This window comes from Erinaceus europaeus, chromosome 15 (assembly GCF_950295315.1).
Source record: "Erinaceus europaeus chromosome 15, mEriEur2.1, whole genome shotgun sequence".
NCBI classification, from domain to species: domain Eukaryota; kingdom Metazoa; phylum Chordata; class Mammalia; order Eulipotyphla; family Erinaceidae; genus Erinaceus; species Erinaceus europaeus.
The window spans coordinates 45,550,264-45,611,211 of record NC_080176.1 but is presented as its reverse complement, the minus strand read 5'-3'; the positions used below and the strand labels follow the sequence as shown (position 1 = coordinate 45,611,211).

Genomic DNA, 60,948 nt, shown 5'->3' with positions numbered 1-60,948 from the left:
AGGGGCTTGAACCCATGTCCTTGTACACTGTAATGTGTGCTCTTAACCAGGTGTGCCACCACCCGGTCCCTCTGTTGTTTTTTAATGTGGATTTATAAGCACTCTTACCTGCAAGGGAAGTTAACCTCTGTTATGCATGTTGCAACTATTTTGTCCTTTTAATTTTTTTTCTGAGTAGATCTTGATTTTTTTTTTCCCTTTTAAACCAGAGCACTGCTCAGATCTGGTTTATGGTGGTATTGGGATTGAACCTGGGACTTTGGATGCTCAGGTATGCAAGTCTTTTTGCATATATATATATATATATTTGCAATTGAGAATGACTCTTTTTACATATTATATCAATACACAGGTATTTATAAATAGCCTATTATCTGTGTTAATATCCAAGTGCTGATGTAACAAAGTCCCAAAGTCCCAGGTTCAATCCCAGCATCACCATAAACCAGATTTGAGCAGTGCTCTGGTTTAAAAGAAAAAAAAAAAATCAAAATCTACTCAGTAGAAAAAAAAAATAAAAAGGACAAAATAGTTATGTTATGTTATGCAACATGCATAACAGAGGTTAACTTCCCTTGCAGACAAGAGTGCTTATAAATCCACATTAAAAATCATCAGAGGGACCATTTTCAGATTTTTAAATTTTAGCTTACTTGATGAATGGGTACTTATTTCACACTTCATGTTTCCTTGATTATTGTTGAGCTGAATGCTTTTGCATAGCCTGACTGACCACATGAATTTTTCTTTTGTTAAATGCACACATGTTAAATGTAAACTATATTTTTCATATTTTAATGTTGTTTTCTTAAAATCAATTTGTAGTTTTTTTACATTATACATATATATACATATATATATATATATATGCAATTATTAGCTATGTGCATTGCAAATGTTTTCCACCCACTCTGTTGTTGCTTTTCTATTTAAGATTATATAATGAAGATAATTTTCCTTTTAAGTTTTTAGTAATGCTAAAAGTATTGAGAAAAAGGGAGTCGGGCAGTAGCACAGTGGGTTAAGCGCACGTGGCACAAAGCACAAGAACCGGTATAAAGATCCCGGTTTGAGCCCAGGCTCACTACCTGCAGGGGAGGCGCTTCACAAGCGGTGAAGCAAGTCTGCAGGTGTCTATTTTTCTCTTCCCCTCTGTCTTCCCCTCTTCTCTCCTTTTCTCTCTGTCCTATCCAACAACAACGATGTCAATAACTAAAACAATAAAACAGCAAGGCCAACAAAAGGAAGTAAATAAATATTTTAAAAAGGAATATTGCGAAAAAAAGACAAGGCTAGAAGCATCACACTTTCTGACCTGAAACTATACTATAGAGCTACTGTAATAAAAACTTCCTGGTACTGGCACTAAAATACACACACAGACCAGCGGAATAGAACTGAAAGTCCAGAAATAAGTGTAAATCTGTGGATAACTAATTTTTGACAAAAAGATCTGAAACATTAAATTAAGAGAGTTTCTTAAACAAATGGTGGGGGGTTGAATGGTAGCACAGTGGGTTAAGCGCACGTGGCACAAAGCGCAAGGACTGGTGGAAAAGGACTGGTGGAAGTATCCGGGTTCGAGCCCCCGGCTCCCCACCTGCAGGGGAGTCGCTTCACAGGCGGTGAAGCAGGTATGCAGGTGTTTTTCTCGCTCCCTCTCTGTCTTCCCCTCCTCTCTCTATTTCTCTCTGTCCTATCCAACAACGATGACATCAATAACAGCAATAATAATAACCACAGCAATGGTAAAACAACAAGGGTAACAAAAGGGAAGAAATGGCCTGCAGGAGCAATGGATTTGTGCTGCAGGCACCGAGCCCCAGCAATAACCCTGGAGGAAAACAAAAAACAAATGGTGAGGGGAGGAGTTGGATAGCGGTGCACTAGGTGGAGCATACATGATACAATGTGAAAGGACCCAGGCTCAAACCCCAATCTCCACATGCAGGGTGAAAGCTTCACAAAGTGGGGAAGCAATGTTGCAGGTATCTCTCCCTCTCTATCTACCTCTCCCTTTCTCTCAATTTCTGGCTATCTCTATCAAATAAATAAAAATGGTAAAAAAAAAATCAACAAAACCAATCAAACAATAATAAAAATGGTGTTGGGAAAATTCATTGAAATGGGCAAATAAAATTGGATCACCACATATCTTTGTGCACAAAATTCAACTCCAAATGGATCAGAAAGAGACATAGACATTGGACCAAAAACTATCAAATACATAGGAGAGGACACTGGATGAACACTACATGATCTCTGCTTCAGAATGTCTTCAAAGACTCATGTCTGACAGCAAAGAAAACAAAACCAAAAATAAATGCAATTATATCAAACTGAAAAGCTTTTACATAGCAAAAGTTATTATCACCTAAACAAAAAGGTACTCTGTAGAATGGGAGAAGATCTTTATAGTACATACTTCACATAAAGGACAAATAATCAAAATATGTAAAGATCATTAGCAATCTTAACAACAAGAAAAAAAATAACCTCATTAGAAACTGGGGCTAGGACACCATCAAAACTTAATTGAGGAAGGATCCAGAGGACCAACAGACATATGAGAAGGTGCTCAAAGCTATTGATTATCATTATTATAAAGACATCAATCTCACTTTATGCCTGTGAGAAAGGATAGACAACAAATGAAGAGGATGTGGGGAAAAAAGATACTCTGTGCTACTAAAGGGACTGTAAATTGATCCAACTCTTGGTGAAAACAGTATGAGATTACTCAGAACACTAGAGATGGACCTATCCTATGTCCATATCCTAGCAATTTCTCTCTTGGGGATTTACCCAAAAGGAAACAAAAATAACTATCAGAAGAAAGCTATGTACACTTATGTTCATAGCAGCACAGTTTGAATAGCCAAAACTTGTACATCTGGGAGAAAATACAGATGCCCAAGGACAAATGACTGACTAAAAAAATGTGATATATATATATATAATGGAATACTACTCAGTTGATAAGAATAATGAAATAATTTCCTTGATTGGCATATGGTTTAATTGTGAGGAATTCCAATAATTTTAATTAGCTTGTTTCTAGAAATGAGTTGATTTATTTCTATAGATCCAATTTCTTCCCCTGATAAATAAAAAAAAATTAAATTAGAGGACCTGGGAAGTGGCATATCTAATTGAGACCACACACTACTGTGCATAAGGATTCAAGTTCATAGGCCCCACCTGTAAGGGAAGCTTTGGGAATAGTGAAATTGTGCCTCCGGTACTTCTCTTTCTTTCTCCCTCCCTCTTTCTTTATAACATTTTTATTAGCGATTTAAATTTGACTTAAACAATTACAAGATAACAGGAATACAACTCTGCACCATTTTCACCACCAGAGTTCTGAATTCCCAATGCCTCCATTATAAGATATGGCAGTTCTCTTAAGGTTGCAGATACGGGTTAACTATTATTTATACAACTATCTGTCTATATATGTATATATTTACCCTGCCCCCACTCCATGCTCTCATTTTCTTTTCCTTTCCAAGTCACACCTACACCTATTACTACATCCATATGTACATATCCCTTTTTCCTCTTCTCTGTCTGGGTCCTGATGGAGTTGGAGCTCAGAGAGCCCTCTAGTCATTTCTTTCTAACATTTCTCCTCCTGCCACTAGGAGCATGGACCAAAATTCTTTTTGAGGGTGAAGAAGGTAGGAGTTCTGGTTACTGTAATTGCTTCTCCAGTGGACATGGGCATTGACAGATCAGTCCACACCCCCACCCTCTTTTTATATTTCCCTAGTGGGGCAGGGCTCTGGGAAGTTGGGATTCCAGGACACATTGGTGAAGCTGTCTGCCCAGGGAAGTCAGGATGGAATTGTGATAGCATCTGCAACTCTGTGGCCTAAAGGCAGCAAGATATGAAGTGGGACAAAATGATTAATGAGCAGGAACCAAAAACTAGGATAGAACAGATGAGAATAGGGATCATAGGGTGGAAAGAAGCTAGAAAGTCCATTTTAGGCATGTTCCTAGGGACCTGTGACTGTCGTAGTTTTTGCTTGAGTTTGACAGCTAACATGGAGTTCTACAAAAATATTGTCTGAGAAGATGATGTCAGAGATTAAGAAAAGTGCTAGAAAGTTGGATTAGGGCAGAGAGTTATCTCCTAATCTTGAAGAAAATCTGTGAATAAAATTAACTGTTTACTCCATCTACCTTATCCAGGGCCCATATATATTTATATTTAGCACAGGAACCTGTGTAACCTCTGAGTCCCTGTTAGTCTAAGCTGACAGTTCATGGATACAGCTGAGAACATTCTAGGTTGCATTCATCTCAGGACCAGTCCTCCTCGAGTGGCCGAGTGTGTTGGCTCAGCCTCCTTTCAGAGATTTGGGCAGTCCCTACCAAGGCTGTTTATAGTGAGGGAAAGGTGCTTGGAAAGACCATAAGAGGGCTTATAATGACTCTAGCCCCCTGGTAGCGACCAAATGGGCCATAATTAAAGTGTCAGTCTCTTGTCCTTATCCAGCTTTTGTAGTCCTTACTTTAACTGACAAGGTTAGATTTAGAGTGACTGAGGGAAGTGAAATAGGAAGTATGAAAGGAAGATATCTAGGCTTAAGTAGAAATTATTTGATTAAGTACTTAATGGTGTCTTTTTTAGGTCTTTCTACTAGCTTTATGCACTCACCGGGTCTAAGTCTACTCACTGAAGACTATTGCACACTTTTACTTTAAGGTATATATTTTCCCCTAACTTACGGATACATGTGTCCATGTATCCAACCCCTTGGGCTCTGGTCTATCTCTAGGTTATGTAACTTTGTTAGGAAGTCGGCCATTTGAAATGGAACTAGGAATCCACTGCTCCTGGAGACCATTTATCCCCCATTTTTGTTGCCCTTGTTGTTACTATTGTTATTGCTGTAATTGTTGCTGGGTAGGACAGAGAGAAATTGAGAGAGGAAGGGAAGAGAGAGATGGGGAGAGAAAGACCTGCAGACTGACTTCACCACTTGTGAGGTGATGCCCCTGCAGGTGGAGAGCTGGGGGCTCGAACCAGGATCCCTACACTGGTCCATGACCCCAAAGGCCATTTTTATTGTGGCCAGGGTTATTGCTGGAGCTTGGTGCCAGCACTATGAATCTACCTCTTCTTGCAACTGTTCTTTTCCTTCTATTTTTACTTGATAAGACAAAGAAAAACTGAGAAGGAAGGGAAAGCTGGGGAGGGAGAAGTATAGAAGCCTGCTTCACTCCTGGTGATGTTTCTCCTCTGCAGGTTGGGAGCTGGGCACTGAACTGAGTCCTTCAGCATGGTGATATGTGTGCTCTAGTGGGTGCATCCTTGCCCAGCCCTGACTTTCTTTATTTTTATACAGAGATAGGGGATGAACTCAATGTCCTGCGATTGGGTACAATATGCAGTACTACTGAGTGGTCTGGAGTTGTGTTTCCACTCTTTATTTAGAGGTGGAGATGAGAGAGAATAAGACATACACAAGGAGAGGAGAGACACCACAGTACCACTCTACCATGCAAGTGTCTCCCTAGCATCTATAGTGATCACTAATGGGGAACCTAGGACCTCACCCAAGGTTAAGAGTTGCATTGTTCAGTTGAGTTATCTCCTGGCCACTGATTTGCCTCTTGAGATAAGCTAAGTGTAAGAGCACATGTCTAATACTGAGATATTATTGAAAATAAACTATTAAAATTGTGGGGTTTGCCTATAGAAATTGATGGCTTTAGTTGACTCATAGTTCTTCCTACTGGCAGTAAATAGACTTTAAAAACAATTACCTATTAGGGTGACTCTTAAATTTGTAACAGCAAAGACAAGTCATGTATTACACAGAATGACTATATGTCTAAACATTCTACAGGGTTAAACATATAATTAACATAAATGATGTGAAGGTAAAAATTAATGACAGAGAGAATCTGATGACTTTCCTATTCCACACTGTTGGATTTTGTTATCATATATATATATCTATGCTGTGATCCACTCCTATTTATAGGGGGGAATAGTGAAGCAAGTGCTGTCACCTCAGAATTCTGAAATTTGTTACAATATATTTCACAAGAAACTATAACAGTGGTTGGTGTCATTTCCATAGATTGCTTTTTTAAATTTTATTTTGGTGCCCACACATCCAACTCCTAACTGCCAGTCTTGCTTTTGTTTGTCTTTATTTCACTGTTACTATAGCCACTTTGCCTATCTGGTCAGTAGGACTAGGTATTGCCACACAGTGTTCCTAGAGGCAGTTGTTAACTTCTTTGTTGATCATAGCTTCTGTCTACATAGAGAATCCCATTTTTCTTCTGAGATGATTTAACTGTGCTCTGAATGTCCTGCACTTGCCTTTAGTATTTTCTCCTCAAGTATGATGATGACTGGAAGCTAAGAGCTTCTGTCTCCCACATTTCCTTTCTGTTTCTCCTAGTATTTCCCTCACTTTCACAGGTCCTCTCCTCTCACAGCATTGCTCCAACGCTCATGAAACTTTCCCTTCGTATGGTTCTTCCAAGTGTGGCTAGGGGCTTGAACTGGTGTCTTATGCTAATCATGGTAATGAATTGATTGCAAGGATTTGAAATCTAAGAGAGGATAGGGAAAGAAAGGAAGAAGGGAAGAAAGAGAAAGAGAGAAAGAATGTGTAACTGATTTTTTTTTGTTTTTTGATTTTTTTAAATTTTTATTTATTTGGTGGATAGAGACAGTCAGAAATCGAAAGACAGGGAGAGAGATAGAGAGACACCTGCAGCACTGCTTCACCACTTGTGAAACTTTCCCCCTGCAGGTGGGGGTCAGGCGCTCGAACCTGGGTCCTTGTGCACTGTAACATGTGTGTTCAACCAGGTGCGCCACCACCTGGCCCCTGTAAATGAATTATAAGAGGTATGGTGCCAGGTGTCTGGTGGTGGTACATCCAGCTAATGAGCTAAGGCCTAGGCTAGAGCTGTAGGTCCCCAATTGCAGAGGAAAAGCTTCATGAATGGTGAAACCATTTTGTAGGTATCTCTTTCTCGGTCTCTATGTCCCATTCCCTCTCAGTATCTCTGTCCTATCAAATAAAAGAAAGGGGTAAAAAATTGGCCTCCAGGATTGGTGGGTTCACCATGTAAGCACCTAGCTCAAGTGATAATCCTGGTGGTAGTAAATAAATAAATAATAATAAAAGTGAATAAAAATGAAATTGCATCTTCCTCATAATTGTTGTGCTGAAGTATAGCAAGAAGATGGGTCATTCAGGTTGAATATAGAAAATGGAAGTCTGAGCCCCCGGCTCCCCACCTGCAGGGGAGTCGCTTCACGGGCGGTGAAGCAGGTCTGCAGGTGTCTATCTTTCTCTCCCCCTCTCTCTGTGTCTTCCCCTCCTCTCTCCATTTCTCTCTGTCCTATCCAACAACAAAGCAACGTCAACAATGGAAATGGTAACCGCAACGAGGCTGCAACAAAAAAGGGGAAAAATGGCCTCCAGGAGTGGTGGATTCATGGTGCAGGCACCGAGCCCAGAAATAACCCTGGAGGAAAAAAAAAAAAAAGAAAAAAAAAGAAAGAAAAGAAAATGGAAGTCTTAGACCTGAGAATCTGGTGTGTCCGGCACCAAAGTCATGTGGTTATTTAAGTTATTGTGAGGTCTCTCTAGGAATTGAAAACATAGAAGGCTGTGGCTTAGAATATGGGTTCTCAGTACAAAGGGAGACATTACTAGAGGCTGATAAATGGTGCAGTGAGAAGAGAGGGAGTGCATCCAAGCAGACAGATCACATAAGTCTGAAAGGATTGCGTGCAAAATGATAATGTGATGGACTGGCAGTGGTATTAGAGACCATAAAGGAGGTGTATTCCGATGACTATTAAAAGGTAAAGTTTTAAAAGCAAATGAAAAGAAAGCCATGTTAAAGGGGCCAGGTGGTAGAGCACCTGGTTGAGCACACATGTTAATTGTACCATGTGCATTGCACAAGGACCCGGGTTCGAGCCCCTGGTCCACATTTGGAGGGGGAAAGCTTAGCAAGTAGTGAGGCATAGCCACAGGTGTCTCTCTGTCTCTTTTCCTCCTATTACTCCCTTCCCTCTCAATATCTGGCTGTCTCTATCCAATAATTAAATAAAGATTAAGACATCTTTGAAAAAAGAAAACATTTTTAAAAAGAAAATTCTAGTGTACATAAATATTGAAAAATTGGAGCATAAAATTAAGGGATAAGGATGCTGGATCATACCCTTGAAATCTTCAATTTTGTAAGCCAATGTTAAATCATAAAATAACAAAATTTTAAAGGATACTAAGAGTTCCAAAAAAAGGTGCGTCATTTAGTCTCTTTGTCATTTATTTGTTTGTGTGTGCAAGTATACTAAAAGACTCGTGCTCTGGAAAGAAAGCTCCTCAAGAAGTATAAATAACATAATTTTAAAAAATGTTTATTTATTTATTTATTTCCTTTTGTTGGCCTTGTTATTTTATTATTGTAGTTATTATTGTTGTCATCATTGTTATATAGGACAAGGAGAAATGGAGAGAGGAGTGTGTTGGGAAATTGTGCAGATGTGGTTGAGCTTGGCAGGGCTCACAAACCACCCTATTTCCATGCTAGTATGGTCCATCCCTTTGTTATCTATATATCAGTATTCTTCTTTGTCTTACAAAAGACTGAAGGCCTCCTTCCTGATTCCCCACAGGGTATTGCTAATTCCTGCCGGTTAATTCCCTAGCAATGGTTGCTAGGGAGATTCTACCTTTCCAGCCCCTCCCATTTTTCTCTGCCTCTCTCCTAAATATGTATGGTTTGTGAAACCACTTCCTGGGCAGGCTTGGCTCTTCCTGCTGGGGGAGGAAGAAGGGGGGGGGGGTGCAGGGGAAGGCGAATGCAGACCATTGTGGTTTTAACCAGGTGCCTACACGCTGACCCTGGGGAGCCCACATGAATGAAGATTTGTATTGCTACTGCGCGAACTTGGTTCCTGGGTTATCTGTCCCTCCCACGATGCTAGCCTGACAGAGGGGAAGACAGAAAGGGGAAGAGAAAGATAAAATACCTGCAGACCTGCTCCACCTCCTGTGAAGCGGCTCTCCTGCAGGTGGGGAGCTGGGGGCTTGAACCAGGAAAGCTTTGCGCCATCTATGCTTAACCTGCTGTGCTACCACCCAACTCCCATAAAATAATTTTTGACAGTGTAAAAACAAAATGATTGTTTTCCCTATATAAGGTGAGCATTAACTAGATTTGGTAACTATTTAGTCATTATACTCCCACCTACAATCCAGAAAAGATAATGGAGGCATATAAGTCTTTTATTGCTATAAACAAAACTCTTTAGAAATTACAAGCCAACTTTAAATAGTCAACAAATGACCAAGGAAGGAACTAGAACCCGAATAAGAAAAAAATGCACATTGAAACTTGAAGAAAAATAGTGTTTTATGTGACACTAAAGATGAGTGTTAGAGTTTTTAAAATATTTGTAAAATAGCAAAAGAAAAATAAGACTAAGTTTAGCTTGACAATAAAGTGTTTAGTAATTCAAATACATATAACTAAGTGGAGAAAGTGTAGACTAGCTGATTCTGCTTATAGGTCTGAAAATTCTATGTGGATTGTTGTATTGCAGTTCAGTGTGAAGTTGGCCTTAAAATAACCCAACATTTCCCAAATGGCTGGAATTTTCTTAGGAGGTATGGGACCCATGGCAAACACTTCTGAATTTGTTTTGGGCTTCAAATGCCTTTCCTAAATATACATAACCATTTAACCAATGATTATAACCCTTTTAAATTCCTACCAAGGTGAAAACATTTCATATGTATTACAAACACTGACTGACATTCAAATAATGGACTAAATTCAGAAAAGAACTGTGTATGTAACTAAAACCCTGTTAGAGTGAACATGCAATTCTGAAGCTACATTATTAAGATTCTTTTAGAACAATGTATTCAATAAGGATTATGAAGCCAAGGACTTTATACATGAATGCAGAATAGATGATGAGATGAACTCTTATAAACAATAATTAGATCTCTTTTCCTTAAAATAGTGCAAATGTAATTACTTATACATCATATATAGAATATATATATGAAATACAGTACAATGCTTACCACAATGTTACCTTGGTTAATATTCAATACTTAAAATGCATTAATGGTACAGTAAGTTTTGCCTCTAAGACCATCTCTTTAGAAAATTAGAGGTTTTATAAACACTACTTTGTTTCAAAAGCTATATATATATATAATTTAAATTACTGTTAGAGACAGAAGTTAAAGTAGATAATTGAATTCTGCCCAAAGGATGCTCATTGAAAATCCAGTATGCATTTAATAAGACACCATGATAAAATAATTGATGTCTTTCAAAGATTGTTTTAAAATTTAGGAATAAAGAATTAAAGCAGCATTGCATCGCCTGAAAAAAAACACCCGATTTGAAATTATCTTCCTAGAAAAACTGCTGCCTAGTACTTTTGTTTTTCCTTGTGGATGCCATGGTTACACATGACTAACAACTCTTAATTGTAGTAGAGTTTAAAGACAGCTACTTTTGGTATTTGTTAGAAAACCTAGAAATCATTTCTAGAAGATATCAGGAGTCTTGTGAAAATATTTCTGATGATGCTATATCAAAGTGACAATAAACCATCTGTAGGGAGATAGATGCTCTGCCTTTAAATTAACTAATGGGCAGTCATTTTTATTCCATCAAACCCTGGGCCCAGGCATACTCAAATATACATCACTAAATGTTTTTAATTTTATTTCTGTTAAAATTGCCCATCATTAATAGAACCCTCCAAAGGGAAACAGAAATAAGAGGAAGCCCCCAGGACCCCTGAATGACTTTATTTACACCTCTGCATTTTGGCATGTTAGAGTATCAAACATGTACAGTCTACAGAGTTAAATTAAGATGTACACTGTATCTTTGAAAATATTAACATCATTCACTATAACACAGAGTAAAATAGTTGTATAAAAAATAACTCACTCCTCAGCTCTCTTTGATAAATTCTTTAACTTGAATGACACTTTAGGAATTGGTGATATTGAAGGGAAATTTTCTTAAAACATTTTATCATATTCAATTTTGCTTCATTGAGTACATATCAAAATGTCCTTTTTTATCATGCAATAGTAATTTTATCTTTAAGAATGTTTTGATTCTATATAGAGATTTTTACTCAGTTAACATCACATAGCACATTTGACATAAATTGTATATCAAAAAGTTTGATGCTAAAATATATTATACCCAAGAATTTGAATGCTCTAAGAATTGGAGCATATATAATCAGAAGGATTATTGACAATCTAATAAAAAATTTGAAATTTATGCTGGTGAGAAAATGCAACTGGCAGATGGAATTGAATCAGGAAGTGAAGCTGCCTAGATCAATTTCATTCTAGTTAAAACACTATCATTAACTCTGTTAAAAGTTTCTATTTGACCTCTTCAAACTAGCAGCAGAGGATTCCTTTAAAAAGTACTAAACAAAACAAACAAACAAACAAAGAAACCATGTGGTATTATTCTACCAAACAATTCTAACTTACCCATTCAAGATTTTACAAGTTCTAAAAACTTTAAAAAATCTCTTTGTAAAAGATCCCCCAAAGCTTACCCATACTTCAAGCTTTTCTTTCACATCTCAGCTTAAGAGTTTGTTAATTTGAGGTGTGTAAAAAGACAGAGGATAACAATAAAAAACACAATCTGAAAATACAGTGCAGTTACCATTAGCTTCGTGGAGAAATAATTCACCACCAGTGAGCGTAACTATGCCAGCCATTACTTACTGAGACCTCAGAGGCACTCTCAACAGATTTGTCTATATTAATTCAGAGCCAAAATGGAAAGGGGGGAAAGTGTGATTTCCTGAAGACTCATCAGGATGCGATATTCACTGATTTTGCATGAATCACTAAACGCAGTCAACATAAGCTGGAATCAGAAAAGTCCACAGGAATTTTAGCTGAAATCCATCTCAAATTGAGATGGGTATTGCTAGTTCACTCCAATGACTCTCACTCTGTTGCAGCTCTCCTATGAAAGCTTCTTCCCAGGAAGCTTTTCCAATTTGAGGTTTATCTAGTATAATAATTAAGGCAGAAGTGCTTGGTAGTGTGTGAACTTGGCTATCTAGCTTTTTCTATTCCTAACTCGAGGCTAAATGTGTGGTTTTATTTTATTTATGGTATCTGTGAAGTTGATAGGGCATCTGGCACAATTCAAATATGTAATCATTCAATATAATTCAAATTCTTCCCACACTACATGTTCATACTTTAATTTTTCCTAAGCTACTTGGCAAATTAGAGGAAAGCACAAATCACAGAGAATTATGACAATTGCCACTTCTGGGTCAGTGCTCATTCATGACCAAGTTTAATCTATTCCACATGCTGTATACACACCATGGGTCACAAAAAAGCAAAGACCCTACAGGTCATAGAGGTGCAAAAAATGTCTGTCTTGAGTTTGAGTTCCAGGTCATGATTCTAGTAGTAGTAATGTAAGAAAATACTTTATAAATTCCAAAGACAACTCTCCTGTCATGGCACTGTTTGTCATCTATTTTTCTCGTGCTGCTTTCTCCATTCTTCACAATTATCTTAACACCTAATTGTGTTTCATAAATTGCATTATTTTTGGCAGTGAGACTTGAATACAGATCACAACTACTGAAAAGTATCTGTGACCCTGGCTACTGTTTAGTGTATTGGACTGTACTGTACTTTGTGACTCGACTTCGGGCAGTACTAGGGGAGGCAGATCCAAGGGCTTGGCTAAAGTGATGGTCAGAGGAACTCCTCATGTGACCAATAGTGGCTGTACCCCCCATGCTGCTACTCATGGCGCCACCACCTCCCATGCTGCTCAGCCCCATGCCGCCACCAGTAGTGCCAATTCCAGCTCCACTCAGGCCCCCACTAGTGCCAATTAATCCACTGCTGACTGTGCCACTGCCCGTGCTTAACCCAACAGGACCACTAATTCCAGCTATGCCAGAGCCAGATAGAACTCTCTCTGTTACGATCACATTCTGGGCATTTGATAGGTCGGGATTCATACTCAGATTGCCCATCATGCCAGAAGTTGGTCGAATTATTCTTTCTGTCACTACTACATTTGATGAATCTCTAGGATCTTGGATAGTAAAAGACGTGGGTAGACCTGAACTTGGGGCTATCACCCTTTCTGTCACTATAACATTTGAACCATCTCTCAAGTCAGGCATCTCTAACATTCCATGCAAATCAGCACCAGATATTGGACCAACTACCCTCTCTGTCACCAACACGTTTGATGCCTGTCGATTATCATGAATATGCACTGTGGGCTTCAGAGTGCCAGAGGTGGTGTAAGACTCTGTCACGGTGACATTACCATAGCTCAGAGGGTCAGGAATAGGCATAGGATGGTGTATAGTAGGTCCTGAGGGATAAGTACTCTCAGAAATTACTGTGGTAGTGCCAAATTGTGGGGAGATAGGTGGGTGCCCACTAGAAAGGGGATCTGTTGCCTGGGGGCAAATTGGTTCATTGCTCTCTGGTGGCCAAGATGGATCTGGAAACGGGCATGGTTCAACCTCTTTTCCCAGGCTGATATCTGCCAGCTTCTTAAATTTAGGTCCCAGTGTATCCAAGAAGCTGTCATCCAGGTCTTCTCCAATGAAGCTACAACAACCCACGGAACCAGCAGGTGAACCTACACCTTCAATGTCATATATGAGCAAGCAGTCGTTGGATGGGCGTCCTTCATCTTCATCTGCATAAGCATATGCTTTCTGCATTTGTAGAGGAAATAGAAAATAAAATTATCTATTCGTATTTAACAGTAATAAAAAAAACATTACTGTTTCTCCTCCCATGGCATTACCAAAGAAAATTCCATAAAGAAAAAAACAAAATAAGACAACAACAAAGCTTCTATAAGATACTGAAGATATTTTAAAATCGTAATCCATACCTAAAATAGACCCACTAGCTTTTTCCAAAATGGAGATCCCAAAACTCATCTGCTATATTCTTGCCTTTAGGTTCCTGACTATTAAGCAATTTGTTCTGCTTTATGTCTTAATGCTTTTACAGCCAACGAGATACAGATGTTACCATGATGCCAATCTGACTTCCCTGGGGAGATGACCTCACCAATGAGTCCTGAAAACTCACCTCCCCAGATCCCTCTCATACTAGCAACAGTCGGAGAGTATGGATTGACCTGTCAACAGCCATGTCCAGCAGAGAAGCAATTACAGAAGCCAGACCTCTCATCTTCTGCAGCCCATAAAGATTTTCGGTCCAAATCCATTCTCCCAGAGGAATAAAGAATAGGGAAGCTTCCAATAGAGGGAATGGGATGTGGAATTTGGGTGGTGGGAATTGTGTGGAATTGTACACTTCTTATCACACAATCTTGTCGATCATTACTAAATCACTAATAAAAATAAAGAAAGTAATGGAGCTGGGAAATATAGCCCATATTGAAATGGAGGTTTAACATCTTGGGAATATTATTTAATAAAAATGCTGACAAGTATAAGAACTAGAAGTTATGAACCTAGTTAGCAGATGCCTGCCAAAAATATTCCATTTGGAAATGGAGAAGGTCTACAGTAGAGAAGTGGAAGCAGGATGAAAAGAAGGGCAGGCTGAGCAAGAGATCTTACCTGACAAAAGTAACTTTCCATGAAATTCATATTCAGGCCGCCTTCTCTACATTCTCTCATAGAATTTCTTCGTAATGTTCCAGAATATTCTTGACATATCTCAGGTGCTGTTTTAACTCCTTCTTCTAGTTCAAATCCTGTTGTTCTTTCTCCTCCTCCCAAATCTTGCATTTCTCTGCCACAATATTCATTTGTGTAAACTCCTGGAAATGTTGATCAGATTAAATTTATTTTCTTTAGTACATTGTACACTAAAAGCAAATACTGTGCTATAGAATTGCTGGTATTCTAAGTATTCAGTTATTATTATGATTATTATTTTGCCTCCAGGGTTATTGCTGGGGCATGGTGCCTGCAGCACAAATTCAGTGCTCCTGGAGGCTATATTTTCCCTTTTGTTGCCATTGTTGTTGTTATTATTATTGTTGTCATCGCTGTTGGATAGGATAGAGAGAAATCGACAGGAAGTAAAGATAGACACTTGCAGACCTGCTTCACCACTTGTGAAGCGACCCCCCCTGCAAGTGGGGAGCCGAGGGCTTGAACTGGCATCCTTATGCTGGTCCTTGGGCTTTGCACCACGTGCGCTTAACCAGCTGCGCTACCGTCAGACCCCTAGTTTCATTATTATTATCACTATTATCATTTAGTTGTCACTGGGAATTCAGAGCACCAAGATGACTTTTTCAGTCAGAAAGACAACCACATCGCTAAAGCTTCCTTCAGTGTGGTGGAGGCCTGGATCAAACCTGGGTCAGACCCATGACAAAGCAAGTATACTTACTCAAGAGAGCTGTCTTACTGGTCCATATTTAAATATTCATGGTTAAGCAAAGAATAAGATAAAAACAATACATAGAGAAAGGTTATATAAAGGAGGCTAAGTGGTGGCACACTAGGTTAAGCACATATAATATGAAGCTCAAGGACCCACACAAGGATCAAGCCCCCAGGGGGTCACCTCACAAGTGAAGCCCATCTGCAAGTATCTATCTTTCTCTCTTCCTTTCTCTGTCTCTCTCTCTCTCTCAAAGATTTTTATTTATTTATTTATGAGAAAGATGGGGGGGGCCAGGCATCATTCTGGTACATGTGCTACCAAGGATTAAACTCAAGACGCCACAATTGAGAGTCTAATGCTTTATCCGTTGTTCCACCTTCCAGACCACTCTCCCTCCCAATCTCCCACTCTCAATTTTTGTCTGCTCTATCAATAATAATAATAATAATAATAATAATAATAATAATAATTAGAAAAGAGAAAGGATAAATAAACATGTATTGGGTCCAAAGTAATATTATTCATAGATTATTAATTTGATATTGCTAAGGATAGACTATCATATTTTACTGGAAGAGAGGGGCTGCACAGAGTTTACAAAAAGTTAATCCTTACACAAAGAGTTTGATTTTAAACTGAGGGAAACTGGAGAAAAATACTCAAATTCTAAGGATAAAAAACAATATAAGAAATCCCTATATTTTTCTGCCAAGGTTTCTCTGAGGCTTAGTGCTACATTATCCTACAGTTCCTGCTACTTTTTTTTTTTTTTGCTTGCCTTTTTTCTAGAAGGAAGATGAAAGACTGAGAGGGTCAGATGAAGACACACAAGAAGAGAAACCACAGCACTGTTTCATCACTTGCCTTTTGCATGATGTTCCTAGGGGCTCAACTTCAAGCCATCAGCATGGCAAGGTGTTCCCTCTTCCAGGCCAGTTATCCCATCCTTATTTAAATATATAAGGCTCAGGCCTTCAGAATATATGAGATTTACTGGCTTTCAGAGAAGACATACTGGGTGTGACGAGGGGACAGGTTTGCACAGAGAATACTGGATTTACAGTTGAATGTGAGGCATGAGTAGCTGGCTATTAAAATGTTTGAAGCAGGTGTGACAAAAGGATAGTGCAGAGAAATGACAGAAGTGCTACTGACATAGAAAAGTGCTAGTGACAGGACAGATGTCTTTAGTTCTTTAAAGATCCAATCATAGTATTTTTTTCATACTTCTTTTGCTTTGCTGTCTTTCACTGTGTTTTGCTGAGTGTTCAAAGGTTTGCAGACTTATTAAGGAAATAAACACATAATAAGTACTGGTGGACTTGTAGCTTGACAAGTCTTAACTGATTGGATATTAATGGATAGGGAGATTTAAGAGTGAACAATGTGTTTTAGCTTTTGAGAAGGGGGAATATCGGTTTCATTAACAACAAAGGCTACATCGGGAAGAGAAATGGGTTTAAAAACTAACATGTGTAGTTCAGCAAGTTGTAAATGTTCCCATGGACCATTTTAGACTTCAAAGTCATGATTACAAGAATCTAACAGACAGAAAGATAAGAGAATGAGTAATTTACCAAGATAGCACAACTGTTCTCAAAGATATGGAAAACAGAAGGGCTATTTCGAAAAATTAGTTCTTTTTACTATAGTAGTTGTTACTTGCTTACTGTGAGATTCTATTTATTCCTTAATTTCTTCTGTAATTAAGTGATATACACTTTTTTTCAATTGATTTAATAATGATCAACAAGACTGAAGTTATCGATAAGAGGGGTAAAATTCCACACAATTCCCACCAGCAGAGTTCTGTATCCCATCCTCTCTCCTCCATTGGAAGCTTTCTTAAGGCAAATTTTACTGATAGTCTTAACTGTGTACAAAATTAAAATCTACCACTGTATACAATATAAGCTGAAAGCCTTAAATGTTATTATTATTTTTTACAGTGTTTTATCTGTTTAATTTCAGTTTCAGATATGGACAGATCTTTTCAGGTCAATAGTTATACTGCAGCTGAGAGTAAACGTGATTTTTTTTTTTTTCACTGACAATGAAAGCCAGAGAGACTTTGACTCATTTATGAGTTGTGGAAGCAGATTCTAGCTTCAATAAAGGAGCACAGGTTTTAATTTGATGTAAATTTTAATTTCAATTAGCAGTTCTTCCATAAAGGTTTATTAGACAGGAAGTCTTGACCAATACTGCAATTCAGTACTTCCCTTCTATTTGTAAATTTTAATCAGATTATCTAAGTACTCTCTGACAAGGGAGAAAAATTTTAACATATAAGAGTAACAATTACTATAGGTTTTCTTTAATTATGTAATGTTTAAATTAGTCATTTTAAAAAGGACAGAAATAATTCTTATTTTAGTTTAGTTTAGTTTTACCAGAACATTGCTCAGATCTGTCTTCCTATGGTTCTGGGGATTGAATCTGGTCCCTTGGGTGCCTTAGGAATGAAAATATTTTGAACTGGGCTGGGAAGATGGCACAATATTTATGCAAAAGATTTTTATCTCTGAGTTCCCAGGTTCAGTCCCCAGCATCATCATAAACCAGAGCTGATCAGTACTCTGGTCTGTCTGTCTGTCTTTCTATCTCTTCTCTCTGTATCTCATTTCACTAAAATAAATAAATAAAATACCTTTTCGGGGTAGGGTGGTGGCATACCTGGTTGAGTGTATGTGTTACCCTATGCAAGGACCCAAGTTCAAGCCCCTCGTTTCCTGTAGGTGGGAAGCTTCACTATCAGTGAAGCAGTGTTGGAGGTGTCTCTCATTCCCTCATCTGATCTACCTTTTCCCCCTCAATTTCTCCCTGTTCTATTAAATAAATAAATAATATTTAATTTTATTTATTCCCTTTTGTTGTTCTTGTTATTATTGTTATTGATGTCGTCATTGTTGGATAGGACAGAGAGAAATGGAGAGACAAGGGGAAGACAGTGAGGGGGAGAGAAAGATAGACACCTGCAGACCTGTTTTACCGCTTTTGAAGTGACTTCCCTGCAGGGGGGGATCCAGGGGCTCAAACCGGGACCCTTATGCTGGTCCTTGCGCTTCGCGCCACATGCACTTAAACCGCTGAGCTACTACTGCCTGACTCCCATAAATACTATTTTTAAAGTTATGTCACTATGTCATCTCCTCAGCCAGGACAGAACAGTTTTAATGACAAAGAAGATAACTAAAGCATACACAAAAAAGAACAGTATTCCTCCTCCTCCTCTTCTTTCTCGTTTCTCCTCCTCCTTATTTTTCTCCATCTTTTTTATTTATTTATTTATTTTTAAACCAAGGTTATTGTCAGAGGCTTGGTGCTGGCATTGTGAATCCATGCCTCTGCCCTGGGAGACATTTTTTTTTTCTTCTATTGCTTAAGGACAGAGACAGATTTATAGAGAAGGGGGAAATAGAGAGGGATAGAAAAAAAATATAGACACTTGCATACCTGCTTCACTTGTGAAGTGTCCTCTCTGGTGGGGAGCAGGGAAGCAGGGGCTCTTTGCGCATGGTGATATAGGCATGCTTAAACCGGGTGTGCCAACGCTCCCCCACCCCCTTCTTAGTCATTTGAGTGATTAAGATAAAAAAAAAATTCTTACCTGATGTGTCAATGCATTCAATCATATTTGCATTATCAGATGGTATTTGTGGTACACAGATAGTAGTCAGATCCTGAAATAAAGGAAACATTTTCCTATTGTGTCTTGTCTTTCTATAGTTGTTCATTAGTTTTGTTCTCATTACTAAAAGAAAGCTTTGAAATCTATTAAAACCCTAAACTCATTTAGAAAGCCTTCTCTAGCAGACTGGGAGTATGGACCGACCAGTCAACACCCATGTTCAGCGGGGAAGCAATTACAGAAGCCAGACCTTCTACCTTCTGCAACCCTCAACGACCCTGGGTCCATGCTCCCAGAGGGCTAGAGAATGGGAAAGCTATCATGGGAGGGGGTGGGTTATGGGGATTGGGTGGTGGGAATTGTGTGGAGTTGTACCCCTCCTACCTTATGTTTTTGTTCACTAATCCTTTCTTAAATAAAAAATTAAAAAAAAAAAAAGAAAGCCTTCTCTAGTTACTTCCATCTACTTTAGATGTACTTTTGATTTCTCTTCATTTTCCACATAAGCTACTGGAGGAGATCAAAGAGTAATACTGTCTGCGATTGACCGCCATTATCGGCTCCTGTGCATAGACTGAGCTTAGGTGACAACTGTAATCATATAACCAAAACTTTTTGCAGTTTGTTCCCCTTCTCCTCTTTAATAAAATTCAGATGAACTTTTTGGGGCTGTAAAAGGCAAAACTGGCTTGAGGCTTACAATTTAAAGAATGTGACAACCCATCTAGGGAGAAGTTGTACTGTTATGTTCTTTTGACTTTGTTAAGAATCCTACATCCTTTCCTGATGGCCACCTTAGGGAGTAACTAGATTCCTGTTAGCAAGTGGTGTTTGTATATGTATCAGTAGAATTCAAGTCCTAACTTCACGCTCCCAGGAAAGCAGGGACAAGTCCAATACTTGCCTCCTCATCCTCCTCTCATTGCAACTAGTTAAAAAAAAGGTGTGGGGCTGGGTGTTGGCACATCCCATTGATCTCACACATTATAATGTACAAGGACCTGAGTTCAAGCCCTCAGTCTCCATCTATGATGTGTGTGGGGGGGTGTTTCACAAGTAGTAAAACAGTGTTGCTGGTCTCTCTCCTTCCTTCTCTCCTTCTCTATTTCTCTCCCCTCTTTCTCTCTCTCCCTATTTCTCTTCTCAATTTCTCTCTGTTTCTAGCCAAAGTAAATAAATGCTTCTTTTTTAAAGTGATCATTATCTAGAAGAAGGAAGTTGATTTGCATAACAAAGGTACACAACCTGTTTGCACAATTAAAACTTTTTCCCTTGACACAGATGATTGGTATGCAGAGTTCTAGCATTTTTGCAGTTTAGGGCAGCCTTTTGCCCATTTTCAGTATTATGTCATCTAAATGGCATAAAACTAGACACCCATATGCCCCCAACACACACAGACTTCTCTGAAGCTTGTTCTAGAACCAGAAATGTCATGATATATTTTCCCATAGATTTCTAGTTTCCCAATTTATGTTTTATTTTCTGTCAATAGACATTTTTTCATTTCAACTATTCCTGTGATTATTAATAATACAACCAAGGTCACTTCTTGCAAATTATTAACACTTACCCTGAGTTCAGGCTGTGGTCCTTCTACTGCCCAGGACTGAATTGCCCCATCTGAACATTCTGGTACAGGTTCAAAGCCAGCTCCACCACCAGAGGCACCTCCACAATCACAACAGATTAACAAAAATGGAACCACTGATAATGAAATAATGGAATATTGAAATTAGTTGGATGGTCATAATGGGAAGAATCATCCTGCCTTTTTTTTATGGTTAAAGTTGAACTTCTAATTCCATTTCATTCTGTTTTTTTTTTTTATAAATATCTCAGAAAACAAGCTACACATATAGGTGAGATCCCCAAGTTCATGTAAACACTATCACCAATTTAATTTGATATACAGACTTCAAATTGTATTGTATATATCATACTGTTAAAATAGGTCAGTGTCTTCCATGAACTTGCTTAAGAAGATAGTTAAAGAGGAAGGAAGGAAAGACTAGAGGAATTAGGTAATATGCTTGCTTCTTCCTGATCCCTCCTCTCTGCTTTTACTTATTTTTCTTCTTTCATACAAGCTTGACTTAAAAAACAAAAATCAATATCTTACCTGTACCTTGAAAAATCATTACTACGAGGCCATTATTTTCCCTTACATAGACAACTTTTCTTAAGATCACTCATATACAGTTAGCGATCAGGATAACACATAACAATGTTTTTCCGAGCCAGCAAGATAGCTAAGTTGGGAGAGTGGCTGCTTTGCTGTATGTGTGACCCAGGTTGAAGTCCAGTCTCTACTCCAGTGGGGTAAAGTGCACTCTGGGGTCTGTATCTCTCCCTGTCAATGTTTCTTTTTTCTTCTTTAGTTTTTAAATTTTTTATTACCTTTATTTATTTATTGGATAGAGACAGCCAGAAATCGAGAGGTAAGGGGAGATAGAGGAGAGAGACAGAGAGACACCTGCAGGACTGCTTCACCACTCGCAGAGCTTTCCCCCTGCAGGTGAGGACTGAGGGCTCAAACTCTGGTCCTTGCTCATTGTAACCTGTGCGCTCAATGAGGCATCATACATGGACTCCCATCTCTGTTTCTCTCTCTCTCTCTGAAAAAGCCACTCCAGACCAGTGAAGCCCCAGAGATAATAACAACAAAATACAAATTAAAAATGCAAACTGTAAAATATTGGCTGAAAGAAGTGGTTCGATCTGTAAGAGTCCAAATTAGGAAGCAACCCAAATGTACAATGACAGATGGCTGAGGACTTTGTGAAGAAATTATTTAGCTATAAGAAATTATTAAATTTTATTCTTTGCTTGAAGGAATTGTGTTAAGTGAAATCAGCAGAAGGTAAGGGATACTAAATGATTTCACTTCTGTGTATGCAGAACTTAAGAAACAAAGAAAGGGGGAATCAGGAGGTAGAGCAGCAGGTTAAGCACAAGGACTGGCTTAAGGATCCTGGTTCGAGTCCCTGCTCCCCACCTGCAAGGGAGTCACTTCACAAGCAGTGAAGCAGGTCTGCAGGTGTCTGTCTTTCTCTCCCCCTTGTCTGTCTTCCCTTCCTCTCTCTATTTCTCTCTGTCCTATCCAACAACAATAGCAATAACTACAACAATAAAACAACAAGGACAACAAAAGGGACTAAATAAATATATTTTAAAAAAGAAACAAAGAAAGGGAAAATACAGGCTAAAATGAATCCCACATATTCTACTGTAGCACATATAAGGTTTCCAAAGGCAGGTAATGGGAGGGGCGTGGGCATGCTCTACTGTGGAAACAGAGGGTGGGGTGTAGTGTGCTGGCACTTGGCACAGGGAATCCTGAAGCTATATACCTGTGACAGCTGTCTTGTAAATCAACACCCCCCCTCCTGCCCAATAAAGTGATCTGTTAAAAAATAAACAAAAATAGGGGCCAGGTGGTGGTGCACCTGGTTGAGTGCACATGCTACAATGTGCAGGGCTCTAGGTTTGAGCCCCTGGTCCCTACCTGCAAGGGAAAAGCTTTGCAACTGGTGAAGCAGTGTTGCAGGTGTCTTTCTGTCTCTCTCCCTCTGTATCTCCCCTTTCTCAATTTCTAACTGTCTCTATCCAATAAATAAATAAAGATAATAAAAATTTAAGCAAATGAACAAAATAAAAGTGTGTGAAGCAATGACTGAAATGATCGGCTCAACCAGTAGAGTGAAAGAGGCCCAGGTATAATCATCAGCATCACACATGACAGTGTTCTGTCTGATTCCCTTTATTCCTTCTTAATATCATGAAACAAAAAGCAAGTCTTCTCCTCCTCTACTCCTCTCCCGCTTCCCCCCATCTCCTTCTTATTGCCACCAGGGTTATTGCTGAGGGGCTTGGTATCGGCACTATGAAACCACTGCTCCCGGAGGCCATTCCCCTACCCCACCTTTTTTTTCTTCTGTTTTTTATTTGATAGGACAGAGAGAAATGAGAGGGGGAAGAGGCGATAGAGAGGGAGAGAGAAAGATAGATACCTGAAAATCTGTTTCACTGTTTTTACAGTGTCCCACTCTGTAGTTGGGGAGTAGGAGACTTGAACCTGGGTCCTTGCACATGGTGATCTATGTGCTTAACTGAACATGCGGCTGCCTGACCCCCAGCACAAACTAATTCTTTAAAAATAGCCCATAAAATATATTAGAAGATATATCTCTTCTCCACAGTATTTTTAAAAAAAATATCAATAATGGTATTCAAGTACTTACATCCTAGGACCAGGAATCCCATAATGAGCAGTCCAATGCCAGCAGGACCAAAATGTACATTATCTGCCGTATACTGATATGTTCCAGTATTATACTCCTCATTATCGGCGGCATTTTCATTGGTATTTCCTTGGTTATTATTGTTTTCATGTGTGTCAGTGTTAGTGTTAGTGTTAGTGTTAGTGTTAGTGTCAGTGTCAGTGTTAGTGTTAGTGTTAGTGTCAGTGTTACTTTGATTGTGGGTTTCTCCTGTTTCCCTCCAGCCAGAACCATTCAGGTCAATATTAATTGTGCCAGTACAAGTTCTTTGAAGAGCATCTGTAACAAGATTAAAATTGGAAAATAAATTTTATACACTTAATATAATAAGTAGTAGATAATGAACAACTTTTTTCTTCAGTGTCTATTCTCTTCATTCCCATAAATTTATTTATTTATTTATTTATTTATTTATTTATTTATTTATTTATTATTTTTATTGATACCAGGGTTATTGCTAGGGCTCATATCTGCATGACAACTTCAAAGCTTCCAAAAGTCAGCTTTTCTTATTTATTCCTTCCTTTCTTCCTTTTTTCTCTCTTCTTTCTCTTTTTCTCTTTCCCTTTCTTTCTCTTTCTTCCCTCCTTTCTTTCTTTCTTTCTTTCTTTCTTTCTTTCTTTCTTTCTTTCTTTCTTTCTTTCTTCCTTTCTTTCATTCTGATTTCCCTACTTTCTTTTTCTTTTATTTGGTAGGAGAGTAGAAATTGAGAGAGGTAAGGGGAAATAGAAAGGAAGAGAGAGGTGGTGGTGGTGGTGGTGGTGGAGGTGGTGGTGGAGGTGAAGACGGTGGAGGTGGTAGTGGAGATGGTGGTGGTGGTGAAGATGGTGGAGGTGGTGGTAGTGGTGAAGATGGTGGAGGTGGTGGTAGTGGTAAAGATGGTGGAGGTGGTGGAGGTGGAGGTGGTGGTGGAGGTGGTGGTGGAGGTGGTGGTGGAGGTGGTAGTGGAGGTGGTGGGTGGTGAAGATGGTGGAGGTGGTGAAGGTGGTGGTGGAGGTGGTGGTGAAGATGGTGGAGGTGGTGGTGGAGGTAGTGATGGAGGTGGTGGTGAAGATGGTGGAGGTGGTGGTGGAGGTGAAGATGGTAGAGGTGGTGGTGGAGGTAGTGGTGGAGGTGGTGGTGAAGATGGTGAAGATGGTGGAGGTGGTGGTGGAGGTAGTGGTGGAGGTGGTGGTGGAGGTGATCCAGCAGCATTGCTTCACTGTTAATGAACGCTCTCTCTGCTTGAACTAGGAGCTGAACCCAAGTCCTCAACCTGGTGCTTCAGTTCCTGGTCCCTAGGACTTTCTTTATTATCCCTCACTTGTGACTCAGTTGTTAAATCAAAGAATGGTGAATATTAGTGTCTTTGAAAATCTGTCTCCTGCGATGTGAAGCATACCCAGGAAATATCACATGTGTTATTCAGCTACATCCCTCAAGCAGTTCAAACATTGATTTTTTTTTGCATAAATCTGTTAACTAGATTTTATCTGCTGTTTTAGTTTACTATCACTAATATTGAGTCTATATTTTTTCTATTAGGTAATCTCAAAACCAAAGGATTTTTGAGCAGTGTGGTAAGTCAATTCTACAGAAACATCCTAGCAAAATAAACACAGTATCTCTACATGAAGCATCAACAGGAATAATATAGGAAGTTCAACTAACTCACAGGAGAGGGATCAGGACTACTGGAGTTAGGGGAGGAGGAATTTTCCTGTGCTAAAAAGATGATCCTCAAGTAGATACTTCACATTTTCTATTTTCTCTGTTCTTCAATGTGTTAGCAAGATGTATTTCTTGGATACATAAGGAGTAGGGACATTTGCTATTTGAGTCAACTTAATTTGTCCACGCTTTCTGTTTCAACATACTATTATTATTATTTAATAATACAAAATCTGCCCATTAATATAAATGTAGAACCTGGTATAATGACTGACATCTAACTAGGACTCAGTATGTAGTTTCTGAGTAGAATCAAGATAACCTTGAAAGTACCTAACAGAAATGCATATATAATCAGTCTCTTTGAAGTTCTTTTTTTTATCATTTTATTAAGCAATTAATGATTTACAGAACAGTTGTTGACACATGGGTCATAATTTCTCATTTTCCTATGTTTGGTGTCTGCAAAATACTCTCACCCCCAACTTAGTATCTGAAACTCTTTAACTTTTAAAAAGCCTTGCTCTCCAAATTCAGCTATGCTGATTTTATTACTGGAATTTTTGTTGCTGTCATCACCAGATATAATATTCCCAGAAGGTTACAGTTTTTTGCCTGAAAGCATAAATATGTTCTTTCCATTAGTTTAACAGTTTCCTGTGTATAATTCACCTTTTCCCATTTCTATGAATATGTAAGTTCAGTATTTAATACAAGGAAAAATGTTAATTAGAATTTGCTTAAGATGATTTTAGCATGAAATTAGTCTAAGCTTTATATATGGATAAAATAAACATATTGATTCCCATAATAAATAAAAATATTTATTTTAACCAGTTGTAGAAAATGACAGTACAATTTGTTAAGTTTTCTGAATTGGTTGGGTGCTTTAAAGAATATTATTTCAATTCCCCTAAATCTTTAAATCAAGTTATTGACTTGTTTTATTGTTTAATCTACTTTATAACAGTAGAAGGGAGAGAAATAATCAGAAAAGCAGAGGGGAAAAGAGTAGAAGAAGAAGATTTGAAGTAGAAAATATTGCTCAGGAGAATTAGTCTTGAGGAACTTTCCTTCAGTTACTAGCCTAACTTAATTTTACTGATTTTGAAAAGTAATATAAATGCGTTACTCCTAACCTGCTTACAGGAAGTTATATATCAACTTTCTCAAGATTATTTAAAGTTAAGCTATCTTGAGTTATAGTTTAGTAATTTAAAAATAGGGCTGGATAGTGGTGCACTTGGTTAACCACACACATTATGGTGCACAAGGACCTACTTAATTTTTGATAACTCTCACAGTCTTTTCCTCTTTTCTTCTCTCTTCCTTTTTGAGTTTAAGAAAGAGAAAACTTCAGCCAGGCAGGCTGCTCAGCAAAATTACATAAATTTGAGGTCTCTCAGTACATTCCTTGATGTCCTGCCCCATTAGGGAAAGAGAGAGACAGTTTGGGAGTATGGATCCAAATGTCAACACACATTTTCAGCAAGGAAGCAATTACAGAAACCACATCTCTCACCTTCTGTACCCCATACTGATCCTGGGTCTATACTCCCAGAGAGAGAAAGAATAGGAAAGCTATCAGGGGAGGGGATGAGATAGGGAGTTCTGGTGGTGGGAATTGTGTGGAATTGTACCCCTCTTATGCTATGGTCTTGTCAATATTTCCATTTTATAAATAAAGATTAAAATATACAAAAGACAATTACAGTTCTAATTTCTGCAAGTATACATAGTTTTGAATGAAAATAGTGGATTGCTTACCATCTATAGCTAGAATTGTTCCTTGATATCGTCCTCCAAGCATCTGAACTTGTTCATAGGTCACTTGATTTCTCAAAGTAATTATACCTGTTTTTGAGTCAATAGCTAACAGGTCAGCGGGATTATTCCCCATTACATACCTATGAAAGAAACCAGTACAAATTAGTATCAGCTAAGTTAAAAGCCGAAATTTAAATTATTGAGCATGTTTCCTTCAGTTGCTATAACTCCTGGGTCTAATTGTCAATAACTAGATTCTATCTGTGAAGCATTCCAAAATAGATAAAGATTTAAATGTAAGTAATGAAGAAGCATTTCTGATGAGATGTCTCTACTACCTACTTGGAAGTAAAAACAAATAATCTATGCTAGCTGACAATTTTTTTTTTTTCACTTGCTTCTGTCTGCTTAAGAACTATTTAGGAAGAACCATATTCTGGATCTTGCTGGACTATAACTAATTCCAGCCTATTCTTTTACTAAATACAACAAAATACTTCTTTATTACTTTGGTCTTTATTTACTATTCCTTATATACTCAATTACTTTACAGAACTCTTTTTGAACTTCCAACTGCCTTTCCTGTTTTTCCTCTCCTCATCTTAGGATTCCAATGGTTTTCTTCTCATTGACATATTTGCTGCACAAGCACTGGTCAGACAACTCTGCTTTGGATGCTATACTACAGCTGAGAGGTGGTGAAGGAGAGGTGGTTTGTCCTTAGGCACTCATGGGCTACAGGACTTTCTCCGTCACAGTGGTAGAGCGTATTCACATGGTGCAAGGTGAATATAGAGAATTAAAAAAAAACCTCATTTATGAGGCTCCCCCCTTTCTTCTCGATACCATATTCTTGTTCAACAGCACTGTACAAATTACATGTAAAAAAAGATACACAGATTTTCATGATTAAGTAGAGATTTTTGACTATCTGGGGAGTTTATTTTTTAACCACATGGCATACATTTTCCTTAAAGTAACCAAGTAACTAGATTTTCATGCCAAAATTTTGATCAACTATAAGTGCAGTAATTTACAGTAAAGAACATAACTGAAATGAGGTAAATCTAATTGATTTCAAGGTAAGCAAGTTGACAATGGGAAAATCCATCTACAAAATCATCCAGTAAACTAACCATGATGTGTGACTACCAACTAATCGGTCGATAAAATATATGGCACGTGAGTGTTAAACTTGTGAGACATCTTCTCACTTGAAATCTGTATTTTTAAATCTCACATTCACACATATAATATTCTACATTTTCTTCAGAACTCTGCAATTACTACCACTTCACGAGATACTGCTTCTATTATTGAACAATAATTTCAAAAATAATGAAAGCTATTTAAATTAAGATATTTAAAGTTCTGAAATGAGCATATGCCCTTCAGCTTAGTGTGTGGTGAGTGAAAGGTGGAAAATGACAGCCTTACCTAACAGATGTTGAAGCTCGACCAGTATCCAAATCAGTAGCTATAAAGTCTCCCACTTTATGGTTTTGTCCCATATTACTAGTCACTACATATGTCTTTGAACCTGGGCGGAACACCGAGCCTTCAATTACATTTTCCACAGTCACAGAGATCACAGTTGTTGTGAGTTTATATTGAGACAGAATTGACTGATGAAATTCAGCTTTATTTCTAACACCAATACTAAGTTGAAGGCTCTGCATGGCTTCATAGTCTAGGGGCTAGAAAAAAAAAGAGTGAAATACACATAAGAAATATAATCTGTCCTAGGTTTGATTTCAAGTATGTGACCTCTCTCTCTCTCTCTTTCTCTCTCTCTCTCTCTCACACACACACACACAGGAAAATTCTTTGAGAATGTGCAAAAAATCTATCATTTTAAAATTAAATATAAGCAAATATTGATTATTTTAGTTTCATCATGAATTTAATACAAACATGAAATATAACAAAGAAAAAATTAAATTATTCTTAATTTTTTTTCTAGAGAAATGCTCAGCATTTGGTTTAAGGTGATGCAGGGGACTGAACCTGGGTCTTTGGAGCCTCAGGCATGAGTCTCTTTGCGTAATCATTATGCTATCTACCCTGCCTTAAGAAGAAAATTCTTTAAGATTCTTTCTTAAGGAAGTTGAAAACATGGCATTAGTTTCAATTAGGTATCATTTAAAACAATAAAAATGGGCAAATCTATGCATTTTCTGTTCAAGAGAGAGTCTGTTACCTTCTATCACTTTACGTTTTTCAGAAAGTTACTCTATTACAAGGTATTGGCCTAAAATATTATCTGCTCAATTCAACCATTTGAGCTATTATATCCATAAAGAACTGTTTAGAAGATATTTAAGTTGTCATTGTGACTTTCCCCCATAAGTCAGGTAATATAATGTAGCATATACCTGATAAAAGGAAATCCTTTTTTTAAGAACATTTTCTGGAACAAATAATTTTATACTATAATTTAATTAAGTACTCACTTTTCTTATGGAAAAACACTGTCAATGTCAACAGCTATGAAATTCACAAAAAAATGGATTTTTTCACAGCTTCCCAAATAGCCAAATATTTTACTAAATTTTCATGAAAATATTTTATTTTTTAAAATTTTTATTTGTTAATTATTCTTATTAGATAGAGATAGAGAGAAATTGAGAAGGGAAGGCAGATAGAGAGGGACAGAAACAGAGAGATACCTGCAGCTCTACTTCATACTAGTGAAGCTTTCCTTCTGCAGGTGGGGACCAGGGACTTGAGACCAGCCAGGTCCTTGGGAACTGTAATGTCAGCACTTAACCAGGTGCACCACCAGCTGGCCCCCAAAGTATTTTATTTTATTTTATTTTATTTTATTTTATTTTATTTTATTTTATTGCCTCTAGGGTTATCACTGGGGTGGCTCGTTGCTCATTGCTTGCATAATAAATCCACTGCTCCTGGTGGCCTTTTTTTTTTTTTTTTTCCATTTTCTTTGGATAGGACAGAGAGAAACTGAGAGAGGAGGGGAGATAGAAAGACACGTACATACCTGCTTCGCCACTTTTGAAGCAACCCCTCTGCAGGTGGGGAGCTCAGGGCTCAAACTGGGATCCTTGCATGGTTTAGGCAAAGATCCTTAGGTTTCATACTATGTGTATTTAACCCAGTTCACCAGCTCCCGACCTCCTCATGAAAGTATTTTAGATAATTATCAAGTCACAGATTAAGTACCCCACTTAGCTGAAATTTTTCTTCTTTGTCTAGTGATGGGTTTATTTACAATTACCAGGAAGGTAGCAAAATCATGTATACATCTATTATATGCACACATGTACATATATGTAACTGTGATAATGGAATCATTATATGGTAACTAGAAGAAAAGTTTTACAGATACAGGTATTAAGAATACTAATAGTAGGAGTTGGACGGTAGCGCAGCTGGTTAAGCCCACGTGGCACAAAGCGCAAGGACTGGCCTAAGAATCCAGGTTGGAGCCCCCAGCTGCCCACTTGCAGGGGAGTCACTTCACAAGCGGTGAAGCAGTTCTGCAGGTGGCTGTCTTTCTCTCCCCCTCTCTGTCTTTCCCTCCTTTCTCCCTTTCTCTCTGTCCTATCCAACAACAACATCAATAATAACAACAAAACAAAGGGCAACAAAAGAGAATAAATAAATATTTTTTAAAAGGATACTAATAGTAAGGATAGTCTAAAGACAATAATTTGTAATGAAATTGATTAGGGCAGTTTCCCCTGTATATAATCTCAAAGCACCTGCAAACTGCTTCAGTAAATGGATGCTAGAGACTTGGCCACATTTCATGAAGACGTATGAGATGAATGTTATATTGTCCTATGGAGAAATCATTCCATCAGCCTATTTCCAAGGGATGTATTAACGGAAAGAAATAGGTTAAAAGGAATTATGTTTTACCATTAAGAATACCTATTGAACGTATCATATGAAATCCATGTAAAAAACAAAATACCACAGGATGGAAATTTTACTACTAGCTACCCAGGATTCATACATCCATCCCAATATCTCAAAGGAGATTCTGTTGCAAGTATATATAGTGCGTCATTAATGTAGGGAGGACGCAGGAAAACTCTCTTGATTTGAGCCAAATCTCTATGATATAGACCAAATTTCTAGGACACTCATGTCTATAATAACTCTGAGCCACTAATCTCAATGAATTGGGAGTAAGATAAATTAACAGTCACAATAATTTACCTTGGTTTCATAAAACACACTGGAGGAATAAACCACTTACTTGGGGAATATTTTCAGTGTATAATCATTTACATACATGGATACTTATTTGAAAATCATTATATCTGCTTTAAATACTGTAAAAGCAAAACTTAAAGTATTATACTTTTTTTGTAAGCATGAAGTAAGATCTATACATTAGAAAGCGTTCAACTAATATCTATGAAGAAGTACTGCCTTTATGGGAAAGTTTCAAGTTAAATGCCTTTTTTTTTTTTTTTTTTTTTACTGATTTAATAATGATTGATAAGACCATAGGATGATAGGGGTACAATTCCACACAACTCCCACCAGCAGAGTAAATGGCTACTTTTGTGAAATGATTTACCAGAAAGCTCCCTATAAAAAAACGTGTATCCAACAAATGACACTCAATATTTTCACAACTGGGAGAAAGTCAGGTAAAGAAGGGACTACAAAAGCCAGGAAAGGGCTAGAGACTGGTTCACTTAATGATGGCTGTTTTAGTCACTAGCAGGCCACCCACATCACCTGGGGTCCTAGTCACGTAGTCCTTGGATTCCCCCATAGATTCTATGGGCTTAGGCCTCTAATATATTTCTCTCTCCACCATCACTGGTCACTTTGATCAGGAACATCAAAATAAGCTCATTTGTGGGCCTCTCTAGGACTTTGCCCTCACTATAAAATAGCAATGGTAAGCAGTTCCCCACCCTCTGAAGGGAGGCTGGGTCATCCTACTCTGGCATTTGAGGAAGACTGGTCCTGAAATGAGTGCAAGCCTAGAATGTTTCCACCTGTGACCATGGATTATGAGCTCAGGCTGACCAAGAACTGGGAGGTTTTAAAGGTTCCTGTACTAAATACAGATATACATGGGTCCTGAGTTAGATCGACGTAGTAAGTAGTTAATATGTATTTATATTTTTTCTTCAAGTTTGAAAGCTAATCTGCACTCTAATCTAGCTTTCTAGTCCTATTCTCAACTCTGACTACATCTTCCCAGACAATATTTTTAACTCACTTCTATATTAACTATCAAGCTCAAACAAAAATTACAAAAGTCATGGACTCCTAGGAACAAACCTAAAATAGACTTCCTAATTTCATATATATATATATGTTCCTTTTTGTTGCCCTTGTTTGTTATTATTGTTGTAGATATTATTGTTGTTGTTATTGACATTGTCATTGTTGGATAGGACAGAGAGAAATGGAGAGAGGAGGGGAAGACAGAGAGGGGGAGAGAAAGATAGACACCTGCAGACCTGCTTCACCGCCTGCGAAGCGACTCCCCTACAGGTGGGGAGCCAGGGGCTGGAACCAGGATCCTTAGGCCGGTCCTTGCAATTTGTGCCACATGCGCTTAACTCGCTGCGCTACCACCCAAATCCCAGACTTCCTACTTTCTTACCACCCTAAAAATCCCTATTCTCACGTACTCTATTCCACTTTGTGGCTCCTGTTTATTAAACATTTTGTCCTGCCTCATATATTATTACCTTTCAGAAACAATGTTGCAAGACAGAAACAGGCTTGGGTGTATGGATCAACCTGCCAAAACCCATGTCCAGTAGAGAAGCAATTACAGGAGCCAGAACCCATATTCTACACCCCAAAATAATTTTGGTCCACACTCCCAGAAGGAGAGAATGTTAGGGGAAGATGACTAGAAGACTCTGAAACCCAATTCCATCAGGACTCAGAGAAAAAAGGGGAAAAAAAGGAAAGACAACTGGAAGTAGTAATAGATGTAAGTATGACTTAGAAAGGAAGAGAAGGCAGGGCCATAAGAAAAAAAAGGGATATATATATGGAAATAATAGTCAGCCCATATCTATGACCTTGGGAGAACCACTGCAGTTTTCAGTGGAGGGAATAGGGGCATAGCACTCTGGTGGTGGGAATGGTATGGAATTATACCCCTGTTATCTTTCATTTTGTAAATTCATGTTGAATCACAAATGAAGAAAAAAAAATGCCTGGCAAAACAACAAACTCTTAGTTTGTTAGTTTTGTTAGTTAGTTAGTAACACCTTAGGCTTAACATTTTGAATAAAAATAATAACCAAGAAAATGTCTAAGATGATACCATACCTTAACAACCTTAAATATCCCCACATTTGTTCTTTCATTCATTTCTATTTCAAACCAATTTCCCTCATTTCCAGAGATAAAGAAAATCACTGCTATCCAGTTATCTGAGAACTCTTCATCCAAATCAATGACTCTCATCTCCATTAAGTTTGAATACAGAGAATTTTCTTGGAAACTTATCGTATACTGAAACAAGACGTAAAGAAGTTTTAGCACACACAATGTAAGTTAACATGGCTATGAATGTTCCTAATTTTAAAAAAGCAGTCCTGTGTTTACAGTCTCACCTTCCGTGGCTCCAGTACATTTTCCATCTATAAGTTACATAAGCAACTTCCAAATGTATGTTTCTACATTTGTATTCTATGTATATAAAGATAGCATGCAAGTCTGTAAATAAAGCTTTTCTTTTAAAAAATATTTTAATTTATTTTTATTATTGGATAGATATAGAAAGAAATTGAGAGGAGATAAGGAGATAGAGAGGAAAAGAGACAGAGAGACACCTGCAGCCCTGCTTTGCCACTCATGAAACTTTCTTCTTGCAGGTGGCGACCAGGGGCTTGAACCCAGGTCTTTGGTGCACTGTAATATGTGTACTTAACAGGATGCGCTAATTCCTGGCCCCTAAATAAAGTTTTCAAACAAATTTTACAGTGTAGTAAATTTTAAATTACTAATTTCAGGGACAAATACTTACTGAAGGCTGTTCCAGGTATGGGATATTATCATTGACATCAAGGACTTTAATATTGCATTCACACTCTGCTGACATACCATCAGCTCCACCATCTCGGTCTGAACCTCTCACAGCAAGAGAATACTGGCCACAGCTCTAGAAATACATAGCAGAGTTAAAGTAGACAATCTTGACTCCATTTTGTGCAAAGTCCTTGAAATTTTCCAGCTCAATATTTCCATAAATCTATTATGGAAATAGGAGTAATAGTTAATGCTGGAAATCCTTGATTCTCACATAAATCAATATGGAGCTTTCTATTTCCATTTCTGACAGTGTTTAAATTAAAAAAAAAATAAACTCCAATACTCCACCACCAAGTTGTGGATATTTCCATGATGCCAACCTGACTTCCCTGGGCATATGATCTCATTAATGTCTCCTGGGACCCCACTTAGAGCCCTGTCCCACTAAGGAAAGATAGAAACTGGCTGGGGGTATGGATCAACCTGCCAACATCCATGCTCAGTGGAGAAGCAATTATAGAAGCCAGACCTCCCACCTTCTGCACCCCATAAAGATCTTTGGTCCATACTCCCAGAAGGATAAAGAATAGGGAAGCTTCCAATGAAGGGAAGGGGATATGGAACTCTGATGGTGGGAATTGTATGGAATTGTACCCCTCTTATACCACAATCTTGTCAATCATTATTAAATAATTAATATACAAAAAACATTTTAAAAGCCACCATTCCTTCTTGTGTTCAGCAATTGAAAGAGCTTGTGAAGGTTGAAACTGACCACAATGATCAAAAGAAGACATACTAAGGTCTATTAACAAGTTATGGCATGAATGTTCCAAACCCTAATAATCAGCCAATAAGTGTACCAGGAGAATTAAGAGAAAAAATAATTTGCAGCAGTGGAATTATTTATCATCTGCTTGATTCTGTTTAATGGGACTAAATTTTTAAAAACTGGTAAGAGATTTCTAATCATAAGCATATAAATATATCTATATATATATATTCTCATTATGGCAATAATTTTAGAGGATTCATAGTTAGGGATATCTTGTGATCTTTCTAAGGATCCCAGGATAAGAAAATACTCCCAGTGACTACAGTCTTCCTTTACTTTTTAGAGGTCTTCATTGCTAAAATTCTTTTTAATTTAAAAATCATGAGACTACATGGCATGATAAATAAATGTTTATTGTAATTTAGTGACAGTCAATAATTATTTTCTTCTTTATAAATGAAAAGATTGGTTTGGATGTTACCTAATTCCTATTTATTGTTCTGATCCTGCAATCCATTTCCTAAAGTAACCAGGGGATTGTGAGTAGGCAAGATGGGGGATGAATTCTAATGTCTTAGAATATACTGAGTACAAGAAAGATAAATGCATTTTTTTAGTTTTTAAAGATTATTGCAGTCTCTACCATATTCACATGTAGGAGACATAGTAGAAAATATTTCTTCATTTTCTTTCATTATAGAAATCACTCAAAATGACTTTTACATATTTTATATAGCCCCAGAATAAAGTTTTCCTAAATGTCTGCAAGCCTATGTAAGGCTGAATGATAGATAAGATTATAAAAAACGTATTTGAAAATCTCTTTTGTTATTTTAAAGATATTTCTTGAGCCATAGTATTATGTGAAGAGACTGAGGCTTTGAAGTCCCAGTTTTAATCCCCTGCACCACCATAAACCACAGCTGATCAGAACAACACAAAGACAAAAAAGAAACTTAAATATCATCTTATCATTCTTTTTTCTTAAATATTGCTGCTTTCAGAATCAGTTCCTTTAAGATTAGCAATTAATTTAGAGAAAAGTAAATTACCTCCCTATCTATAAAGTTGTTCATTGTCCGGATTTCTCCAGTGTATCTGTTGATGATAAACATTGGTGAATCAGAAGGGTCCTGCCTTATGATCTTGAAAGCAATTTTGGAGTTCAGATTATTTGGTTCGTCTGCATCAGTAGCATTGAGCCTCATCACCAGAGTATCTAGAAACCAAGGAAATTTTATTGCAAGCTGACAGATTTCATGTTATGGTGTAATAAATTAATTTTCAAACAAATGTTAAGATTTGTTCAGATAATTCATTTTACTATTTTTGCTCTTTGTTTTACACACACACACACACACACACACACACACACACACACACACCCTATACCCTTGCCTTGATAAAATATCATCTTTTACTAGGAAGTTAAACATTAATGACAGGAAACAAAACAAAAAACATTCCTCATTTTAACATATTCTTTTTTTTTTTCAGGTTTTCATGGTAAGATAAAATGCTCCATTGTAACGTGTTCTAAGCTATATGATCTCTTTTATTTGTTTTCATAGTATAAATATATATGACAATAGGATTGTTCTGATTGACTTTGCTAGAGAATTGAGTAAGCTATTGTGAGAAAATTATATAAAATTCCTATTGAATAGTACAGTACTTAATTTCTTTCTATAGACCCTAGAGGATTGTTAGTAAAATGATAAGTTTAAAGAGGTAATTGGAACTCATCTTTTCCATGATTTTTTAAAAAATTTATTATATTTATTTTTTTGGATATAAACAGTCAGAAATTTAGAAGAAAGGGGGAGATAGCTAGAGAGACAAAGACACCTGCATCCCTGTTTCACCATTTGTGAAGCTTGTCCTCTGCAGGTAGGAACCAGAGGCTTGAACCCAGGTCTTTGCACACTGTAACATGTGCACTTAACCAGGTGCACCACCACCTGGCTCCGGATTATTTTATAAGCAGTTTTAATGGAGAACATTGGAAAATATGAAAAAAATGATAGCATTCATAAAATAAATTATTTTCTACACTCAAACTCCATTTCAACTATAATTATGCTGTCTTTGGACACAGTACATTGAAATGGTTTAGCTTCTGGTTGACCAATAAAAAAACTAAAAATCATTTGGAAGCCCGAGTATTCTTTTTTTTTTTTTTTTTTTCCCCTCCAGGGTTATTGCTGGGCTCGGTACCTGCACCATGAATCCACCGCTCCTGGAGGCCATTTTTCCCCCTTTTTTGTTGCCCTAGTTGTTGCAGCCTCGTTGTGGTTATTATTGCCATTGTTGACGTTGCTTTGTTGTTGGATAGGACAGAGAGAAATGGAGAGAGGAGGGGAAGACAGAGAGAGAGGGGAGAGAAAGATAGACACCTGCAGACCTGCTTCACCACCCGTGAAGCGACTCCCCTGCAGGTGGGGAGCCGGGGGCTCGAACCGGGATTCTTACGCCGGTCCCTGCGCTTTGCGCCACGTGCGCTTAACCCACTGTGCCACCGCCCGACCCCCGCCCGAGTATTCTTGTTCAGATAATAAAGTTGATTACTTACTTGCATTGGAATTTTCTTCTATTTGTCCTATAAAAGTAGACATAGAAAATACTGGAGGGTTGTCATTTATATCCAGTACCCTGACTCTGAGCTCTAGAGGCCTCTCTAAATCTTGGCCTTGTGCATTCAGGGCCCGGCAATAGATCTAGGAGAGAAAATAGAATATATATGCTGTAAGGTATTTTTACCAGGTTCTTTTTTAGAGCACTATGCTGTGGACTGTGAGAAAAAGAATGGAAGAGCTATTGCTTTCTATAAGAATGTAAGCCTAAGCGACTTAGGCTCAAGAAAGGAAGCCAATCACAAACTGGAAAATACCAGTTAAGAAAGGGTAGCCTATTACATTCTATAAAGAAATCACAAAACTGCTGATTTGATGTAGGATGTAACGATTAACACAGATATTGAAGGAGACGATGAATACATGAAGCAGGAAATCGGTCCAGTATCCCAAGCAAAAGGGTTTGTGTGAGAATAGAGTTAAAAAAACTGTCTAAAATTAGAAATAGGAGACATATATATATGATTTTTTTTTTTTTTTTACCAGAGCATTGCTCAGCTGGCTAATGGTGGTGTGAGGGACTGAATCTGGGACTTTGGAGCCTCAGGCATGAGAGTCTCTTTGCATAGCCATTATGCTATCTATCTCCACCCTAAATAAGGGCTTTTTTTTTAGGGCTTGATTATATAGTAGAGTCCTATTGGACTTCAAAGGGATTTGACATTCATAAACTAAGTGATGGCTATGTGAGTCTTTGTATTCTGATTTTTGAAGTGCAGATAATTTAAACTGTTGCCTGTTAATAGTTAAAGGTGAAGATATCTTATTGAGAGTTTGTGGGGAAACAAGTCTGAAGATAAAAACAAAAATATAGATTTGGAGGAGAAGATTAAGGAATTAAAGCAGTCTGGGGGATACAGAGAAGAAAGATGTATGAAAGCAAGTGTACATACTATTGAAAAGTTTTATAGACATTTGGTGGGATTTTAATAGGAGAGACTGCAAATCAAGGAAGCATTTCTTCTTCTACGTTTTAAGTGTTGACTAGTGACCATGATGATGGATGGAAATGAAACCAACTAATGGGACAAACAGAAAATAAATGAAAAAAAAAGTTAATAGAAGAAGATTCTTGAAGAAAAAGTCATTATAAGTAAACATGCATTTAGAGAGAATCCTTGGTAAAAAAAAAAAAAAAAAGAAAGAAAGAAAGAAAGAAAGAAAAGAAAAGAAAAAAAAAAAAGAAAAAAAAGCCCAGAAAACTGATCCTGTTTATGAATTTACTATAGCAGAAAATTCCTGAACTGGAGGAGTAAGAATTCATTATGGGAGTTTATGATGGAAGAACTCAAAGTTTCTAATAAAGTTGCCCAGGAAGTCATTTGTTTGAATTGATAGTGATCAAGGGCTTGAAGAAACAGTATGTTTAAGCTTTGACAGACCTACTATAAAGAGGAAAGTGAGCAATCAAGGTGGAACTTAAGACACAGGAGCAGAAATGGAAAGCACAAAGTGAAACTGGGGACACATGGTGGTGTACTGCACCAAAGCAAAGGAATCTGAGGAAGGAATGAGGGGAGAAGGCAGAGAGGGTATTGGTGTTCAGGAGCATGGGATGCAAAAGACCATCAGATAAGGGATGTGAGTGCTTTTCAGATAGCTATCAGAGGGAGATGAGAAATTGTATTCATATGTCAACAGCTATATAGTAAATCTTTAGCCTCCCTAAGCTCCCCACTTCCAACAACATACATAGAGGAAAGGTAGGATGAGATTCAGTTAAGGGTGAATTAGAGTATTTTCAAGGCACTCTCTTGGACTTGGAGTGTACATGAACAATGAGAATTTACTATGAAGTTTATTTACTCAATAAAACCTCTATTAATTGTTGCAGATTTAGCACTTGGCATACTCAAGTTGGATTGAGGAAAAGGAGTCATAGTTGGGAGCTTATCTTTCCAAATATCCTAGCTTGTCACTAGAGAAAGTCTAGAGATTAACAATTTTTTTTTTTTTGCTAAGTGATCAAGTGAAATAGTTCCCTTCTTTTAATCTCTACTTTTGTTGGATCATGTGATGCTCATAATTTGAGACAACCCCAAATATATAATATTGAGACTACTGACACCAGTCAAGTATGATTTGAACTTAAGATAGTCCAAAAGCAACATATGCCAGAACATATATTATAGAATTTGATGCAGAGTCCACTTACAATGAAAAAAGGAGTGACCTCTCGATCAACTATGGATGTTATATTAATTTCACCAGTTTTCTGATTAATAATGAAAATTCCAAAAGGTGGTTGATCAATTCCTACTCCAGAGATGCGGTATGTAACTTGCTGGTTTGCAGCACAATCTGAATGAATCTAGAAAGAAAACAAGTAAAAATGTTACAGGGAGCAAATTAAGAAATTTATGTTTGACAAGTAACTTTCTTGATACATAAATGTACTATTTATGTATTAAGAAATTTGTTTGACAAGTAACTTTCTTGATACATAAATGTACTATTCTTTACTCCACTTGGTGGAATGTTAGAAATAAAGAAGAGTCGGGAGTCTGGTGGTACTGCAGCGGGTTAAGCGCACATGGCAGGATGCGCAAGGACCAGCCTAAGGATCCCACCAGCAGGAGAGTTGCTTCATAAGCAGTGAAGCAGGTCTGTAGGTGTCTGTCATTGGCTCCCTCTCTCTGTCTTCCCCTCCTCTCTCCATTTCTCTCTGTCCTAACTAACAATAATGACATCAATAATAACAACAATAACTACAACAACAATAAAAAGAAGGGAAAATAAATATATATATATATATATATTAAAGAAAGAAATAAAGAAGAGTCTTCCTGTGTAAATGGAATAATTACACCTCTAAGATTTAATGGTGATAAATATTGCAATTAAAATTTCAATTTCAATTTTTACCAAATGATGCTAAAGTATCATTGTATTAAATCTATGTCTATATAATCATTCATGCATTCAATCATTTAATATTTACATTTACTGCACTTTTGGGGTTTGTACTAACACTGGGTCATGTATGGAATTCATTCATTCATTCATTCATTCATTCATTCATTCATTCATTCTTTCATTCATTCATTCACCAGGTTACTGCTATGGTTTGGTGTGAATACTATCAATCTACAGCTCCTAGTGACCATTTTTCCATTTTTTCCTTTCAATTTTATTTGATAAAACAGAGAGAAATTGCAATGGTAGAGCGGGAGAGAGAGAGAGAAAGAGAGAGAGAGAGAGAGAGAGAGAGAGGCAACAGCAGCCCTGTTTCACCACTAGTGAGGCATCCCCACTACAGGTGGGGAGCAGGAGTTCAAACCCAAGTCCTGGTATATGCTAACATGTGTGCTCAGCCAAGTTTGCAACTGTTCAGCAACTAAATTCTGCCTTCTTAGGGAACCAATCAATATTTCCATTACATAGCTTCAATCCTTTGATGAAAATAATGTAAATTGTATTACTTAGATATTTTATGAACAAGAACAAAATGCCATTCTGGCATATGTAGCATTGGTGATTAAGTTCAAGGTCTCACATATGCCTATTTTATATTCTACCAACTGAACTGCTTCCATAAATACTTAAATGCAAAATTTTAGAAGAAAGATTGAAATGACATTGGGAAGGTGGTAAGAACTATCTGATGTAAAGAAGCTTCATGAAAATGGAGAGGGTTCAATGTTCATGGCTGAGGTTCCAGGTCTCAGGATCAGGGTTAGGGATTAAGGCTATAGGGGTTAGGGGTTAGGGTTAGGGTTAAGGTTAGGGTTAGCGTTAGGGTCATTCATTCATTCATCCATTCATTTTAAGTAGGTTTATTGCTATGGTTTGGTGTATGTACTATTAATCCACAGCTCTCTGTGACTTTTTTTCCATTTAACTTTCTTTTAATTTTTCAATTATCCATTGAACCTATGCTCAATCCCCAGCAGCATTAAGTGATAGACGGGAGTAATGTTCTAGTCAAAAAGAAAATGGTGAGTGTGTTTCAGCAGATGATATACCATTCTGAAAAATATTTTTTGAATCTAACGTTCCTGAATTACAATCTTTTGTGACTATACACAAATATTATGGGATATCTCTGTGTATAACACTTGAAATGATGTGCATACTTGTATCTTGTATGTGTGACTCTGTGGAGAGGTGTTTCTGAGTGGGTAGGTGTGTGTGTGTGTGTGTGTGTGTGTGTGTGTGTGTGTGTGTGTGCTTAGACAAGGGAAATGGAAGAAAGGGCTTATATGAAAGAGGTGATTTGTTAATGTTCACCAATGAACCACAAATACAGTTCTGTTAGAATATGAAGTAGAAATGATACACACTGAAATCAGTCCTTGAAAATTAAATTCATTATTTAAATCACTATATATTTTTTCCTCTAGAGTTTGTGGTAATGCTGTTATGTTTATGTATGTCCCCAGTGAGGTGAGCCATTATTTATAATTATTTACTACTTTGCTTTAATGTCTGTATTTCTTCTATAGTTCTTATATTTATTACTACTTTTTTTTTCATCACTGCTACTTCACCACTCTGAATGGACTTTTTCCAATAAAGAGAGAGAGAGAGAGAGAGAGAGAGAGAGAGAGGGAGAGGGAGAGAGAGAGAGAGAGAGAGAGAGAGGGAGAGAGAAAGGGACAGGGGAAGTAAGGGAAAGTCATCACAGTATTAGAACTTCCTCCACTGAGTGAGACCCTAAGCCACAAATCTAAGTAGGCATCTTCTCAGTTATGCCATCTTGTCTGCACCATTTGTTCTTTAGTGGTTTTGATTTTTTTTTTTTTTATCATTCTGTACTACAACTTCTCGTTGTTCATTAAGTGTTTATAAGACAGCTTCATTTGAAACATCAGCCCCATTTGTTATTTTTTACTTTCTGTTTTGGGGTTGGTACTTACTTTGGCAATTGGGTTTCTCTTTGAATTGTCTTCGCCTTCTCGACAGGCTGCAGCAAACTTGATCCATTCACGTTTTTGCCTTCTGATTGAATGCCACTTTATGGTGCCGTTTTTAGCATTATAATCTCTTACCTTGATTGGACAAATAAAGTATTAATACCTATTTACTTTTATTCATAGTCCACATTCCATACAATAACCTTGCAGTCATTGTGATGCAAAGAAAATAATGCTTAATTGGGAAATTGACAATTTTGGCAAACCATTAATTTCAGAATAGCATAAAATTTACTCATATGGGGAGTCGGGCTGTAGCACAGCGGGTTAAGCGCAGGTGGCGCAAAGCACAAGGACTGGCATAAGGATCCCGGTTCCAACCCCGACTCCCCACCTGCAGGGGAGTCGCTTCACAGGCGGTGAAGCAGGTCTGCGGGTGTCTATCTTTCTCTCTCCCTCTCTGTTTTCCCCTCCTCTCTCCATTTCTCTCTGTCCTATCCAACAACGACAACAACAACAATAATAACTACAACAATAAAACAACAAGGGCAACAAAAGGGAATAAATAAATAAAATAAAATAAAAAAATTTACTCATATGAATGGATCATGTTGTCAATTTGGGAAAAAAAAAGAGTTGTTATATATTACCTGGATTCTAAATTCACAGTTAACTTCTACCACCACCTGCAAAAAATAAAATTTTAATAATTAATTTTTAATTTAATTTATCCTATTCAGAGGCTTAATTCAAACAATAATTTGTGAGTCATTAGAAATATTTTATTTTTACAGAATAAGTTGGGTTTGGTTTCTCTGTCAGGTCTAATGATGTCACTATAGATTCCTGTATGTTTGGATTTATCTTTCAGTTTTCCTTTTGTCTGTTTGTTTCTGTTAATTTTACTTTTAAACCTAGCTTCTATTCTTTGTCTATCAAGATACCTGCAATTATATGAGCGAGAAAATTCAAAAATAGATGCCGGGGGGGGGGTGTGAGGATTGAATATTCAGATACCCCCTTAATAAATCCTGTGCTTTTAAAAATGACAATATCCCATTGCTATTCAGTGTTATTCAACAATAAGTTGTGAGGCTAAAACATTCTATTGTAGGTTCAGGATCTAATTCAATTTAGATGAAAAGAAAATCATGTTTTCGAGTTCAAGAGGAAATGAAGCAGAAACTATTTTGAAAGAATCAGGATGCTTGCTTCTTACTACAGTTCCAGATGGATGATTTTATCATAGTCTTGAAAATTTTAGAATGGTAAATCATATTTGCTTACTTTGAAAAAAGATAATTAACATTTCTGAAATAAAAAAAAAATAGGCAGGATGGTGGCACCCCCAGCAGAGTGTTTACATTGCCATGCCTGAGAATCTTGGTCCAAGACTGGTTCCCACCTACTTGGGACAGCTTCACCAGCAGTGGAGCAGTGCTATAGGAATCTCTCCTTCTGCCTGTATTTCTTCCCCCTGTCACACACTTCCATCTTACCCTCTACTAAAAAAGAATGGAAAAAGGTGAAAAATAATTCATCTGGGAGAGGTGAAGCCATTATGCAGTCACTGAGCCCCAGTGATACTGTTTGTGATGAGAGAATAAAATGAAAGGAAACAATTTCCTTTATGTAAAAATTGTTTCAGATGTGATTCAATAATGTAAAGACATTTTCCGGAGCAAAGAAGTATATGGCCTCACTGTTCTTACTTTACAGATTGGGACATTGGGGTTATGATATCAATTAGTAACTCAATACAATCCAACACATCTAACTTAAGTTTGTGTTTGAGTTGTTGATTTTACAATGAAGTATAGTATATGTCATTCTAAGTAAATTACTACGTAAAATATCCTTATTACAGGGAATTGTCATTGCAACTCTGAGAGGTTAGAAGAAATCTAATTATCATCTCATATTATCATGATTATTTTATACAATTACAAGAAAAATAATAGTAGTGGGGTAGGGGAGATAAGTAAATAATCCAAATGATTTGGATAGGTAATCAAAATTTTATTATGGGGTCCTTCTCAGATAAGAATTGAAAGGATGTTAATACAAGTGTATTCTCTCTGTCATCTCTGGAGTCATGAATAATATTTCTCCTCTCTCATTTATGGGTGTGGTATGTAGGTGTGGGATACTGTGGTTTTCTGTTTAGATGACCTTTACTCATCACTGTAGAATTGTGTATGCATCTGTTATCTAGCTTACAGTTCTCTTACTACACTGAAGAGTCAGTGCCTCTTGTTTGTTTTGGAAATGGTACCGGATGACTAAGGAGTCTCTCAACTTTATGAAGCTGGGTCATTCTTTTTCCCATGAGAGGCAATTCAGGGAGAAGACCAAGCCTGTTTTACCATTGTGTCAGGCTCTCTGCTGGATCAGTAATTAAAAAACTGCCATGTCTGCTTAAAAATGTATTTTCTTGACATAATTTTCTTATCTTTTCCTCAGTCTAGAATTAAATCAAAAACCAATGCAAGATTTTCAAAAGTAAAATAGTAACATAAAAGGATCTCTTGTTAGTGACAGAAATCTTTTAATGAATTTTTAAAACCTTCTGAACTTTACTTTCCTCATTTTTAAAATGGCAAGGGTAGACAAAAGTTATATACATTTAACCTCCTAATTAAATCCCCATGTGCAGTAGGAAAATGTTGAAGATTTTTTAACCTTGGGAATGATAAAATATTTTTAAAATTACTCTAACAACAACTGGTAGGGGTGGTGTGAAAAGGCAGAGATTAGAGGCAATGAACAGTTGACTCTTCAGTGCTAAATCAGACGAGAGGTGAGCAATTGCTGAGCTGAGTGATTGAAGTGGGAACAGGCTGGGAAGAATCTAAAAGGGACAGTGAGCAGAGGTCACCGATGGGATATGAGAACTAATGGGATGTGGAAGGCAAAAGATGGAAGAGTCTAGGTGGTGACATTTCCAAACTGGGAGATCTAGAGTAAGGCAGTAGTAGTATTTCACAGATCAGAACACAACATGCCTGAGATAACTACTGAAAATTTCAAAATGTGCCTCCAACACAAACAGCAGTTCAGACCTGATATATAGTTTTGTAGGACTGTCCCTCAGTGAGAGCGGAAATTGTGAGAATCTGATATCTCTCAGGAGGGCAATATAGAAACAAATCAACTTTGGACTGAGGATAAAACTAGAGGAGGAATTCTTACGTTTATATAACTGGGAACAATGACAATAGAGAAGAAATAAAGAGGCTCAAGAAACAGGAAGAAAATATAACAAAATTGTATGGTGTCAAAATAAGGAGACTTGAAAGACAGATGGGATGTGAATGTGTATCAGGTGATGTTAACATTTTTAGCTGAGTGAATTATGAGGGAAACTTGAAGCTTCCTGCGAACTCAGAACGGTTTCAGTCAGAGAGAACAATCCCTTTTTAACAAAAAGAGTGTGGGGGAATGATGAAGGCAAAAAAATGGTTTTTCTTTTTTTAATTTTTAAAAATTATTTTATTTTTGGTTTATTTTTAATACCTTATTTTAATGAAAGAGATACAGAGAAAGATACAGAAAGATCAGAGCACTGTTCAGTTCTAGTTAATGGTGGTGCAGGGGATTGAACCTGTAGCTTCAGAGCCTTGGTCATGAAAGAGTTTATGCAGAATTATTATGTTATCTTCCCCACCATAAAGGTGACTGTTCTTAACCACTCATCTGTCATTGGACATCTGGATCACTTCAATATTTGGTCTATACCAAAACATGCTGCTATGAATTGAACTATATATAGTTTTCTTTGGATAGGTGTTTTTGTATTCTTTGCTATAATACGAACTTTTGGATTATAGGGGAGATCCATTTCTAGTATTATGAGAAACTCCGGACTGCTTTGTACAGGATTGGACCAATTTACATCCCACCAACAGTGTAGAGGTATTCTTGTTGTTTTAATCAGAAGAATTCTTTCTTCCTTCCTTCCTTCCTTTCTTTCTTTCTTTCTTTCTTTCTTTCTTTCTTTCTTTCTTTCTTTCTTTCCTTCCTTTCTTTCCTTCTTCTTTTTTAAATAGAGCACTACTCAGCTCTGGCTAATGGTGGTGTGGGGGACTGAACCTGAGACCTTGGAGCTTCAGGCATGGCAGTCTGTTTGCATAACGATTAAGCTATCTGCCCCAGCTGAGGTGTTCTTGTTTTTCTACATCATTGCCAGCACTTTTTTTTTTTGTATTTTTGAGTATGTGGTGCATAATGGTGAAGAGGGCCTTGGGCTGGTGGTCTAGGAGTGGTTTGGCAGCAAGAGACTGTATGCATGTATCAATAGTTACCCTGTAAATCATTATTTACCAAATAAAATTATTATTATTTTTTAAAAGAATGCAGCTCTTTTTCAAGGAATTTGGTCATGAAACAGACAGGTGTGTTAATAAGATAAGTAGCAGTGCCCAACTAAGGAGAGGGAGCTGGATCTTCAAAGGCAGAGTAAGGGGAAAAAGTGGGAGGCTGATTTGAAAAGTGGCAAGTCTGAGAAAAAGTGCTTAATGGAGGTGCTGTGAGGCTGAAAGCAGGGAGGGATAGGATAAAGAAAAATTAAGATAGGGTAAAGGAGACTAATATGCATGATTATGACAGGGGATTTTGAAGAAAATTAGTTAAAAACACAGTCAAGTCTGAGACGGAGATTCACTTCAAAGTTAAAACTCATGTTTTAGGCTAAGCACATCTTGGTTCTTTTGTCTCCTGACACAGATATTGGGTAAATTTAGCAATCTATGCCTCAATTTCTTCATCTATTTATGAAATTAAGGTCCCTTCAAATTAAATTCTCCAAGGACCCCTACACATACAGACATCTAATCTGTGACAAGGGAGCAAAATTTATTAAATGGAGAGAGTCTCTTCAACAAATGGTGTTGTGAAAATTGGGTTGAAATGTGTAGAAGAATGGAACTGAACCACTACATTTCACTACACACAGAAGTAAACTCCAGATGGATCAAGAACTTGGATATTAGACTATAAATGATCAGATACATAGAGAAAAATATTGGTAGAACTCTTTTCTAGTTAAATTTTATAAGCATCTTCAATGATACAAATCTCATTGCAAGGAAGACTAAAGCAAAGATAAATCAGTGGGACCACATTAAATTAAAAAGCCCCTGCACAGAAAAAGAAACCACCACCCAAACAGATTTCTACAGAGTAGAAGACTGTTATATGTCATGCATTAGACAAAAGGCTAATAAGCAAAATATATAAAGAGCTCATTAAACTCAGTAGAAAAAAGAGACCCATCCTAAAATGGAGAGAGGATGTGAACAGAATATTCAGCAAAGAAGAGATCCCAAAGGGTAAAAACATATGAAAAAATTCTCCAAGTCACTGATTGTCAGAGAAATGTAAATAAAGACAACAATGAGATATCACTTTACCCCTGTGAGAATGTCATACAGCAGAAACAATAACAACAAATGATGGAGAGGTTGTGGAGGCAAAAGAACTCTCCTGCACTGCTGGTGGGAATGTAAATTGGTCCAAGCCCTGTGGAAAGAGAACTCTAGAGAACTCTCACAAGACTAGACATGACCCTGCAATTCCTCTTCTGGAGTATATCCCACAGAATCAAACATAGTCATCCAAAAAGATGTGTGTATACCTATGTTCATAGCAGCACAATTTTTAATAGCCAAAATCTGGAAGCAACCCAGGTGTCCAAAAACAAATGAATGGCTGAGAAAATTGTGGTATGTATACACAATGGAATACTACTTAGTTATTGAGAATGTTGAATTCACCTTCTTTAACTCATGTTGGATGGAGTTTAAAGGAATCACGTTAAGTGAGATAAGCCAGAAAGTGAAGGATGAATATGGGATGATCTCACTCATTGGCAGAAGTTGAGAAATAAGAACAGAAGGGGAAACATAGTAAAGATGTGATTTTCATGCAGTTGCAGCGAGAATATACTCATACAGTCTACTCTTAGCGACCAGATGAGAGCATGGATCAGCAGTGTATGTCATTTAAATTACTTTGAGCTAAGACCATTAAAGGAATTTGTATGCCTAGTGTAATTAGTTGGTTGGTATGACCCAGCATTCTGAAAGGTTGTTCCCTCACTTATTGGAGTTTAATAATTCTAACTACAAGGCTGAACATGTGGCCTACATGTAAGGCAATACCTGTTAGGACAAGAGCATGTTCAGCAACATGCCCTTGACTATGTATAGTGGAGAAAAGAGTTATCAGAAATTAAATGCTCTGAGTATAGACCAGAGTATATTTTCAGGTACATTTCCCAAGTTGCTAAGTAGGTGATATTGACTCCTAATGCCCTTCAAGCACTGCAAATATTCAAAGCACAATTTCACAGAGATTCATATTTCTCCATTTCCAAGTAAACCATGACAAAAATGTTTCATATTTCACAGCAATGTGAACTGACTAAATTATAAATTTGTACTCTATTTTCATAAAAGAAAAGATATTTATTATACACCCACAGTGAAATAAAATTTTAAGAATGCTGCATAGATGGGAAAGATTTTACTGAAATATTACTTTAAAATTTTAGTGAACAGGTAAACAGAAATATTGCTTCCATTTTCTATAAAATATCTAGCTGAGATATTAAAGTCTTCTATGTGTTATCATAATATGTACATAAGAAAGCATACATTTTTTCCCCCTCTTTTGCTTGTCTTCTGTTTGGACTTTATTGGATTTTACTCTTACTTTAGGCATCAATAATCCCACTATGGGAATTTAAGATGTCAGGTTCAAGTAAACAGACAGTTTGTATAACAAATTGTATATTATTTTCTACATAGTACAATCTGAGTGCATGGAAATTCGCTGTAAAGTATTTTTGTACTAAATCTACAAAATTTATAAACCAAATCATTCAGCTAGGTGCAAATTGTCAGTTTACCAGATGGACATGATGTTAGTTTATCATCATGACCATGACTTCTACACACTGTGTCATGGCCATGAGCATTCACAGAGATGTTTATATTTGAGGCCCAGGTAATAATGTTCTCTGGGCTCAGATATATTCTAAACCACTGCTTCCCCTACAGACACTATACATTAACTCATAGCAACAGAAAGGAAGATCTAGAAATACAGAATCAATAAGATTTAGTTTCATTGTTATAAATTATTGTCTGTTCAGAACACTTGTCGGAATAATGAAACAGTCTTTTGTCAGTCTTAACTACTGTAGAACAGGTTCTTCAGCTTTATTCACTGTGATCTCACCCACTAATTTGAATGAGGTCTAGGCCCTTGAGATATATTGAGCAAACTGAACAACATACTTACAAATAGGTGACTGTCTGAAATTCAAGTGGTTTTTGTCTTAGAAATATGACAGGTCTGAACACCTTAATGGAGGGTTCCAATCATTGTGATGGCATGGGAACTTGGGTGATGGTTATGCTACTTATACACATCAATATAAGTATGAAACTACATTTCTAAAATCTTATAAAATTCTAAATCAATGCCAAATCAATAAAAATATTACAAATTTGCTCAAACACATTTCTTAATATAGACTGATACTTGAAACTTGTCTACTTTGAGAGAGAAGGCTATAAAGACTTTATACAGACTTTTAAAAAAAATTATTTATAAAAAGGAAACATTGACTAAACCATAGGATAAGAGGGATACAACTTCACACAATTTTCACCACCAGAACTCTATATCCCATCCCCTCCCCTGATAGCTTTCCTATTCTTTAACCCTCTGGAAGTATGGACCCAAGGTCATTGTGGGATGCAGAAGGTTGAAGGTCTGGCTTCTGTAATTGCTTCCCCACTGAACATGGGTGTTGACAGGTCCATCCATACTCTCAGCCTATACAGACTTTTTAAAAAAGTAAACATAGCAAAAAATTAAGGGAGAAAATTTGTTATAGTAGTGGTTTGTTTTCAGAAAAAAAGTACTTTAAAGAAAAATAGTATAATTCCAAGGGACAGTTGTCTAAATCATTTGGGAGAATCATTAGAAAAAATAAATTATGATCCTCAAACATAAAAATATGATTTTTTTAAGATAGAGGGAGAGAGAGGGAGATAGAGGGAGAGAGAGGGAGGGAAAGAGAGAGAGAGGGAGAGAGAGGGAGGGAGAGAGAGGGAGGGAGAGAGGGAGAGGGAGAGGGAGAGAGAGAGAGAGGTACCATTTCTTTAATATGGTAGGATGGCCTCAAACCTGGGTCACACACATGGCAAAGTAGCACATTATCCAAGTGAACGATTTTGCTAACTCCAAAGTAGAATGTATTACAAAAAAAAAAAAAAAAACTGTGATAAGGTAAAATTGAAACATTATAAATCATTTTATAATGTCTTGAGGAATAATTTTCATGGTGTGAGAAGGTTCATGGACACCAAAGTAAATCATGGCAGCACACAAATATTTCACAAATAAGAAACTATGCGTCAAAACATCTCTACAAAGAGAGGAAGGTCAGAGAAGGTGATTTTGAAGAGTGACTAATTGGAAAGATGGTTGTTTAAAATATTTTATAGGATGTAATTAGTTAGAAATAATTGAAAAAATGAAAATAAAAGATACTATATAATCAATGAAAATATATAGGTATTTGATGACTTTTAGACATCTGATACTGTATTAGGTATTAATGAATGAAGTTGGTAAAATATTTTATTATTTTTCTCCGTACAAAAATGCTTCTGTAATCTATTCACATGCAGCTAATTAGGTTTCTTCCATACGTCAAGTTATGATATCAACTGAGCCTAAAGGTCCATTAAAAAGTTTATGTGGGGCTGGGGAAATAGCATAATGTTTATGTGAAAAGTCTTTAATGCCTGAGGCTCTGAGGTCCCAGGTTTATCCTCAGCAACACCATAAACCAGAGCTGAGCAGGGCTCTGGAAGAAAAGAAAAGGAATGGGAGTGGGAGGGGGAGCAGGTAGGAAGGGAGAGGAGGAAGAAGAGGAGGAAGGAGGAGAAGAAAAGAAAAAAGTTAAGGGGGTCAGGTGGTGGGGTACCCGGTTATGTACTCATAGTATTTTTTGGAAGGACCCAGAAGGACCTGGGTTCAAGTCCCCTCTCCCCATCTGCTGCAGGGATGCTTCACAAGCGATGAAGCGGGTCTGCAGGGGTCTATCTTTCTTTCTCCTTCTATTTCCCCTCCACTCCCAATTCAATTTCTCGCTGTACTATCAAAAAGTAGAAGAAAGAAAGAGATAAACATAGAAAAAAAAGAAAGAAAGAAAGAAAGAAAGAAAGAAAGAAAGAAAGGAAGGAAGGAAGGAAGGGAGGTAGGTAGAAAAAGGAAGGAAGGAAAGAAGGGAGGAAGGAAGGAAGAGAGAAAAATAAAGAAAGAAAGGCATAGAAAGGAGAAAAGAAAAAGAAAGAAAGAAAGAAAGAAAGAAAGGAAGAAAGAAAGAAAGAGAAAGGAAGAAAGAAAGGTAGAGAAAGGAAGGAAGAAAGAAGTCTGTGGGGCTGTGGAGTGGAGGCAACAAGATAGCTCACCCAGAAGGGTGCCTGATTTGCTACACACATGATCAAGGTCTAAGCCCAGCCCCCACGCGCTAGGGGACGCTGGTGCTGTGATGTCTTTCTCTCTCACGTTCTTTATCTAAGCCTATGATTTTTCTTTTTTTTATATATTTATTTATTTATTCCTTTTTGTTGCCCTTGTTGTTTTATTGCTATAGTCATTATTGTTGTTGTTATTGATGTCGTCGTTGTTGGATAGGATAGAGAGAAATGGAGAGAGGAGGGGAAGACAGAGAGGGGGAGAGAAAGATAGACAGCTAGACCTGCTTCACCGTCTATGAAGTGATCCCCCTGCAGGTGGGAAGCCGGGGGCTTGAACCAGGATCCTTACGCTGGTCCTTGTGCTTGTGCCATTTGTGCTTAACCTGCTGCGCTACCGCCCAACTCCCGCCTATGATTTTTCTATCTGAAAAAGTAGGTCCAGTGTAGTGAAGGTCCAGCAATAATACTTACATATATGCATACATATCTATAGAGACTGGGGAATTAACACGGCAGCACACCAGACATACCCCCCCAGAGGCCTCAGCTTCAATTCCCAGCACTACCATATACCAGACAGGAGCTGTACTTCACTCCTTCTCTATCTCTTTCTCATGAAGACAAATACATCTGAGAAATAAATAAATAAGCCCATGGGTTTCTTTTGAAGAGTAGTTTGGAACTAAAGTTACCAGTTCATTTATAACTAAATCTACTGGTTATGACCTCAATTAAAAAACTGAATTCAAGCTAACCACTTGTCTCTAATATCTACCTTGTTAGTATAGAAACTAAACAATCCAGTTCAAAAATTAATCAAGTACAAACAAATATGAGCCATAGCACTACCTCTTGCCAAAAATAACTTGCCTGAATTCCCTTAACTTCACTGTCATAAGGAAACCAATTTAAACGCTTCCACATAATTTTGAGTTAACACACTGGCATTTAGTTTGATTTAAATATTATCACTTGCTGTTATCTCTAAAAAGAGAAATTTAATAATGTGTAAAGGAGACAGTGATAAAGCATTTCATCACATTTATCTATCAAAAGTATGACTTTTGCATCAGTCATTACTTTCCAGCAGTGAGAATCAGTATCATAATAATTACATTTACTCTGTAATTACAGCCATTCCTTTGCCTACTAGTCCATTTGTAAATCTCCTGGACCACCATTTTCATTTTTTAAATGAAAATGTTCTTGAAAATTATAGGTTAGTGGTGTTGGACTTTTAATATCAGTGAGATGAATTCCCACCACACATGGAACCAGTGAGATTATTCAGGTAGAAAGACTAGTCACATTTGTTGTAATTTTCATTTTTATCGATATTATTTTTAATGTTTTAAAACTTTTTGTGTGTCTACCAGATAAGATAGCAAAAGAATAGAAAAATTTATAAGCTAAAAATCAGGACATACCAATGATTTTAGTTTAAAAACTTATCTACAAAAGAAGATTTGAACAACAACAACAACAACAACAACCAACTTAGTAGTGATATGACTTTTTCTGAACTCAATATTTTCCCAGCATGATTTAGCAATATCTTGGATGGCAAAGATATGATATGATGAGTTGACACTGCTACGTTAATATGATCTACAGTTTTCAAATATGGAGAGAAATACTACTTAAAAATCCAGTTCATAAAAATCACCTTGTCATTAACATAATTTTTAATGGATTTAGGTTAGAAATAATAGTATATAGCATTTTTCTTAAAAGAAAAATTACTCTCACTCTTTTTATTTTTTTACAATGAGAATGATTCTGAAGGACTTTTGACGGAATTCACCTACCAGAAAAATGAACAGCACTGCAGCTGTTCTGAAGAAGTGCCAGTCCATAGCTGCTGCGTTCTCTTACATCCAAAACCAAGGGAGTTTTGTTTGTTCTTCTCTGTTCTTTTTCTTTCCCCCACTCAGCTGGTGTCTGATTAAAATTATTTCTCAGTAGATGTTCTTAACATGCAGGCTTTGAGGTGTTTCTGCCTTCTCTGGGAGAAGGACTGATGGTACGTATAACCAGTGTAGATCCCCACCCCAAAACTTGGGCTGGTCTCACTGAAATGCTTGACAAGATCATCATTGCTCCGGGTAAAAGCTTAGGGACACACCCTTCTCCCAGCTGAAAGCCATCTCTCTGTTGGGCAGGGAAGATTCACTCCTTTACTGAAGGCTTTCGGTGTCAGGCACTTTAGATGGTTAGACATACAGAGAGTTAGACAATTGACTAGGGTTTTAAACTGTTTTATTTCTAGACTGCTTAACTTCTTAACAAATCAAGTTGGCAAATATTGTGTGGGTGCTTATATTATTCAGAGATAATTCTCTGTCTCATGCTCATAGCTAGACTTTCTAGGTCATAGTTAAAAATTATAAACTTTCAATTTCTGTGAATGTTAAAAAGCTTCAGTGATTTTCCAAGTTGTTTTAAGGACAGAAAATGTACTAATGTTAGCAAGGTTTTTTGTTTTTGTTTTTTGTTTTGTTTTCCAGATCAATTTAAATAAGCAAGACAATGAAACAGAATTCTATGGTCCTCTGCACAAGTCACATTTAAGTTAGCAATCTAACCTAAGTCCAGGAACACTTCTACTTTCTCTTTAAAAGAACATTGTCTTTCTCGTATCCTGACTCTTTCTTTAAGGCTCTATTTTTCACAAATGCACTGAAACAAAATGTGAAATGTCATTAACCCAACAAAAGTAAACAATCAAAACCACCAATTAAAATCCTGTAGATAATATTTTTAATGAGCATTAGTGTCTGAAATACTATGGACACACAGAAAGAAAGCTGCTCTTCAGGCAAGGCGAGTTGAAAGTCAATGACGATACCCAAGCATAAGAGCCAAGAATCTACACAGCGAGCCAATTAGAACATAAGGAATTCAGTGAAAAAATGACTGCCCACACATGCAAAGAGCAAACCAAGTGCAGTACTCAGGTTTGTGAAAATAAAAAGTGATTCTCATAAGGCAGTATTTGAACATGTTCTTGGGATACATCCTTGATGCTTTGTGATGTTTAGCAAACATGTTGCAATTGTCACTAAGTCACTGGAGTTGAAAATGTCAGTCTGGATTAAATGATTTGTTTTTTAAAATGTTGGTTATATGGGTGCTAAAAATGTCCCCCCCAAACAAGGGTATTACTGGGAGTTGGGAGCTCTAGGAAGGTTGTCATTCAAACAAAGAGGGTTGAGTAACAGTTGTTTTATTAACTTTATGTTATTTATCACTGTGCTTAGAGAGGAGACTGCTTAACCTGTATCTGTTTACAGTGTCTATGATGGTAAGTTGGGAATAAGGATATTTTGTAGATACCTACTATAACCCATGTGTCAACAGCTATACTTTAAATTATTAACTCCCCCCCATAAAATGACCAAAAAAATGTGTAAACCATGATTGCAAAGAGCACATAGTCTTAAAAGCACTCTAGAAATACATTATATATATATATATATATATATATATATATATATATATATATATATATATATATATTTCAAACTAGTTGAGAGGTTGGGAAGACAACATACTGGTCACATAAAAGACTTTTGTGCCTATGACTCTGAGGTCCCAGATTTAATCCTCAGCATCACCATGTACCAGAGATAAATTGCTCTGGTCTTTCTCTCTTAATCTCTTTCATTAAAATAAAATAAACAAATAAACTAGTTGACTATCTTTATGTATATGTATTTCCCCCAAACTTGTATTATAATGATTGTAATTGTTCTTTTTCATTATCTGTTTGTTGGAAAACTCTTAAACCATTAAGAATTCTTTAAAACTATAACATTAAAAAAGATGTGTAGATAACAACAACAACAATGACAAAAAGAATACTGGGGTTGGAGGGTGGTGCACCTGATTGAGTGCATGCTACAGTGTGCAGGGACCAGTGTTCAAGCCCCCAAGACCTACATGCACGGGGAAGCTTTGAAAGTTGTGGAGCATTGCTGCAGGTGTCTCCTCCTATCTAGCTCCCCTTTCCCTTGCAATTTCTCTCCCCCTCTATCCAAGAAATAAGTAAAATATTTTTTAAAGAATGCTAAGGATAAGAATTGACCGAGTGACTAAATAAAGGGATATAATCTGATCAAATTTTTCCTTAGTTGAGTAACGTAGAATGTGAGTGTCTGACTATGACTTACTCTGAACCCTGTGTTAGTCGTTAGGATGTATGCAAGAACCCACTCTTACTACTTTGCAGTGGCAAATGTATGTTTTATTCATCCTGACTTCTCTATTGGTGCTAGGGTGTACGTAGCACTGAATTCATCCACTGAATGACCCTGCCCCAAGCCCAACCCTGGCTCCACCACTAACTGATCACAGCAGTTTCTACTGACTAAAGCATTCAGCAGAAACCTCTCCAACAGCTTTTTGGAGAGGGGGTGTGGCAGAAGTCAGTGTTGCAGAGGAATAGCTATTGTAACCGCCATACCAGAACTCGCACATCAGCACAAGTGGGAAAGGATGCTTATGAATCACAGTCTGTTCTTCCTTTCTCACACTGCTTTTTCTCCTCTTTTCTAATTATTTTCATATCTTTAGCAAAATATTCTCAACCAGTAGAATCATGCAGTATAAATGTCCTCTGTTCTGTTCAGTATGATCACTTCTAAAAACATGTCACACTTGAAATGTGGCTAGTATGACTATGGAACTAAATATTTAACTATATCAATTCTATATGATTTAAATGATCTTTTGAACCTTTTGGTTAACATATCACACACAGAGAGGTTAGGGCTTTATGATTTTACTGTTTCATAGTTTATTGTAAGTCTTAACCATTATTGTTATTTATAAATTTAACTCCCTTTAATTAGGTCTGTGTTCTTGAAACTGAAGTTTTTAGCTTCCAGCTAGCATCTTTTGAAATATTTTCCTATATGAACACTTACTTTTTAAATTTTGTAAAAATGTTTTATTTATAGGGGCTGGAGAGATAGCATAATGGTTATGCAGTAAGTAGTCTTTCATGCCTGAGGCTATGATTCCTAGGTTCAATGCCCAGCACCACCATAAGCCAGAGCTGATCAGTGCTATGGTTTGAAAAGGAAAAAAGAGATAGAGAGAAGAGGAGGAAGAAGAAGAGGAGGAGGAGGAGGAGGAAGAGAAGAAGAAAAGTGAGAAGAGTACAATTTTATTTATTGGATAGAGATAAAGAGAAATTAAGGGAAGGGAAGTAGAGAGAGAAAAAAAGAAACCTGCATCTCTGCTTTACCACTTGCCAAGCTTCCCTCATGTAGGCAGAGACTTTGGACTTGAACCCATGTCATTAAACACTATAACATCTATACTCAACCACATGTGCAACTTCCTGCCCCCCAGCTCCCAGGAACACTTATCTCAGTGGTCTAGTTTCTCTTATTGACTTTCTATTAGTCAGCATTCCTAATGCAAGGAAGTTAAGGTATTTTGTTTTTTAAAAGACCAGGGCACCATACTGACATATGTGGTGCCAAAGATCAAACTTAGGACTTTTTTTTTTTTTTTTGCCTCCAGGGTTATCGCTGGGGCTCAGTGCCTGCACCACAAATCTACTGTTCTTGGAGGCCTTTTTTTTTTTTTCCATTTTTGTTGCCCTTGTTGTTGTTATTACTGTTATTGTTGCTATTGCTGTTGTTGTTGGATACAATAGAGAGAAATGGAGAAAGGCACTTGCAGACCTGCTTCATCGCCTGGTAAGCGACCGCCTGTGGATGGTGCAACTGGGACCCTTACACTGGTCCTTGTGCTTTGCGCCATGTGTTCTTTAACCTGCCGCACCGCTGCCCGGCTCCTCAAACTTTGAACTTTATGCTTGAAAGTCCTTTTTATAAAATAATGTTTTGATCTTTGCATTTATCATAAAAATAAATAAAATATTTAGAAAAGAAATAAAGACTGGAAAGAGATAAGAAACTACAGTAAGCATGCCTAGAATAAATAAAAAAATGTTTTTGTATTTGCCTCTATGCTAATGAAACTTTCACATTTATTGGTTCCAGATCTTGTTCACATTGTTTAAAACTAGACTATTCCCTAATGAGTCACACATTAAAACAAAAATAGATAAAAAATTGGAGATAAAAATTGCTGGTTTATGTTAAAGGATACTTTATATATTAACAATTAAATGCAGTATCTGATCTTTAATCAGGCTTTAAATTTGAAAAAAAAATGTAGTTGTAAAAACAGTTTACAGGATATCTGAAGGAACTTAAACAAAGCCTTTATGGAATTAGTACTAACTTTAGTAGGCTGTAGTCCTAGTCATTTTTCTTTTTTAAATTATCTTTATTTATTTATTAGATACAGACAGCCAGAAATTAAGAGGGGGAAGGGGTGATAGAGAAGAAGAGAGACAGAAACACCTGCAACTCTGCTTCACCACTTGCAAAGCTTTCCCCCTGCAGGTGGGGACTAAGGGCTTTAACCTGGGTTCTTGCACACTGCAACATGTGTGCTCGACTAGGTGCGCCACCACCTGGCCCTGTAATTTTTCCTTGTATCTAAAGACACATACAAATTACAGCTGTGGTCCATTACATTTTTTAAAACTGCAATAAAGTCAGTCTCATTTGCTTATGTATTGTCTATGACTACTTCTCTTTTCGAGCAGCAATGAGAGTATTTATGAAAAAGACTGTAGGCTTTATTATTTCTTTGGTTCTTCACAGAAAAAAAAATCTAACCATTGGACTTATTTATAAAATGCTTGATTTCTTTATAGAGTAGTTAAATCATCTCGTGTTATGCTTTCAAGTCAGCATTTTCTTATATTTAATGGAATACTATTCTGCAAATAAAAGAGACAATGTTGTACCTCTTGGGACAAAAGAATTCATGGAGCTGGAAGTGATTATATTCAGTCAAGTATGTAAAGAGGTGAAAGACGAATCCCAGATGGTTTCACTCATTTGTGAACTATAGAGAACTGAAGCACGTGACCTTGAAACAAAATAGAATAAGCAGCAAGTTGTTTGTAAGACTTTATGAGAACTGTGTTGATTATCATTAGACAGAATGTTAGTGGGTATAATGTGGGGCTATAGCCCTGTGAACTTATACTCCTGTAAATCACTGTTAAGTCACTAATAAAAAAAGAAAGCTGTTTTTGCTTTTCTGTCTTCATTTATTTTGCTATATACTCTGCAGGTCCACTTCACCTGACATGACTGTACAACATTTCTAACTGAACCTCTTACCTTTCAGTCTAGTTCTCGTTTACTTTCCACAGTAGTGTTTCTGCAACAATGCTTGCCCATACTAAGAGATCGAAAGGTTCATGCTTAAGGACTTTTTTTTTTATCCCTCCCTACCCACTTCTTCTGATTTCTGCAGAAGGCAAAGAAAATAGCCCAGAGTTATTTAAGTAATTTCCCTGACAGAAGAGGGGATTTCCAAGGCATCCAAAGATTACTTAAATCTCAAGCATCAATATGAGAGTCCTAGAAACAATTAAAAAAAAAAAAGGTCGTAGTGCACAGAAGCAAAGGACTCTGTGGAGGAGAGAAGAATGGGGGCAGGAGGAGGAAGAGCTTTGGGATCCTGGTACATGATGGTAGAAAATACCTAAGTTGGGGGGTGAAACTGCTTTGCAGACAAGATAATAAATTGCATCCATATGTCAGAAACTATACTGTAAAGCATTAACCCTTCATTGAAACATGAAGAGAAAGTGACCATATACACATGATACAACAAAAGCTGTATAATGTCATTATATTATTTTGAAACAGGTAATAAACAAAGAAAAATATAGTATTCTTAGAAAAAAAATGTAGCATTTTCCCCCTCAGCAATGTAATCATTGCTTTGTAACCTAAATGTCAGTTCTAAATTTTTAAATGAGGAAGTCATAAAAAAGTCTCAGTTTTGGAGTATTATATTGCCTCTACTAGTCTACATGATCAATGTAATACCATACTGTTAAAATATGATGAGAAAGTATCCTAGTGTGAGTGATATAAAACATATCAAAACTAGATATGATATAAAAGTCTTAGTATGATTGATTATAGTGCCTTCAATGATAGTAAAGATTAGCAATAAAAGGACATTTAGTGGAAACATTAAATAAAATTAATTTGGGTCACTCTAAAACCTTGTGTTTTTACTGTCCATTTTTTCTACCATGTACACAAGACAAAACAAAACCAACATTAAAAATTATAGCTGAAATTTAGCTCAATGCAAACATTTAAAGAAAATGATAATTAAGCATATTGATGATATAATTGTCATGAATAGTCCCATCAAGTAAAACAGCATAGTGTATTCAAAAGAGAAATGTGTAGGGAGTATAGAGCTAAAAGATTTTAATTTATCTTTTAGAACATTGACAGATTTTTAAAAAATGATTTAAAAAACACACCAACAAAGATAACAAAAAGTAAAGCTCCAAGAACAACAACAGAACCACATGTAGCAATTGCAAAAGTGTGAATAATATTGACACAGGCATTTGGGGAACACATTTAAAGAATGAGTCATGACTAGTTGAGATTCTCTCTAGTAATACAAGGTGAATTGGGGCTTGAAAAGCCTATTACAATATTTAGTCACTGGAATAGCGCAAATTAAAAAAAAACTTTAATAGCTGCTTTTTCATAACATTGTGTAATTTATTTATTATTGATTGATTTAATAATGATTGACAAGATCGTAGGATAACAGGCATACAATTCTACACAAATCCTATCACCCAGGATCATTATGGGGTGCAGCAGGTGGAAAGTCTGGCTTCTGTATTGCTTCTCTGCTGGACATGGACTTTGGCAGGTAGGTCTACACTCCCAAACTGCTTTTATCTTTCCCTAGTGGAGCAGGGGTCTGGGGAGGTGGGGTTCCAGGACATATTGGTGAGGTCATCTGTCCAGGGAAGTCAGGCTGGTGTCATGGTAGCATCTTCAACTTGCTGGCTAATAAAGCATTAAGATATAAAACAGAACAGACTGTTTAATAATCAGGAACCTAAAGGCAAGAATATAGCAGATGAGATTTGGGGTCTCCATTTTGGAAAAAGCTAGTAGGTCTATTTTAGGTATATTCCAAGGAGCCTATGACTTTACTAATTTTTGCCTGAGTTCAACAGCTAATGTGCAGGTGAACTAAAGGTATTGCCTGGGGAAATGGTGTCAGAGTTGGAAATAAGACTAGAAAGCTGATCAGGACAGCTTTCTTTCTGGAGCCCTGCCCCACTAGGGAAAGATAGAAACAGGCGGGGAGTATGGACCTACCTACCAAAGTCTATGTCCAGTGGAGAAGCAATTACAGAAGCCAGACCTCCCACCTTCTGCACCCCATAATGATCCTGGGTCCATGTTCCTAGAGGGATAAAGAACAGGAAAGCTTCCAATGGATTGAATGGGATATGGAGCTCTGCTGGTGGGAATTTTATGGAATTGTACC

The 60,948-nt window shown here is 37.1% G+C and overlaps 1 protein-coding gene across 1 annotated transcript; it reads right to left on the bottom strand.

Annotated features, from left to right (window-relative positions):
* Positions 1 to 10,816: 10,816 nt before the first annotated feature.
* Positions 10,817 to 53,590, bottom strand: DSG1 (desmoglein 1). Its single transcript, XM_016187200.2, has 15 exons — positions 53,334 to 53,590; positions 42,676 to 42,711; positions 42,029 to 42,160; positions 39,325 to 39,480; positions 37,109 to 37,253; positions 35,589 to 35,755; positions 33,757 to 33,891; positions 33,057 to 33,242; positions 28,209 to 28,468; positions 26,772 to 26,911; positions 23,316 to 23,633; positions 20,645 to 20,778; positions 19,051 to 19,123; positions 14,660 to 14,862; positions 10,817 to 13,777 (listed from the first exon to the last, which is right to left on the bottom strand). The coding sequence occupies exons 1-15, from the start codon at positions 53,379 to 53,381 to the stop codon at positions 12,695 to 12,697; spliced, it is 3,216 nt and encodes a 1,071-aa protein (XP_016042686.1). The 5' UTR covers positions 53,382 to 53,590; the 3' UTR covers positions 10,817 to 12,694.
* Between the last annotated feature and the right edge of the window lie 7,358 nt (positions 53,591 to 60,948).

Bases quoted from the DNA above. Each gene is read 5' to 3' on its own strand.
- DSG1 (XM_016187200.2), bottom strand. From the start codon at position 53,381: ATGGACTGGCACTTCTTCAGAACAGCTGCAGTGCTGTTCATTTTTCTG. The intron at 42,712-53,333 runs GTAGGTGAATTC...TATTTTTTGCAG, and splicing joins CAGTGCTGTTCATTTTTCTG to GTGGTGGTAGAAGTTAACTG. The intron at 35,756-37,108 runs GTAAGTAATCAA...CTTGGTTTCTAG, and splicing joins AGAAGAAAATTCCAATGCAA to ATACTCTGGTGATGAGGCTC.